Here is a 61,104-nt window from a genome sequence, read left to right on the forward strand (position 1 = left end):
ATAATGGACTTTCCAAGGAAGAAGTCAAAATAATTCTATAATTATCACCGTACATGTATTCGTCAAATTGAACATAAAATTTTCAGGTGACCATATGATCTATGAGCCTCATATATGTATTTTGAATACTTAATTCATTACCAGTCTGAAATAACAGAATTAAATTAATGATCGAAGTAAATTACTTAATTAGATTCAGATAAATATTTTGCCCATAATTTGGTACTTTTTAAATTTACTTTCTCAACGACATAAAAAAATTTTTTTAGTACAAAGCGTTTTTGATGTATTTATCACAATGTGCAAACTGATTTTAGTACTTGTTCAGGAAAAAAAACCCATTGAAAATACAACCCGATTAATTTGTCAATGCCTCTCTCTCTCTCTCTCTCTCTCTCTCTCTCTCTCTCTCTCTCTCTCCCCCACCCATACACACTCTCACATTTTTTAAAAATAGACCTAGATGGCAAAGTTATGTTAAAACATAGTTTATTATGATAGTTTGAAATTTGTTCTTGTACTAAACAGTTTTACGTGTGAACATCTTATTTTCTACATTCACATTGGGTTTGCGTCACCCATATTTAAAGATAATCTACTCTCGGCACACCTCGGCCGATTCATACTGGCAACGGAATCAGCAAAGGTTTGTCGAATGAGATTATATAGCACATGTATGCTGACGATGCAGTGTGGTCAGTTAAAATCATTTGTGTTTTAATTGGATTATATGGATTATATTTCATGAATTCGTTGTCACGACCTATGACATTCGGTAAGTACAAGATTTAGTATAGATTGCATAAAAATAAATAAATGCAAATGGTTAGGTTGAAGTTCAAAAAGGGTCAAACAAAGATCATCGCATGCCACAGTCGACAAATTTCACATTGTCAAGTTATCTCCCGTTGCGGACATTCAATATTATACAGGCGCAGATCCAGAATTTTTTTTTTTTCAGAAAGGGGGGGGGGTGTCACACTTCAGTCAAAAAAATCAGCCCAAGATTTCCTGAGAAGCAAATAAAATATTATAATAAAACAATGATGGTGGAGTCCCTGTGTTCTTAGGGGGAGGATGTCCAAAGTCATTTTTATTCTTTACAGTACATAGTCTTATTTAAATAACTGCTAATTCTAGGGGGGGGGGATGTCTGATCTCCCTAGCCACTGACTCCTTGTACCTGAAATGACAACTGATCTTATGACTCCATAATAGAAGAATTTTTTTTTTTCATTTGACTATATATACATATTTTGTTTCCTATGTTTATGTATGTTTGTCTGTCCACAGAAACTTTAACCTTGCCCATAAGTTTTAAGTGGATTGGGATATACACATGGCTTCAATATTTCATAGGTAAATTTCTTTTGGCTAAACCTTTTCTTGGATACCACCAATTTTGACCTCTTGATCTGTTGACCTTGGAGTTTGACCCACTTTTACAAGAAAAATACCTAAAACTTGGCCTAAGTTTTGAACAGGTGGTGCTTGGACTTTCATGCTCTAACATGTGTAATCATTGTGAACTTTCAACAGGTATAATTATTTTTGACCTAGACCTTAGAGTTGAACCCAATTTAACTTTAACCTTGGCAATAACTTTTGAACAGGTGAGGAAGTTCTAGGGATTTCTCTCTTTTTTCACATGTGTATTCCTTGTGACAAGACTTTCCCTTTGATACCAACAAACTTGACCCTTTGACCTTGACCTTGGAGTTTGACTTACATTTGAAAAACTTCAACCTTTGCCAAAAGCTGGCATAAAAGTTGCTGTCACAACAAACAAACAAATTAATCAAAAAACACAGTATACATGTACATATTTTATATTCAACAGATATACATCTGGTCATATCTCTAGTTCTCCCTTGAATGAGACATGGTGATATAAATTTTAAAAAATAATTTTGATAAGAGTTGGAAAGGTTGTGCATATTAAAATATACTAAGCTCTGCGGATGAATTAGATATACCAGTTTAGCTTTATTTTGCTACCCAAAGCACCTTGATTAACTATTTATATATAAGCATACTGTTTTCTGAAATGTATTGATTTCTGTTGTCCATCTGTTTGTCTGAACACTGGGCCAATTTCAACCAATTTACATTTAAATATGCAGGGGACTTTTTCCAACATAAATCTTCTTCTCAAGAACAGCAAAGACATTTATTGTCCCCCATTTTTGCTAAAGGTAGGGTTCATTAAATCTCATTTGTTTGTCAATGAATCTGCCCATCTGTCACAATAAATTTAACCTTGGTCATTATGGTCATATATTTTGAATGAGAAAAGACAGGACTTTTATATTAAACATGTGTATTAGTATTAAATGGAACAATACCATTCTAAATACATTATGATTTTTATTATGCGCCCGGATCGATAGATTCCGAGTGTATATTGTTTTTGTCCTGTCTGTTTGTCTGTTTGTCTATTTGTCTGTTTGTCTGTTTATCTGTTTGTCTGTTGTCAACTTTAACCTTGGCCATAACTTTTGAACAATAAGAGATAGAGACTTTATATTTGGTATGCATACTCCACTAATAAAGTCCTTTCAAATGACATCAAGGTCAATGACCTTGTGACCTTGACTGTGACCTATATGCTAAAAATAGCTTTTTCCACTGTTTGTCATAACTTTTTTACCATAGGAGATAGGGACTTCATATTTGGTATGCATACTCCACTAATAAAGCCCTTTCAGTTGACAATGATCTTGTGACCTTGACTGTGACCTATATGCTAAAAATAGCTTTTAACACTTTTTGCCATAACTTTTGAACCATAGAAGATAGGATCTTCCACTAGATGCACTGATTAAATTCTTTCAAATGACACCATGGTCAATGACCTTGTGACCTTGACTGTGACCTATATGCTAAAAATAGCTTTTTACACTTTTTGCCATAACTTTTGAACCATAGGAGATAGGAACTTCATATTTGGGATGCATACTCCACTGATTAAGTTCTTTGAATTGACACCATGGTCAATGACCTTGACTGTGACCTATATGCTAAAAATAGCTTTTTACACTTTTAGCATAACTTTTTAACCATAGGAGATACGGACTTCATATTTGGGATGCATACTCCACTGATTAAGTTCTTTCAAATGACACCACGGTCAATGACCTTGTGACCTTGACTGTGACCAATATGCTAAAACTAGATTTTTTGAACTTTGTTGCCGCCGGGCGCATAGTGTTTCACAAACACATCTTGTTACCCATGACCTTGAAGTTTGACCTAATTTCATAAACAAATTAATTGCTTTGAATTGATCATTTTGAAAGATAAATGAAAGGGCATTCATATTACCTGTGATAAGACCTTTCCAAATGTATCATGACTTTTTGACTCTGTGACCTTACCCTTGAAGTTTAACTTAGTTTTCATTAATGTTGCATTTCCTTTTCATTGAGAAGGGATTCGACTTTCACATTTCATTAACAAAATTTCAAAAGAGTGAACTCTCCCAAAAGAGGATAAGACCACTGTTTAAAACGAAAAAGGAGTTCAGGGAAGACTGGGCTTTTTCCATATAAAACATCATTTTTCGACCCTCATTTGACCCCCCAGGGCAAAATCAAAATTCCAATACCTTACTGCACATCTACATGACACCACCAACTGTGTCCCAAAAGATGATTAGGCTGCTGAATAAAATGTAAGAGAAGTTCAGGGAAGACGGAGCTTATAGCATAAAAAACGTCATTTTTCGACCCCCATTTGACCCCCATGGGCAAAATCAAAATTCCAAAACCTTACTGCACATCTACATGACCCCACCAACCATCTTCCAAAAGATGATTAGGCTTCTGAGTAAAATGTTAGAGGAGTTCGGGGAAGACGGAGCTTTTTGCTTATAAAACGTCATTTTTCGACCCCCATTTGACCCCCCAGGGCAAAATCAAAGTTCTGAAATCTTACTGCACATCTACATCACACCACCAACCATCTCCCAAAAGATGATTAGGCTCCTGAGTAAAATGTACGAGGAGTTCAGGGAAAACGGGGCTTTTTGCACAAAAAACATCATTTTTCGACTCTCATTTGACCCCCTGGGGCAAAATCAAAATTCCAAAACCTTACTGCACATCTACATGACCCCACCAACCATCTTCCAAAAGATGATTAGGCTTCTGAGTAAAATGTAAGAGGAGTTTAGGGAAGACAGAGATTTTTGCTTTAAAACGTCATTTTTCGACCCCCATTTGATCCCCCCGGGCAAAATTAAAATTCCAAAACCTTACTGCACATCTACATGACCCCATCAACCATCTTCCAAAAGATGATTAGACTACTGAGTAAAATGTAAGAGGAGTTCAGGGAAGACAGAGCTTTTTGCTTAAAAAACGTCATTTTTCGACCCCCATTTGACCCACTGGGGCAAAATCAAAATTCCAAAACCTTACTGCACATCTACATGACCCCACAAACCATCTCCCAAAAGATGATTAAGCTACTGAGTAAAATGTAGGAGGAGTTCAGGGAAGACGGGGCTTTTTGCATAAAAAACATCATTTTTTGACCCCCATTTGACCCCCCTGGGCAAAATCAAAATTCCAAAACCTTACTGCACATCTACATGACCCCACAAACCATCTTCCAAAAGATGATTAGGCTACTGAGTAAAATGTTAGAGGAGTTCAGGGAAGACAGAGCTTTTTGCTTAAAAAACGTCATTTTTCGACCCCCATTTGACCCCCTGGGGCAAAATCAAAATTCCAAAAGCTTACTGCACATCTACATAACCCCACCAACCATCTCCCAAAAGCTGGTTAGGCTACTGAGTAAAATGTAAGAGGAGTTCAGGGAAGACAGAGCTTTTTGCTTAAAAAACGTCATTTTTCGACCCCCATTTGACCCCCCGGGGCAAAATCGAAATTCCCAAACCTTACTGCACATCTACATGACACCACCAACCATCTTCCAAAAGATGATTAGACTACTGTGTAAAATGTAAGAGGAGTTCAGGGAAGATGGAGCTTTTTGCTTAAAAAACGTCATTTTTCGACCCCCATTTGACTCCCTGGGGCAAAATCAAAATTCTGAAAGCTTACTGCACATCTACATGACCCCACCAACCATCTCCCAAAAGCTGGTTAGGCTACTGAGTAAAATGTAGAAGGAGTTCAGGGAAGACGGGGCTTTTTGCACAAAAAACGTCATTTTTCGACCCCCATTTGCCCCGGGGGGTCAAATGGGGGTCGAAAAATGACGAGATCCCCATTCCCCCCCCCCCCCCGAATTTGCAGGACTATAATATATATTGAAGCAAATAAAAAAGACTTTGGATGCCCTCCACCCTAGAAAACAGACACCACCATAACTTTTCCTTTTATTTGCTTCTCAGGAAATTCTGGTCTGGAAATCCCCCCTCCCTCCCAGAAAAAAATTCTGTAGATCTATCTTGTAACTGAATGTAACGTCGATAACGGGCGATAACTCTTCAGAATGTGAAATTCGTCTTATTGCAACATCGGATGACCTTTGATCCTTTAAAACTTTAACCTAAGCAGTTGCATTTCAGACTATTTTACCCAAATCTATACCAAAACTTGTACTTTCCGACTGCCATAGGTCCCGTCAACTTGAAATATAATCCAATTAAAACACAAAATAATTCCTACTGACATACATGCAATGATGTGTACACAACACTAGTAGTGCACGTGCAGTGCTATCTAAAAATGATAATGGTAAAACTAGTACTTAAGTTGGGTACGTGACGCAAGTCCAATGTGATGCAGGTGTTCAGATACATGTATAGTACATGAACAAATTTAAAATTATTATTTACAAAAGCTGTTTTATCTTAACTTTGCCATCTAGGCCTATTTCCAAAAACAGGAAAATAGGGTGTGTTTGTGTGTGTGTGTGTTGATGGGAGAGGGGTGGGGGGTTGACTAAATTGATTGGGTATATGGCAGCTTTCAAGGTGTTTCTGCCTAATCAAATATAAACTAATTTGAATAATATTATTTGTTGTTGATCTATATGAGAAAATAGATTTAAAAAGTTCCAATTATGGACCAAAAATTTAAATCCCCCCTTCATCAAACCTAATTTACATCATTAATAAAATTATGTTGTTTAATTTCAGACTGGTAATGAATTACGAATATGAAGTACCTATAAGATCGAGGCCCATGGGTCACATGGTCACTTCAGTCTTGAGAATATTATGCTCAATTTGATGAATACATGGAGGCCCTATTATGTAAATTATTGAATTATATTGACTTTTTCCTTGGTAAAGCCCAATTTAAAGGAGTGTGCATTTAGAAAAAACACGTTAGTGCGGGTATTACTGTCTCATGACAGCATCTAGTCAATTCTGTACTTCCGTACATGATACAAGTTTAAATGTCCAAGTAAACCGTCAACTGTAGAAGTCAGTGCTTCTCGTAAAAGTCCTATAGGCGAGTATATACGGCAAACATTTTCTTGCAGATACTATTTTGTATCTTATTGATTCCAATGCAAAACCTGTGCTTCGGGAAATGGACCTCCTCTTGGGGAAACTTGAAACTTGCTGACCCCGTCAATGATAAACTTTGAATTGTATTATAACAATTTCACTCATATCACACAGAATTATAATGTTTGATATTTACTTCGTTCCAGGATATCTGACATGGTTTTTGCGTCAAATTAACATTACTCAAAAGAGCAATACAGACTCTAGATTCCTCGGAACGTTCGACCACTGAACATTTTGAATAGTTAAAACCCTAATGAACAATAATGGGCGAAAAGTCCGAGGGAGTAGTTGATTTTACCGGGAGAAATTCTTAGTTTGGGAAGTTCTGCACTCTTATGGAAAGACAGTTGTATTGTAATCATTCTATATTAAACACTTAAAGCATATCATTGAAGGAGTCCAGTGATTCTATTCCCCAAAAGCAAGCCTATTTCCGTAGGCGCAGTCGAAGAAAATAGGCTTGGTCGAGGAAAACTGGGACCTTGCTGATTCTTCAATGATATACTTTAAATGTTTTATTGTACCGATACAAATATTAGACTTTTTTTCAAAACCCGTAACTGTACTTATAATTTTACACATTTTATTTAAAAGGAGCGTAATTTAAACATTGATTGCTCAGAATGTAGTTGAAAAGATAGATTCAATAAGATTTATGGTCTTTGCATTTGAATCAGTGGTCTATTTAATACATTGTATTTGCAATGAAGGATATGGAGAATGGAGATAAAGAACAGTATTTAATGCCAAAGCCCATAAAAAATGCAAAATAAGAGCAGAGCAAAAACGGACCTCCAAAACATCAAAGATGAGATTAGGTGCCATGGAGGAGTGAGCACCCACCGTGTGCTCCTTTTCATGATTGGAAAATAACGGAAAAATCCGTCGTCAATTTAGTGTATAAATAATGGACTAACAATTAGTATGAAAAACGTCAGTCAGCATTTGACTCAATGATAAACTGTATTTGCTGACAAGGTCATTGTATGGACAAAAGAACTTGCGAAATGAATACTTTCAACGAGACCGCTGATATTCTTATTTCATCAATTTGTTTGTCAATAACTTACCTCGTTTTAGAAATTGTTAATACGTAGAGCATGCTCTTGCGTATCGAATCAAGCAATTATGTTTAATTAAAATAAATAATTTACACTTTATTTGCTCCAAAATAAATTTGAACTACCTTATATATATTGGATTCCGAATCTTACATAAGAATCCTTACAAACAAAGATACATTGCAGGTTCCAGTAAATGTTCAACAAAGCCTCTTTCGGTACTTCTCACTTAGATATTGACTTTAAGAGTACTGTGAAACTATATATTCAAGAAATGGTGTGAATCAGATGTGGATGCTGAAAAATTCTAGAGAACTTTTGAACAATTTGAAATCACAAGACTTTACAAAAATCAATAGCTAAAAAAACTTACGACTTTTCAACTTTATACCAACAATTCCCAACGACAAATTAAAATCCAGGCCTTTTGATATCATTGACAGCTGCTTCTTCAATAAAAATGGAACTCGTAAATTTACTTACCTCGTCATTGGTCATTTGCAAAATTATTTTGTTTAAACAGATTCTGATTGCACACATAAGTACTCTGAAGTTTACATCAACAAGATGCTTGAGTTTCTGATTGACAATATCTATGTGGTTTTTGGAGACCAGGTATTCCACAATCTGTTGAAATTCCCAAGTGTATAAATTGCGCTCCGTTATAAGCAGACTTATTTTTATATTCATTTGAAGCAGAATTTATGCAAAATCTTATTCGTGAAAAGAAGAAAACACTTGCTGTGGCCTTCATCTCGACATTTAGATATATCGACGACGGTGTCAGGTCATTTCTCTCTAAAAAAATTTCTCTCCCAGGTTATTTCTCTCTCCTACCATTTCACGGTAGGTCGTTTCTCTCTCCTACCTAGGTCATTTCACCCCATTTTTAATCTAGTCTTATATAATTATTTACATTTCCATTCTTGTGTTATTAACTTTTGTCTCGTAAAATAAATTAATTTTATCAATTTATGACCAATAAAATTCGAACGAGAGAATGTGTCGGAATTTTATTTACAGTGGGAAAATTTAATATTTGATATTAATGACAATGAATTGATACCATTGTCCAGCCCTTGCTATATGTACGTGGAGGCCTCCTCTGTTAAGGGTAATAATTTTGAAAGAAAAATTTAAACTCAATTAAAATAAATTAATTTGTTAAAATAATCAATTTTTACCATAGCCGATAAGAAAGTTTTGTCTATAATCTGAATATTATATAGATACTGATCAAACTCGAATCTTAGAAAAATAATACAAAAAATTTTTGCTTTTATTGATGATTTTGTTCGGCGATACAAATACGTTGGAATAAAAAATAAAAAAGTTTTAAATTATAATATGTCAATTTTGATCTTAGGAGAAAAAAGAGAGAAAATAGACATGACATAAAATAATAGCTGCAGAACTGTAGCTCTCCAAAAAGAAATATATTGACAGACCGGTTTAATACATTTTCTTTTTGGAAAACTACAGTTCTGCAGCTAAAAAATAGATAATTTTTAGAAAACAAAGGATACTTCAAAATATATATTATGAAACCAGATACACAAGTATAAGAATGTAAATATTTACCAATATTTATTTTGAATAATTGTATATTATAAAACTATAAATAATAAGAACGCGAAGAAAATAATGACGTAAAAATGCTATCAATATGAAAAAACCTAAAATGCAATATTTTCAAGGTATACAAGATTAACAAAGCAGCCAAACCACATGAATTAATAGGAATTTTACCACGGAAAAAATATCTCTTAAAAATGAATTATAAGACATCGAAAAGAAACTTACTCGGTGTGGCAATAGACACCTCCACAACTTCGCCGGAAATGGCTAGTAAATTTTAATATGTTTAAAGTACTATAGACTCAGTATATTACACCATTAAAACGATTCTTAAATTTTTACAAAATTATTTAAGCCCACCTTCCTTTTTAATATAATGTAATCTGCTGTGTTTACCACAATATTTTATGAAATAGAGATTACATTATTAGGACTGTATAAAATGTTGTTCAGGACTTGTAATCTTGATAGTCTCAGTAGATGTCAAATAATCTACTGTCTGTAAAAGTTATATTCTTGGATTCAATGAAAAAAGAAATCATCTCATTTTTATACGTATTTTATCCATGGCGTTCAGTTTCCATTGTTATACCAGAGATCATAAATTTTAAGTACAAACAAAAATGTTCCAACTATAACACAAATTTGAACTAGCTTTTTGAAAGGACAAAGACATATGACTCGATCTCATGTTAGCTAGAATGATCTTTCGACTGTTCAATACTTCCGTTTTATTATCAAGGAGTCATTCATGAGAAGTCTATTAAATGTATGCACATACATATGTACGCAAGAGAAAGTAATGCAGAAAAATGTTTGTAACAATCGGGACATTTTGAATTAAAAATCCATGCATCGGTACATTTTACCGGTACGTTCTTATAATAAACATGTTAGTGTTGAGGGGGGGGGGGGCTTCCACTGTTGCACAGGGAAAACATATGTAATTTGGGGAAATAAAATGAAATCTAAAAAGTTAAAACTTACTTGATTGTGCAAATGCATACATTTAGGAGTCATCTTGCCTAAAAATTGTGATCGCTCGGAAGTATTAAAGTACATGTAAATGGGTTTGTATTCAATGTAATAAAAAGTGGGAACAAATTCTTATCTATATAATAATTTGACTGAACACATCTTTGTACAAGTTGACATTTTTTTGTCTAAAGACTAAAGGAGATGTTGTGTTGTTAATCTGTGAAATCGACAATTTACGGATAAACATATGCACCCAGCATGATGATAAAAAAAATCACCTTGTAGGGTACCATAAAACCGCAAGACAGCAATTACAAATTCTAACAATTATTTATTTATTCCTGATAAAGACCAAAAACGACAGATGACAGGACAATAAACAAATTCAATTGTTGCAAAAAGTTAAAGATACCAGATTTGTGAATATTTATGAACATGAATTTTAAAATATATAGAATGTACATAGGTAATGTGCAAGAAGATGAGTTGAAAAGATTATTCCTGTCTTTGTTATTTTCAATCTTTAGAGCTGTGTTTTTAACATTAATGTAAGCCCGACTATCAGTCAATTACACGGTCTGTCTAAACCAGTCAACCACTCTAATCAGCTACTGTATGTTACCATATGTATTTTGTCGAGCTTCAGAAGTCTAAAATTGTTTTAGTGGGTTCGTCAAACAACGCTATTGGACATATCCTTTCTCATTTTTAGTTTGTCATTTTGCACAAGAAAAGAACAGACCTCAAATGTGGCTGCGTAACAAACTGAAAAAGTGTAAGAAAAATGCTATCAGAAGGGTCAAATATGCACATCGAAATCGTCGAAAATTCACCAGCTCTAAGGCGGCCCCCAAACCCCCGCCTATTCAGGCGTCCACATCAAAAGTACCCTGGCTACGCCCCTGATCTGAATATAGATCTATGAAAAAATATTGCTTATTTCTAAAGAACAAAGATTTTTTTGTGCTATTTATCTAAGTCATCGGTGTCCCTAGGAAATAATGTGACTGCTCCGTGTAGCCAGATACTGTGTCGGCCGATCACGTTCTTTCAGCCGACAAGACCAGAAAAATTTAGTCGCCCGATCATCGGCTTAAATGTGACCTAGGCATTAGTCTTAGAACTAATGATAAAAAAAAATAATCATGTGCCTCTGCCCTTTTGAAAAGCTAGTTCAAGATTGTATGAATTGATTAATTAATACAAAAAATTAATAAATAAAGGAATGACTTATATTATAAAAGAATTCTAAAAAAAAAATAATTATTCAAATAAATAAGTGAATGCATAAATGTTTAAATTATGAATAAAATAAACAATAAATGTGTGAACGCATAAATAAATAAAAAAATACATGTGTGAATTAATAAATAAATAAATAAGATAAAATAAAATAAATAAAGTTAGCGTTAAATTCACCGTGGTAATTAAGAAAACTTAATAAAATTAAACTTATTACACTATAATTTTGGTGTTGGAGTGAAATGACCTAGGTTGTGGAGAGAAATGACCTGGGTAATGGAGGGAAATGACCCAGGAGAGAGATGACCTGGGCGGAAATGACCTAGGCGGAGCAGGTACTGGGGAGAAATGACCCGGATTCATCGACGACGTATGTATTGTCAATTCATAATGGTAATTTCCATTCCTTCGGCGATACGATATATCCTGGCGAGCTTTAGATAAAAGATACCACAGAGTCTGCTGACACATCTCTTTCGTATATGGATATTTTACTTGAAAAAGACGTTAATGGTAATCTAACAACCAAGCTATATGATAAACGTGATGACTTTAACTTCTCTATCGTCAACTTCCCTTACTTATGCAGCAATATACCTTCATCACCTGCATACGGAGTATATATATCTCATTTGATTCGATACATATGAGCATGCTCTTCGTATGAACAATTTCTAAAACGAGGTAAATTATTGACAAACAAGTTGATGAAACAAGAATATCAGCAGTCTCGTTTAAAGTCATCATTTCGTAAGTTCTATGGCCGATACAATGACCTTGTCAGCAAATACAATTTATCATTGAGTCAAATGCTGACTGACGTTTTTCATACCAATTGTTAAACCATTATTTAGACATTGAATTGAGGACGGATTTTTTTCGTTATTTCCTAATCATGAGAAGGAGCAAATGGTGGGTGTCACCGGTCGGCAGGGGTTGCAAACTCTTCCATGGCGCCTGATTCCACCTCTGATTTTTCGGGGGTCCGTGTTTGCTCTGCTCTTATTTTGTATTGTTTTATGGACTTTGAGATAGAATACTGTTCGTTATCTCCATATCCTTCTTGATAAAGTTACTTGAGTCGTCTAGCTCTTAGTAAAGTTTATTATTTAACTTTATTTATGTCACAATAACAGGTTACTCATTCCCGTATAATTAGGTCCCACCTACCTATATTTAACATAAACAGAGCTTCAATATGAATATTCATAATTTTATTTATCTTGGTACTTTTCATAAGATTAAAAAGAGTCGCTCCGCATTCCGAATATGTGTGTATCATTTCATCAATCTGACGCACCTTTTTGCAGGAAATCAGTCATTCAGCAATGTATATCGATTTACTTTTATATAGTGAAAAACCAGTAGAGGAATAATAAAATGCTATAAAGTAGCAGAGACTTTAACTGTTTAAAATTTAAAAAAATATTAGTGTAAACTTTAGTTTTTTTTTTTGTTAGAAGTTAATTAAATTGTGAATTTAACGTCTCCTTGGATAAGACTTGTGTCCGGAGTGCTTTTTTTTTTTAAATCCTCAATTCATCGAAGTCTAGTCTTTAGTAATATGACATTACATTTATTTGAAGGATATACAATTTTAAAATGTCTTAAGGGTACTTAACACAAACAAAAAATGGATGCATGGATTGATATATATATTTTTGACTGATTTTGATTTGAAATTATATAAATAATAAATCCCTGAAATATAAACAAATCGTAGGTTTTCCTTGGTGCTTAGGTATGAGACTTTGTTTTGCATTTTATGTAAGTCCGTAAAAAATTTTGCTTTTTTTTTTTTTTTAACCTTTTGACAAAATCTTGTACAATTCTCCCATTATTCTTGGTAACCGTTATTCAAGTTATCAATTTAAATGTATATCTATGAAAAATATTGCTGAATTCTGACACAAGTTTGTTTGTGTTATCTATCCTTAAAATATATAATTTGCATACTTGGTCAGTGCATAATATGTATGCAAAGGGGTTGGGTTTATTGATTTAAATCGGAAATATCTGCTTTTTTTTTTAACAAAATCTTCTTTTTGGAAAACTTTCAGATACTGTAGAAGTCCTTTTTTCCGCGTGGTATTAATTTACGCTATGTACGCGGTCACAAACTTTCCGCGGAAATTTGTCCAAGCGTACTTAATATAAATGTAAGGCATATAGTGACAGTCTGGGAAATTCGCGTAATTTTCTACCGGCGGATTAAACAGAAATTGAGATTCCGCGAAATTATGACCCCGTGGAAAAAAGTACGTCTACAGTATTTTTTTTTTGCAGTGCCGGCATATGTATTTTGATGGCAAGACCTTTCATTGGATACTAAAACTTTCACCTTTTGACCTTCAACTTAGAGATTTACATTCTTGTGAAAAACTTTAATCTTGACCATAACTTTTAAACGGTGAGGGCTAGGGATTTCGTACATCACATATGTAATCCTTGTGAGAAGACCTTTCATAGGATATCAATAACTTTGACCCTTTGATCTTGACCTTGGAGTTGACCTACTTTCAAAAAACTTTGGCCATAACTTTTTAACGGTTATGATTAGAATTTTCATCCGTCACGTATGTATTACCTTTCTTAAGAAACTAGAAATTCAGACCCTTTCATTTTGCAGTTTGACCTACCTTTCAAAAATTTATCCTCAACTTTAACTTGTGAACAGGTGGTGATGGGGATTTTGTATTTCACAATCATATTTCTTGTGAGAAAAACCCTACTTTAGGTAATATATATAATTTGCATTAAAAAAAATTTAATCTTCGTTATGTTGCCATGCAGGGTCATCAGTGTTTCACAAACACATCTTGCTCCTTATATTGAGAAGAGACAGAGCTTTCATATATGACATGTGCATTACCTGACAAGGTTATTCTGAGCATGCTATGATTTCTTACCCCTTGACCTTCACGATTGACCTTATTTTTAAAAAAAAATCAACTTCAGTGATAATTTCTTAATAAATGCCATATGATTGGCTGTTCATATTAGACAGAATATGTCATAAAAATAACATCTCACCCACAAAGACACGGAAAGCGGGGGACCACAATTCTTTGAATCTGCTTGTTTTTTTCGATTTGACATTGTGTTTATCAGAATAATTTATAATCGTCATCATCGAAAAATTACCTGTTCCCAAGTGTCACAGTGGGAATAAAACCCTCTAGGTAAGGATCAACTCCTTAATCCGTAACAATATAGCAGACGCTCTATCTTTGCGCCATGCGGGCGTCTTTGGTGAAGCTCTGCTCTTTCAATAAATTAATTAGTATTTACATAACATCCTTCTTTAGACTTTTTCAATTGTACTGCAGATCCGGGGGACTCTATAAAGGAACTGCTTTCTGCAGATAGGAGTCTTTCCAGAAATGCAATTCACATGGACTTATTACTATGGGCTATTTTTGCCCAGCGAGAAGAAATTGCGGGCTATTTCTGGTTGCATGGAGAAAATCACTTAGGTAAATGCATTTTTTGTGATACATTTATACATGTATGTTTTTGGAATTTTTTGTTGCAAAGAAAATGGTATGGAGAGAAAATGATATTTGCTAATCACAGCAGTTGCTTTCCAATAAAAGAGTACACATTTATGATACTATTTCTACAGATATGATTTTAGATGTATATATCTGTCATGAAATTATATTTTTTATATCATGTGTATATCTATATGCTATTTTTAGCTTATACCTTTAAGACAAAATACATGTAATTACAAAAGCTGTTATTGCTTTATTACTACATCCGCTGATCTTTGCTTAAGTTTCTTTCTTCATGTATATGTATACATGTGTTTCATTTGTAGATAAAAAGCTTTGTCAAATTTATGTTTCATCTCATGTAATTAAAGTATGTCGCTCGTCAGCTTTTTAGAAAAAAATCACACATAACCTCTTTTTTAAAACTATTCATTGTAATTCCATTTTAATAACATATTCAAATTCAACAATGTAAATGATTCAACATTCAATGAAAACAACTGCTCAAAAATCCACAAAGAAGCAAGATTATTGTGGAACTATTTCATTTGATGGAAGGATATTTAGAAGAAAATCTGAAAATCTGCACATTTATTAAATTATTAAATTTAATACACTTTCACTCGGGGAATATTTTCCGTTATGATATGCTACGAATAGAGGTCCAAATATACATATATGTATATTTTTAGAACAAATTTTACACGTTCCCTCAACAAACTTTGTCAGGAAATGGAGATATGTTAAAGAAGTCAAGATCACATTTACACCGTTTTTTGCCTGAAAATCACATGTAACCAATCTTTCAAATTTAACATCACTGTCCCAAGTTTTTCATTCGTTAATTAAACAACTCGATACTTTGGACTGATCAGCACTTAAGTCGTAAAAAGTTTGATACAAAGCATGTTTAATTGCCTATTTAGATTTTTTATTGCTCGCATAATTACCAGTGTTAGATTGACTTGTCCGGTGTGAGACAGCAGTGTGAGATTTTTCTGCCTTACACTGTGTATTTTTACGCCGCGAACGATAAAGTAAACATTCCGTCTTAATATAAAGAAATTTTAATAATGTTAAAAAATATCACATCTAATTAAAATGTTGTCATTTAACTTATTAAAATGAACTTATTTTCATTCAAAAAATTGTCGTATTTTCACTTTTAAACGGCACTATATTTAGATCACGGAAGAATTCTTCTAGAATGAATGTTTAAGCTATCGGATAGATAAGTTTTTTATTTCCAGATTTTAATCCATCTAATTAATTTACATGGACTGAAATTCATTTTATTAGTTTACACTACGTGTAAACCATTTTCCGGTAAGCTTTCTCCGATGGTGTATTTAGATTTTTAATTAGACGGAAAATTAAAAGAATATATTTTTAGCCCTATGGCGACGTCATTGACAGGCCGTTATTTTGGAAAAAAAAATAATGTGAGAAAAATAATCATTCATTACATACTCGTGTGGGAATAGTGAAATTCCACCGAGGGGTCAAGATTCGCGGGCTAGGACTCGGCAAAGCCTCGTCCTAGACTGTGAATCTTGTCCCCTCGGTGGAATTTCACTATCCCACATTCGTAGTAATGAATGATTCAATAAATCCCAAATATGTGACTTTCTAGTGCAAAAAGGTCACAATAGTAACGCACATTAATTTGCAAGATTTGTTCAATGATAAATATCATTTAAACTGTTTTACTTAAAATAAGATTATTTTTTTGGCCATGGTTACATCTGATACATATAAAATATGAATAAGGTTAGAGAGTTAAAATTTCAGTGCAAAAAGGTCAAGTTACATGTAATTGTACCGTAGCTCAGTAGAATGCACACTGACCCCCTATTTTCTCTGCAAGTTTGAGAACTTATCTAAAATATACTACTCAGAAAATCCTTGAATTAAACAAAGAACTACAAACGATAGTATTGTTCTCCCGCCTACCTCTTAGTCAATTTTCAAAAGTTAATATATTTGAATGATTTTCCATATTTTTATTCATATTTACATGAATTTTAATAAAATTTTACTTATCTGGAAGAACAAAGAGAGATAACCCTAAAAATTTGGTAAAACTTGCGTTTTTTACTATAGAAATCAACGGAAAACGGAAAATAATTTTAAAACATCCCTCCCGTGAAACAAAAATTCCTTTATACAGTAATATAGACTGTCATTTCACAAATTGATACCAAAGCTTTTTGTGTTTCACGGGGGGAACATATGTTTACTGACAAAAATTGACAAAAGTTTTCATTTTTCACCAATTTCAAAAGGGTTAACAACTAAAACATAGTATTTTATAAATGATTTATGTTTAATTTCATATGCTTAAAACATAAGGAAAGAGGTAAGGAAAAATTATTCACATTCAAAATATTTCAAAATACAGTAATGGTGTAAAGCCCGGTTTCAACAGAAATTATCGTTTATCCCTTTTTTTAAAGAGCTAGAGTAAGGGATAATTAACTATTTTATACTGGTATTAAAATTATTTATCAGTTATAATTGAAGTGATCTTTCCATTCAACAAAGATTTTAGGGCCAAATTGTCATTAATTCGATTTAATGCGGTCAAATTCTATCTCTGAACTGGCCTCAATGTGCGTTCTTTTAAAGAGGAACATTTCTAAATATTAAAATTGACATTTTTAGAAAGTGAAAAGATATTTATATGCTTTATGTCATTTCAGTTTACTTTTTGATTTAAGAATTGCAGCCTAAACTAAACGTAAATGTAATATTCTTCCTTGAAAATTAATGTTTTATATTTCACCATTTGTTGATAACTATTCGCGCACTATATTAACATAAAAACAATTCTGCGAGTGACTCAACTTTCTTGCATTTTAACATTTTTATTCAATTTCCTAAAAATCATTATTATTTACCTTGTTCGTTTTGCAATTTCAAATTAGATTGTAACTAATGTTGAAGATATTTCGGAATCTATATAAGTATGATCGATCATGGCTTTGCTGTGCTTTGGACGATTATTTATACAAAAAATTATATTTTCACCCTCGTAAACGTGATGTTAAGATTTTTCTTGCATATTTACCATTTACAACAGAAAATATATTGTAGATGTAAATTGTAGATTTTACTGACAGACTACAGGCATATAGAAGAAAGAAATACTTTGTTCAAAATTCCGCATGAAGTAGATGTACGTCACAACCCCCAACCACTTTTCTGAAAACTTGAAAATAAAAATTTATTTTAATTGATGTTTATGTGAAATCTCATACGATGTTACGGATAATGTACTTCAGATTTTTAAGCTCATCTGATCAAAATGTGTACGTTGTCTGCCGTCGTTGTTGTTGTAAACTTTTCACATTTTCATTTTCTCCTCAAGAACCACTAGACCAATTTCAACCAAACTTGCTACAAAGTATCCTTAAGTGAAGGGAATTCAAGTTTGTTCAAATGAAGGGCCAAACCCTCTTCCATAGAGATAATTATGAGTTAGTGAAAAACATTAATGGCATTCTTTAAAAAATTCTTCTCCAGAACCACTAGGCCAGGAAAGATGAAATTCATGTTGAATCATCCTCATGTAGTGTACATTCAAGTTTGTTCAAATCATGACCCCTGGTGGTAGGATGGTGCCACAATGGCCGATCAAATTTTTACAAAGTAATATAGAGGAAAAATCTTCTTTTCAAGAACCATTGGAACAGGAAAGCTGAAACTCATGTTGAATCGTCCTCAGGTAGTGAACATCAAGTTTGGTCAAATCATGACCCCCGCGGATAGGGTGGGGACACAATGGGCGATCAAAGTTTTACAGTAATATATAGGAAAAATCTTTAAAAAATTCTTTTCAAGTACTGCAAAGCCATGATTAGTGATATTAATATGGAAGCATCCTCAGATAGTGTAGAGTTTAGTTTGTTCAAATCATAACCGCAGGGATATGATTGGGCCACAATGGGGGATCCAAGTTTTACTTTAAAATATATTTTAAAAAAATCATCTTCTAAAGAATAGAAAAGCCATGATTAGTGATATTTATATGGAAGCATTCTCAGGTACAACCTTCCGCCAGAGTTCGTTTTTACAAACCCGAATCTTTTTGTGCGGAGACGCAGAGGACTATGGGTAGTATGTCCTCAGGTAGTGTAGAATTAAATTTGTTCAAATCATAACCCCTAAAGGAAGGGAAGGGTCTCAAAGGTGGATCAAAGTTTTACATAGGAAAATAAAGGGAACAATCCCAAGAACAGAAAAGCAATGTTAAGTCATGTAATGCCCAAGTTTTATGTGGACAATTATGAATGCAAAATATACAGATAAAAAGCAAAGTATACAAATATAGGGTACACATGCCTAGTGTGAAGTTAGAGCAGCATATAATCTAAAATAGTTCATAAAGAAAGAATTTTTGCCACTTGGCTATAACAATGTCAGTTGGCTATAGGAATGCCACCTGACTACACAAAGACCACTTGGCAATCCTTCGATACAATTCAGCTGGTACAATAGCCACTTGGTTTCTAGCCACTTGTCTATACCCGTCAACTGGGTAACCAAAGGTTTTGCCAATCGACAAATTCAAGAATTTACACTTCTCAGTAACACATCACCTACTTACATTCCTCGCTGCCAGAATATACCATATCTTATATATTGGATATTAATATTACGCAATCACCTATTAGCCATTTGTCTTCTTATGTGATCGTTGTATTTTAGAATATTAGTGTCTTTCCAGGCAACAATATTTTATCTGATAATTACCAAGCATACTTTGATCGTCTTAACCAAACTGTTGTTTTTATTGTAATTTTTTATTTACATAACATCATTTGTTTTAAAACTATTCAATCAAATAACCAGTTTATTGCATTATTTACAATTAATTATTGATTTAAATAATATGCAAAGGCCAGTTAACTCTAAACCGTTTCCTGATATTGTAGAAGCTTCCATCAATATTGAAATCGATGATTGACGAAATTAATTTTCATTTTTCGCTTTTTAATCGATTATCACAACTTATTTCTTTTATATCATTTTAATAAAGTTTTGATTGAATAATTCAGTGATGACATTTTATGAAATAAACAATCGATTGTTCGTTGTCATTTTCATTAAAACTTGCCAGTAGCTTAGATCCGCTAACCGGAAACGTCACCATACTCAGGTTGATGCTATTTCATGGCTCTTTTTTGGAAAATTAAAGTAGACTTTTAATTTTACGTACGATACTTACTATCCGAATGAAATCTAGATATAGTTTACGGACATCATCTTGTATGTAGTGTATAATTAGAGGAGTAAGTAAAAGCGGAGTTTATTTGCAAATTTTATTATTCTATACGTATAGATATTCACATTTTAATTACGCAATCAAATACATGTATTTATATGTTTATATTTCGTTTATAACTCTTTATTTTTAGAAAATCGAAATAAGCTATGTATGTAAATCAAGATATGGAAAGCGAAATTTGCAGCCATAATGATTCTGTTTTTAGTATCCAGTCTTATTTGCACGGTGCTGCTGAAAAAACTCTCAAAAATGTCAGCCGATGAAAAGGAATACCATCTTTCAAAGAAGTTTGAGAACCATGCAAGGTATGATACACAAGTTGTTATTGGATTTTGATCCTTTCTTTTTTTTTGAGATATGGCTCTTTCACCTTAGCGCAATGATGATGTGAAGTACTTTTCCGAACTTCATCCACTGTCAAAAAGAATGGAATTAAATATGTTGGTATATGTACCTGTATTTTATACCAAATGTTTGACAATCATATGAATTAACTCAAATGAGAATTTTGCAACGATAACTAACAGATAGCTACATTTTTTGAATTATTTTCCCCCAGAAAAAATATAATTGTCTTTGTAGATGATCACGTCTGAATGAATCAATACTTATATTGGAAACATTAACTTTTGGAACGTCAAGTGCAAAATTTTGATAGCAGGCCAAAATTCGCATATGTTAAATATTTAAAAATAAACCATATTTATTTCCTTCATAGTAGATGTATATAAAAAATATAAATAAAATCAATCTATTTTGGCGCCTCCATGTATTATGTTTTACGCATCTATAAAATTAAATTGATTTTACCCGAATTTAAGATTTGTTGAGATTTATATGTGTGAGTGTTTGGTAATAGAACACCAAATATACTAGTAAGAGTGCGCAATGACCTCACAGAATGAATGGTAAGGTTCATGGTTTGCTCTGGGAAGCCAGAAATTAGGGAAAGATCAAAAAGTAAAATAAGAGTTCACAATGACACCAAATTATAACGAATTTGAGTGAGTATTATTAAATTTTATTCAGTTGTATATAATGAGTTTCGTATAAGATAAGGGTACCTTTTAATATTACAGAAAGAATCGCTTAGACAAGTTTTACTATAAAGAAAACCCTAAATATATATAAAAAAAAATAAATGTGACGCGCCAAGCAAAAACCTCCTTTAAGTGAAAATTTTGACAATTTCAGATTTTTATTGATTCTTATAGAACTTTTCCTTCTGATTCTAATGATATACAGCATTACATATATTTCACATTATTACGTGTTGAAATAACGCATTAAAATAAAAGAAATACATGCTTTGACGTCAACTGCGCAAATAAAGGCTACAGAATTGTTCCTACATGTATACTAGTATTAATGGGAGACATATTTCACTAACAATATATGTTCACTTCCTCATATTGGGCGGCTTTCCAAGGAAAAAGTCAAAATAATTCTATATAATTTACATGTACAGTGTATTCATCAAATTGAGTATGAAATTCTCCCTATGACCTATAACTCTGAACCTCTTATATTTATTTTACATGCTTAATTCATTATATACCAATTTGAATTCTACTAATGATGTAAATTAGATTTTGATAAATGTTTTGCTCATAATTGCTGAGGACCTTTTCAAATTTACTAACCCCCCCCCCCCTCTCGACATCACAATCACACAGCACATACTCTTTGGAATAGGCTAGATGGAACAGTTTTGTTAAAACATCGTTTGTTATGAATTAATTTAAAATTTGCTCTTGTACTATACATGTTAACATGTAAATTTCTACATCACATCACGTTGCGTCACCCATTATCATATTTTTAGATTAAACTCCATTCGGCACACCTCGGCCGATTCCCACTTCATCTGATAAGGTGACGGAATCGACGGCACGAAGGTTTGCCGAATGGAATAGCATTAGCAGTGTCATGCTGCAGTCTGGTGTGCATTGGGTTAATATTCATTTTGTGTTATAATTGGATTATATATTTCATGAAGTTGACAAGACCTATGGAGGTCGGTAAGTACAAGTTTAAGTATAGTGGGGGGTAAAATAAACCCAAACGATTAGGTTAAAGTTCAAAAAGGGTCAAAGATCATCGCATGCCACACTACACGAATTTCATATTGTGAAGTTATCTCCCGTTGTCGATGTGACATTCAGTTACTGCCAATACTGGTGCGGATCCAGAATTTTTTTTCGGGAGTAGGGAGGTGGGCTCACATCTCAGTCAAAAAATTCCAGCCCAGAATTTCCTGACAAGCAGGAGAAAAAAAAACTGAAAACAAATAAACAAAATAAAAACAATGATAGTGGGGTCAATGTTTTCTAAGTTAGGGGGAGGATGTCCAAAGTCATTTTTTATTTGCTTCAGTATATAGTCTTTTTTAACTAACAAAGCAAATTCCCGGGGGGGGGGTCCAATTTCCCTACCCACTCCCTGTCCCTGAAATAGTATATTTCTTTCCATTTGACTAATTATACATATTTTGTTTCTAGTGTTTATATTATGTCTGTCTATTTGTCTGCAGAAATTATAACCTTGCCCATAAGTTTTAAGTGGGATGGGCTATACAAATGGCTTCCACATTTTATAGGTTTATTTCTTGTGACAATTAAGACCTTTTATTTGGGTACCATTAATTTTTACCTCTGATCGCTTGACCTAGGATACACATTTTTACAAGAAAAATACCAAACCTTAAACTTGGCTTAAATTTTGATCAGTAGGTGCTAGGGCTTTCATGCTTAACATGTACTGTATTCATTGTGAACTTTCAACAGGTTTAAATATGTTTGACCTTGACCCTAGAGTTTGAACCACTTAAAAAAAAATAACCTTGGCAATTAACTTTTCAACAGGAAGTACTAGGGATTACTTATTTCACATGTGCATTCCTTGTGACAAGACTTTCTTCTGATATCAACAATTTGAACCCTTTGACCTTGACCTTTGAGTTTGACATATATTTGAGAAACTTCAACCTTCGCCATAGGCTTCCATACAGGGACATCAGTGTTTCACGAACACATCTTGTCTTCATTATTATTTGGTGCTGTCTCCATATGAGGGAAAAATTCCTGAGAGAGATATATTCACAACAAACAAACAAATTACAAAAGAAAATATAAAACATGAATATGTTGGTCATGAAAAAAAACAGCTTTTCAAATACTGCAACCATATTGTAACCCTTTCAAAACACTCATTTGAGCTTTTCTGGTTTCCTTATCATATAACGTCTGTCGTGACGTGTCGTCCATCTGTTTGTCTGAAAACATTTTATATTTTTAACTTCTCTAGAACCACTGGGCCAATTTTACCCAATTCATATAGAAATATGTACATTTGTATGTCAGGCTGTCCATCTGTCTCAATAAATTTAACCTTGGTCATCACGGTCATATCTACTGGATGTGAAGAGACAAGGCATTCATATTAAACTTATGTACTAGCATTTACCTGTGAGAATGGCATGGTTTTTTTTTTTTACATATGACCTAGAAGTTTGACCTACTTGCAAAAAAATTAAATTGTTATAAATTCATCATTTTGAAAGAGAATAGTTAGGGCATTCATATTATAATGCATGTATATTATTACCTGTGATAAGATCTTTCCAAATGAATCATGACTTTTACTCTGTGACCTTGACCTTGAAGTCTAACCTACTTTTCAAAACTGTTTCATTTGCTTATAACTTTTGATTGAGATGAGATATGACTCTCACGTTTGACATGTACATTAATTACTCATAAGAATTCAAGGTGTTTCCCAGCATGCAATGCTTTTTTACCCCTTGACGTTGATGTTTTACATAATTTTCAAAATATTTAACTCTCCTAAAAGATGATTAGGCTTCTGAGTAACATTAAGGAGGACATCAGGAAAGACAGGACTTTTTGCACAAAAAACGTCATTTTTCCACCCCCATTTGACCCCCGAGGAAAAAATCAAAATTACGAAACCTTACTGCACATCTACATAACACCACCAACCATCTCCCAAAAGATGACTAGGCTACTGTGTAAAATGTAGGAGAAGTTCAGGGAAGACGGGGCTTTTTGCATAAAAAACGTCATTTTTTGACCCCCATTTGACCCCCTGGGGCAAATTCAAAATTCCGAAACCTTACTGCACATCTACATGACACCACCACCCATCTCCCAAAAGGTGATTAGGCTGCTGTGTAAAATGTAGGAGGAGTTCAGGGAAGAAGGGGCTTTTTGCATAAAAAACATCATTTTTCAACCTCCATTTGACCCCCCGGGGCAAAATCAAAAATCCAAAACCTTACTCCACATCTACATGACCCCACCAACCATCTCCCAAAAGATGATTAGGCTGCTGAGTAAAATGTAAGAGAAGTTCAGGGAAGACGGGGCTTTTTGCATAAAAACGTCATTTTTCGACCCCCATTTGACCCCCCTGGGCAAAATCAAAATTCCGAAACTTTACTGCACATCTACATGACACCACCAACCATCTCCCAAAAGATGATTAAGCTACTGTGTAAAATGTAGGAGGAGTTCAGGGAAGAAAAGTGTGACAGACGGACGGACGGACGGACATGAGTAACAACAATATACCCGAACTTTCTTTAGAAAGTGCGGGTATAAATACCTTGCATGTCCTGGAATCTGCATCATGTATGTTATTTGTTTATGCAGACCAAGCAGAATTCTCCAGCAGAAGTATGCCATTAAATATCGATTTTTATTTTGACCTAATGGTACAATTAAAATCAATATTATTATTTAAGAAAAAATATGATCGGATACCGGTATGAACTGAAAGCTTAACACCAGAATTACCTGCACAATTGTCTGCATGAACAATGCACTCGTTTTCACCTAATCCAAAGTTGTGTAAGCAGTGATGTAGCATTGATATTACAGCATTTGGTCCATGTGTCTTCGATCCATTTTTCCCTGAAAGTGAAATTCAGATTCATTAATTTACATAAAAAAGTTGTTTAATTAAAAATAGTCTAATTTTTTTTATTGTGAGGTAAACGTCCATGTACATATTTTGGTATGCAAAAATAGTTGCATACCTATAGTTTCGTTTTCATCGACCAGGTAGTTATACTGCCTTGGAATTCCATCTACTCTCACTCCAAAAAGTTGAACTTTCCGAGGAACCAGGAAATAAAGTGGGCCCATTTGTCTGGAGTGATGAGGCAAAAACATTTGCTGAGAAAAATCAAAAGTAAAGTGAACTTTAGTATAAGGCTTAGAGCATGGATCTACAGGTCCATATCCTCTTGTGATGCCTTGAAGCTCTGTTACAGAATCTGTCACGGCTTGTTGGTAGGCTTGTTTTTCTCTTGTTGCCATTTGAAGATGATTTTGGAAATTAATCGTAACCTCTAGTTTTTCTGCATCACCAACAGCTTCTCTAAAAGCATTTCTATGCTTTTCACACAAATGACACACATCGGTCCGTGGATTACTTATTTTGATGTGAGGTGTGCATTTCAACCACACGTCCTTAAAAGAGGATAAAGCCAGAGGACGTATCCCGGTCATTCCACAATCTTCTGTATAACGCCTGTAAATTTCATCTTTGGTGTTAGAACATGGTAAGTAAACTTGGGGTTCTGGACCACCGCCCCCGGGCCCAGCCGGTTGTGGAATACCATTTTGAGTGGCATAGTTCTGCAAGTATTGAACAACATTAAAAACCTCATCGAACTTGAATGCGTTTGAGGCTTTTCTACCCTTGTTTCCATGAACTCGTGGGGTTACTCCGTGTGTTTGGACATGCTTTTGAAGACTTTCTAAAGTGTGTTCTTTCACATCGTATACAATCTCAAAAGCAGCTCTACAGATTTGTTGACTACGAAAAGTGTACATATATCTCACTCTTTTTCGAGAACTTTTAGGTTTTGGGCGAAATTCGAAATCATTTAATGTTGTCATTATCATGACTTCTTTTTCAGATTTTTCTAATTCTCGTATTGAGTATATGTGATCAACAATTTCCTGTGTAGAGAAATTGTTGAGACACATCTTCACACATTTGCATCCTCTTTGGATCACATCAAAAATGACATCTTCCTCAGTATCACTTAATCGTTCATCATTTTCATAAGAATTGAAAAAATGTTCTGCTCGATTTTTAATTGATAAAGGTTCATCAACTTCGGAATCGTCATCAAAGGACGTATCCTCTACAAAATTTGATTTACGCTTTCTGCCACTTACTCCAAAATGTTCGTTTATTAGTTTATCTAGCTCCTACAAAAAAAAATTCAATCACATATAAAATATTTAGAAGTGACTCTAACAAGGTTTCGTGCATTCCAAAATATGTTTGATAGAACATCCATTTATTACATTAATCATTTAATTTATTTATTATGATCAAAATATTTGTTCAAAGTACAATCCTTGCATGTTTGATATTGGGGGTGGGTATTAGAGGAAAATGGTTACTGAAGTCAAAGAGAAATATATATTTTTGTTTTCCGTTGCCCGATCCACCCTTGATTTAAAATGTATCTGCTTTTCCCTTTACCTTTACTACTGCATAAAAAGTATAGACGACTTTTTTTGTGTGGTTTGAACCGGTAAATCAATTGCAACTTTCTTTTGTTTAGAACTTACAATTTTTTATTATTATATTTTTTTTTGGTAATACCACAGGTTAAACTTTAGTTGATGTTCAAATTTTTGCGATATTAAAAGAATAAAGGCCTCAGGGTAAATTATAACAATTTTGTGAAGAATTTTATGCCTTGTTTTAATTGATTATTCATCAGATCTAATATAAACCATGTTTGTACCAGGTCCTCTATCTCTTTAGTTATTTAAATCTTAGTAGGCCTGAAACAAATGCATGTGATTTTTTTTTAAAGCCTGACATTGGGTCTTGCTTTGTTTTTGTAGTAAACTGATTATTGTATCATATTGTTTTAAACAAAATGATGAGTGTGATTTTCTTACAATTGAACGGTCATTCATTCTTGAGTTTTAAATTTACTCGGCCAAGTCATACAGGCATCTTCGATAGCCAAGGGTTTCTGATAATAGTAAAATTTTGCCTATTAATAATTGTAAATTTATCTATATTCACACAAACAATTGATAAGCATTTTGTTAACATATTATAACCGCACTAAATAAATTCTCGAATTCTCGAAAGAATTTCATTTCTGAAGAAATTTAGAGTGATGCCCCTTTGTTTACATTAGCAGCAACTTGGCAACAAAATTTATACTGATCGTTTTCATACTGTCGTAATCAAATTATTTGAATTTCATACATCCCTTTATATTCCACATTATTCAATAAGCATAGCCACAATTTTATCAATAAAGTCAATAGAAATCACTCGATTGACCAAGCCATGAACTCTGCGTAAATATATGCTTACGCAGAGCTTGTGATGAAGGTATGCAGTTAATCCTGTGCACCACTGCGGTATAATGTAATGAAAATGCAAAGTTTATATAATATTTCTACAAACTTTTAAAATATGAATACTGAATTTCTCATTTGAAGTTTTAAAAAAAAATTAATACAACACCTGCACGCATGCATGCGATCAAAAAGGTCGCATTTGCATGTACCGATAGAAAATCAACATGATAGTATAGGTCCAACAAGTTTCTCAAGTATTTTTTTTTTCTCATTCAAGATATATCTATCTTTAAATAAAAAAAATTAATCAACTTAAATAAATTTTTGCGAATATATTATGCAGATGTAAAGCTCAGTAAAAAAACTCACCTGAAATTCCTCCATAACGTGGTTATTATTGCTTGAACAAGAAAGTTAAACACATGGCAGACGAGAATACAGCGTTTACGTCCTTATGATATTTAGACGCGTTTTCTGACGTTACGTCATAATAGATATAAGGGAGGTTTTTGCTTGGCGCGTCACAAATAAAATGTAGAAGATGTACAATGGTTATATGAAATTAATCTGTGAAAATCCCATTAAATTTTATTCAGTGGTATGAGATGAGGATAAGAGATGTGTTCCTCAAAGGGTAACGAATGGACACCCTACACCCCGGCTTTTCAAGCGGGGGGTATGAAAAGAAATCCACTACATTACTTTTTTGTTTATTAAAATTGTAATAATATCAAAGAAAAAAAAATTGTTTGCAAACTCCCGACACAGGATTAAAGAAACTGAGTCTGAGTGTAGGTGGAAAATATATTTAATCAGGAATTTTTATGATCAATACATTTAAAAAAAAAATTCTAATGCAATTGGTCTGTAAAACTCGTTTTGATTGGCTTATGCATTTTGTTTGAAGCAGTAAATTAAGCAATAACGGAGAGTGAAAGCTTTTCATTGTGACGTTATTATAGAGTGATACATAACACTTGTATTCTCGTAACGTATTTCATATAACGAAACTCAAGAAAATAAAACGTAAACAACAAACAAAATGCAATGATTGCATAAGAATGGAAATAATTATCTTCTAATTTGGTATTTGTGACCGTTAATGCTGATTTAACGGTCATAAACATCCGTTTTACCGGCTCCGCATACGCGTCGCCGGTAAAACTCAGTTTGTGACCCTTAAATCAGCATTAACGGTCGCAAATACCAAATTAGAAGTCAGTTATTCCCTAAATTGAAGGTTTTCAGAGGCAGTCCACCGAAAAACCAGGCAATAGGTGGCACATTGCATATCTTGGATAATTATTTTTTGCATGTAGACTTCTTTAAGCAAATGTTTACACATAACAACATCAAAAACAAGAGGCCCATGGGCCTTATAGGTCACCTGAGCATTATGCAACAACTTTCCAGTGATTGAATTTGATTCATGTTTTAAGCCAGATGCTATGGCATTCACAATTTTGAAAGAGGCACCATTGATCATCATAACAATACACTTAGCAGTTGCTTAGTTTGTTTACTTAATACCCATACGCAGGGTAGGGGAACAAAAAAGTATGTCAACTAATCAGTAATATTCAGCAATAATCAGTAGTGCCCCTACCATACATGAACCCCTGATCCTTAGGCCTTGATATTTGATTAATACCAAGGAGCAGATTTCAAACCATTCATTCATTTTCAGTATATAAGTACAACCCCCCCCCCCCCCTGTATGGTACCCCTGACCCTGGGGCCTTGAAATTCACAATTGTGGAAGATATGGGCCCTTGTCCATCATAACTATATTGGTAGTTCATCTGCTTAATACCCTGGAGCAGAGAAGAAAATTTTCAAAGATTTAATGTATTTTCACTATATATTCAATAGAGCCCCTCCCTAACAGCAGAACCCCTGACCCTGGGGCTATAAAATTCACAATTATGGAAGAGGCACTCTTGCTCATCATAACTATGCACTTAGTTAGTTTATTTATTTCCTAGGAGCAGAGGAGAAGATTTTCAAAGAATTCATGTATTTTCACTATATAATCAATAGAGCCCCGCCCTAACACCAGAACCCCTGACCCTGGGGCCATTAAATTCATAATTTTGGTAGAGACACTCTTGCTCATCATAACTATGCACTTAGTTAGTTTATTTAATACCCAGGAGCAGAAAAGATGATTTTTAAAGAATTCATGTATTTTCACTATATAATCAATAGAGCCCAGCCCTAACAGCAGAACCCCTGACCCTGGGGCTATAAAATTCACAATTTTGGTAGAGGCGCTCTTGCTCATCATGACTATGCACTTAGTAAGTTTATTTAATACCTAGGAGCAGAGAAGAAGATTTTCAAAGAATTCATGTATTTTCACTATATAATCAATAGAGCCCCGCCCTAACACCAGAACCCCTGACCCTGGGGCCATAAAATTCACAATTTTGGTAGAGGCACTCTTGCTCATCATAACTATGTACTTAGTTAGTTTATTTAATACCCAGGAGCAGAGAAGAAGATTTTCAAAGAATTCATGTATTTTCACTATATAATCAATAGAGCCCCGCCCTAACACCAGAACCCCTGACCCTGGGGCCATAAAATTCACAATTTTGGTAGAGGCACTCTTGCTCATCATAACTATGTACTTAGTTAGTTTATTTAATACCCAGGAGCAGAGAAGAAGATTTTCAAAGAATTCATGTATTTTCACTATATAATCAATAGAGCCCCGCCCTTACACCAGAACCCCTGACCCTGGGGCCATAAAATTCACAATTTTGGTAGAGGCACTCTTGCTCATCTTAACTATGTACTTAGTTGGTTTATTTAACACCCAGGAGCAGAGAAGAAGATTTTCAAAGAAATAATGCATTTTCACTACCTACTTATTTAGCCCCGCCCTAGCACTAGAACCCCTGACCCCAGGGCCATGAATTTCACAATTTTGGTAGAGGACTCATTGCTGATTACAATCATGCAAACAGTTTGACTGCTTGATGTCCAGGAGTAAAGAAGAAGATTTTTAAAGATTGCACTAATTTTAGTGGTTTTAGCCCCACCCCACAGGCCCCAGGGGGGCAGGGATCATGAAATTCACAATTTTTGTTCCCCTTCACCCATAGATGCTTTATGCCAAATTTGGTTGAAATTGGTTCAGTGGTTGCAGAGAAGAAGCTGAAAATGTTCAAATGTTAACGCACAACGCACAACGCACGACGCACGACGACGGACGAAAACAGATAGCAATAGGTCACCTGAGTTTACTCAGGTGACCTAAAAATTTAATGGTCCTCTAGTCCTATTGTTGGTAAATGCCTAATTTTAAGTCCAAAAGGTCAACATGAGGGTAAAAAAATACTTCGTTTTTAGATTGCTTTATATGTAACATATACTCAAAAGCTGGAAGTGTATTTCAATATCATTTATAGCATAGACTCTTCTCTTTTATTTTACGATGAATAAGACTCCAAATTATATTTCTTTAGAAAAATATTATGTGGTCCAAATTTGAGTTTAGCAATTGTCTTTTTTGAATTCAGTATCCAATTTGCGATACGTTATAAAATCCAATACCTTACTATGGCAGAATTATTTCCTCATGTTATTATAAATAAAAAGTACAAACTCTTGAGTCACTTAATAAAATTGGTGGGAACTGGTATATTGGAGTATAATAAAATATTTTGTATGCTTCCTTATTACAACTGCGCTGGGTCCCCACGGGGTCTTTTTCTGTTGAAAATAGAGAAATGCTTCACATTAATGACGTCATATTTGCAGAATGGTAAACCTTCATGCCATATTCTTTCCTGATTTATCAGAGTGATTTATTTAAGGACAGACGAGACGTTCCTTGATAAAAGATAAATTTTTCTAAGAGTTTGTCATTGTAGTATTGCAACTTAAACATGTTTATTCACAAAAAATTGAGGTACCTTACCAGGCATTTCTGCAAGATACCAGGGGTAGATTTTCTTATATATTCCTTTGGGGAAGAAAAATAATTTTCCAATTTCAAATGTTTGAGTGTTTGGATTTTTTCAAAACGTTTAGAAACTGGTTTAGAAATCAGAATGTTATTAAAATTTTGAATATTTTTCATTCATAACGAAGATATACAAAACAGATTTTGAGGAACGTCTCGTCTGACCTTATCTAATATTTAAGACAGATTCAAAACTTTTTGATGTCATTACATTTTTAGGGCGCAATAAAGCTAAAACAATACCTTCTTCTTAACATCTCAACTTCGTTATATTAAATGTTGCGTAAATCTTAAATATTCACGATTCCTGGATAATAAAAAGAAAAAAAATCTCTTTACATTCCAATTACATAAGAAATGTTCATTATAAACACTTAATTATTATTTTTAGGAATATCCAAATCAGTAAATCAGTTAAAAAAGTTAGTTCTCAGACATGTATAAAAGATATAAAAAATATTATTTAACATTTAGGGTAATGCACTCTGTAGAGTAATTAAACAGAAAAAGAGAAATTATTTATTTTTAATTGTTTTTCTTTTTGCACTTTTACGCAAAAAATTCACAAAATTCTCCGGAAAACATGTAACTATTTAATTGTGACACAAAATTAGTCAGGTATATGACGTCACTGATACAGCAATGGCAACGTGGATTCAACCTAATAAAACAGCCCATTATTATCTAAGTATTATCTTTGAAGGCGTTCTATTTTGAAAATAAAGGAGTTATTTTTGTTTAATAATTTTCTGTCGTGTATCGATTCTAAATACTTCACTAGGATACCGTCTGTAGCAGATTTACTGATTCCATGGGAGATAACTCTTTTATTGGAAGATTTCATAAAAACGTATATATATTTTGCCAGAAAACTAAGTCAAAAGTGTCTTTCCGACCGATTTTATTGTTTTGATTGTAACAGATAGAAATAACGTAAGCTGTTTATTTCCAATTTTGCCAGTTAATGTTCCGCGGTCTTAAATAATTATTCCACACATTCGCACGAAACCTTACCCGATGTTTTAAATTTTATTCATACAACCCTAGATTGTTTGTGAAACCATGCTTACCTCAGGATTCTAGCAGCAGTTTCCAAGTATTTTAGAAGTCAATCTTTAGATCTGTACTAATCTTGTTTTTTGAAATATCATGCTTACTTTTGCTCTTTTGCATTATTTTTGTCACGAATGACAGAGGAAAATTTGACCGGGATACGTAAATCGCTGACTCCAGAAGAAAAATAGTATAGATAAAAATAAATTACCAAACCTGCTTAATAAACCTTAACCCCGTAAGAATTTCACATAATTTTCACGATATTTGCTTCTAAGCCCCCTTTTACGTGTCTTTGTACATGCCTTCGTGGCAAAATTTTCTTGACACAACATGATCAATTTCAAATTTATTTAAGGTACACTTATGACGTCATCAGTCCTAAATATCACGAAAGCATGTGTTCTAAAATTGACGTCATCTTACCTACTATGACGTCATAATGTATCACTGTTTTTGTCCGGTTAGAATATTCTGAATACTTCCTTATTACATCTGCGGTTCAGCTTCTTGATTCTATGTTTATCTTTATTCAAAACACTTATACAGATTGTTTGAAAAAAGAGCAAATATGCTCTTGGATGCTATGTACGAACAGGATCAGAAAAGTGCAATGGCTACTTTGGATGAAACAGTTACTGTTTTTGGGGTTAAAACGACCCCATTAACATTTGCCTATGAAAATATGATGTATGATGTGCTTGGCCATCCCTGCTCACAACATAGAATGGACCTCATTTGGCACAAGAAGGTACTTAGTTTATAACTGATAATATTTTATACATTTTCGAAAATATTTATTTCCCCCTCATATTAAACATCGTATAATAATTATATTTATAAATGTTCAATATATGCCTTTTCTTCATTTTTGTCATTTACAGGAACAAATAACATGTTTATTCAGAAGCAAACACCTAAATACACATTCAGACAACTAGGAATGACACAATATTAGTGTAACATAATATGTTTACATTACAGAAGCATCAGACTTCTATAGCATATATGCTACATCATTTTTAACAAGATATTTCCAATTTTACCTTGTCTTTCAAATAAATCATCGTAGCCCGCGTGGCACAGTGGTTAGAGCGTCTGCTATAGAGATGCGAAGTAAGGAGTCAATCCTTACGGCGCGGGTTCGAATCCCACTGCGGGACGTGGAGACCGGTCCTTCGGATGAGACCGTATAAACCGAGGCCCCGTGTCGCAGTAGGTGCTGGCACGAAAAAGATCCCTCACTGCTCAAAGGCCCTGAGTGCCGAGCATAGGACAAAATTTGTAGCCCTCCACCGGCAAGTGGTGGCGTCTCCATATGAGTGAAAAATTCTCGAGAGGGACGTTAAACAATATACAATCAATCAATCAATCAAATAAATCATCACTATATTTTTCCTCTATTTATTTCTTAGATAATTACTGAGGAACAATAATAATAACAATAATAAGTAATTATTAAAATGATGAATTTTTTCATGATGTTTGAAAGATTCTTCTTTACTTATACAAAAACACACTATTCAAACAAACGTCAATCTGTTTGGGTATGAAGTTGTTTTCTTGGAAACATTTTTATCACTTAACTTTCATTTGAGAACTGCGACTATCGCCAAAATCTGTCATACAAAGGCATCTGTCTCAAAAACACATTTCTTTCAATACTGTAGAAGCACAAATTTTCGTGGGGATAAAATTTCGTTGATTTGTCATCAAAAAATAGTTTCGTGGGCATTTAATTTCGTTGTTTTGAGAGTGACCCTATTCTATATATGGTCATATAAAATTTCGTTTGGGATTTAATTTCGTTGAAAACTGTTAACAACGAAATAAACGAAATTTCATCCCCAGCGAATATTTCTGCTTTTACAGTATTCATTCCCAAGTGCATTAAAAACTGTTTTATTTTATAACTATATTTTTACCTAGGTTGAGGGAGACGTAGTTAAAGGTCGATGTTGCCCTGCTTTGTGTTCCATTTTTGACTTATCGCCAAAAAATTTCTACTTTATTAACTATGTAAGCATTTCAACTTTGCACAATGCCCTATTTTGACAAATAAAATTGCTTCATTGTGGGGTTACAACAATGTCATTTCACAAAAATTATATATTATATGAGTGCTATCAGAGAACATTATCAAAAAACCAACAGTAAATGATCTGGGAATAAGAGAGTGATATAAGATTTTGTTATACCGTATAAGCAGAATTTTAGCGAGGGTTTAATTTTGGCATTATTAGCAAGATGCCAAGAGCGCTAAGATTGAATATCGCTAAAAATAAATTCTGCACTATTTGTAATAGGTTCTTAAGTGATCTTTTTAAGATCGCTTTCTAAAAATCTTTCTAAAATGCTAATATTAACTAAATTTTTGTTTATTGATCAAAACACATACCCCTAATTTTTTAGGCTTTTTCATCATTTGATCTGGCTTGATCTTTCTCTTCAGGTTCCTTCCTAGAAGAAAAACGGAAACAGTTAATTTGACGGAGCACTCCGATTTTCTTCGGATTGCGAGAAAAGTGATAGAACAATAATTTCATGGGCATTTTTAAACAAGTCAATCTCGACACAAATTGCACCAAAATGGTTGAAAGGAGATTTAATAGTTAAAGTCTTCAGACTCTTATACTCTACATGAACGCCGAATTCCGTCTGAAACAAAATGATTAATTATTTAAAACACATGAAGTGTAATGAAAAATAATACTTTCCACAAATTTGTACTATAGATGTCGTTGTAATAACAAAACAATTAAACAATATCTAGGAATTAAGAATTTAGTCTTTTCATGATTATTGATGAAGGAAGTGCGTAAACAGTAGGCCTATAACTAGAAACACGTCTCGCTAAAATTTTCACTTATACGGTATTAACTACTTCATCTTAAATGTAATTTGATTTTTATGAATATTTTATAGTAGCTATAATTATTTTACCTTTGAAATCCATTTTTTTTCTTGATTGAAAAATTGTTAAATTGAATGATTCATTTATGGCAAGTCGGCACTATGTAAAGAAAATTGAAATAATTATCATTAAAAAATGCATTGCACCTCATAATTAAATATTAAATAAATAAAAGGAAAAAAGTTCCAAACAGATCAGTTCATGTGACATTCGAATACTAAGTATATTCTTTCTTTAAACGAAGGTCATGTTCCTTGGTGTACTGCTATTATACACCTATTTTGTATTGGTGAGCGCCGATTATTCATACCTGATGACATACAAGGGGCTTGAACCAGTGGAGTATACTGTCTACCTTTGGGGATTGGGAGATTTCATAGAAGAGTACCGTCCACTCGTGGTTAGTAAAATCATTATTTAAAACGTTATTCTGGCTTTAATTCTTGTTCATATGTTCTTATTATGCCCCACGTGTCAAATTCCGTGGGGGACTATTGGGTATTTATTTTCTTTTTAAATTGAGTTATCTCGAAATATGCTACAGCATCAATGTACTCCGCTTAATAAAAAGAAAATGTTTTTTTTTTTCGTAGATAAAAGTATTTGTAGAAACAGTTTTGTTATATTGCATAATGTAATAACAACACAAAATGTAATAAACGTTTTTGTTACATGTATTACATTTTGAGTCGCAATCAACACATATTGTAGCAACGCAATATGTTTTTAAATACTTTTTAGAACTGTTACATATTGCGTCTATACATTTAAAAAAATCGTTTAACGTAAAATTGTACCTTTTGTTCATTACATTTTGCTTTATTTTTTTCAATGTGGGTAACGCAAAATGACATCAAATAAAAATGCTACAATAATCATATATTTTTGTGTAATGCAAAACATATATAATTTTCCTTTGTGCATAGATATAGCTTTGTTTCATAGAATTTTGATTTTTGTTTTCAAGAATTTTTTTTCGTTGCACTCTTAAACCCCAGTCACATTTCCAAAAACGACCAACGGCCGACGGGTTTTGAAGCAAAAATGGGATTCTTCGGGTGACAGTCGGCAGTTCATCGGCCGGTGTCTTGCCCGATTTTGACCTCTTTTTTTGTCGGCCGACCAATTTTGTGTCCATCGGTCCAAGTTATAATTTTTTCTGCGTCGGTGGCCGATTTCTTCAATTGAAGTTATCCGTGGACCAACCTTCGATCATCGTCCGACCATCGGCGGTCAGTTTATTAAGTCGGTCGTCCGTCGTTCGACAATAAGGGTGTCCAAATTTTCGGCCGACGGTAAAAATCAAACTGTAGCTCAGAGATCGACGATCGGGCGACGATTGGCCGACTTGTAAATATTTAACCTATTAAGGATACATAACCCAAACAAAATTTTGATGCATGGATTGATCTATATTTTTTGAACGGAAATAACACAAATAATTAATTCATAAGATATAAAGAAATGTTAAGTATTCTTTGCTGCTTTAATTGATATGCGCCATTTGTCGTTTTTATGCAATTCTATATAAAATTTTGCACACATTTTCAACATCAAGTCACGATCTTATAAAATTCTGCCACTTTTCCTTGCAAACATTATTCACGTCACCTATATGAATATAGATCTATGAAAAAAATATTGCTGATTTCTAAAGAAAACAAAAATTTGTGTTAATTATCCAAGTCATCGGTGTTCCTAGGAATTAATGTGACTGCTCCGTGTCGCCCGATACTTGTGTCGACCGATCATGTTCTTTCAGCCGACAAGACTACAAAAATTTAGTCGCCCGACCGTCGGCTTAAATGTGACCTAGGCATTACCGTTCACGGTTGCTCAGTCGGTAGAGCGCTCGCTGCGTGATCGGGAGGTTGTGAGTTCGTATCTCGCCCGCGACTGACCGTCGTTAAAATCGGTAGCAACTGTTCCTTCGCCATGCGCTCGGCACTTTAAAGTGAAAGTTGCGGGTCCTTCGGATGATACCTTAAAAACCGAGGCCCCGTGTCAGCGGCAGGCGTTGGCACGATAAAGATCCCTCACTGCTCAATGACCCTGAGTGCCAAGTAAAGGTCAAAATTTGAAGCCTTTCACCGGCATACGGTGACGTCTCCATATGAGTGAAAAATTCTCGAAAGGGACGTTAAACAATATACAATCAATCAATCAATCGTTGCACTCTTCATTCACAAAATGTGTACATCCGCTGAACATTAGACATAAGTGTTACTTAACGCAAAGATGATTTTAAGGTAGTCCGATCCTCAGGTTTATAAACTTAGCAGTGAAGTAATCAAAAATACTCATAAAAGTATCTCTGAATCCACAAAGGTATGTAATTTTATCCACAGTATTTCTTTAAAGTTAAAGATTAAAGTTAATCATATCATATAGGGAAAATTGTCAAATCTCCAATATTTTTGCAGAAAAAGCGAATTGGAATATCAACAATGCATTTTCTATTTGCAAATCGATCAACAAATGTATTTTAGGTTAAAAACGATGGGTATCCAGGCATTCAAAGAAAAAAACATGGTTTCTTATACTTATTTGGTATTTTTTGTCTTCAATTTCCGACCCGTATTCTATAATACATAGTGTAAAAGGCTTTTGCTATCATTTCAAGACACCACAAATCACTTCTCATTTTATATCATGCTAATAAACATTGGTATCTAAGGCTAAATTCAAGAAAAACGTATTTACCTAAAACTGTATTATTTTTTCTCCTTTTATAGGGTAAAAATGTCAACTTTTATAAGACCTTTTCCAAGACTTCAAAAGACCTTGAATCTTATAAGAATGAATAGCATGAAAATTGTTGCATAAAAAAATTTCCATTTTCAACCTTCATTTTGATGCATTTCAAATTAAATATTAATTCCTGGCTGAGGATCGGATATCCTTTAAAATCGATAGAATTGTAACAATGTTATGATCGGCGAAACATTCCTGTTTCCCGAATATACCAAAACACACATAAAAATCGGGCATGTCCTTTTGATTTAAAGAAAACAAGCTAATTTAGAGAATATGTGTCCCCTGCTTCAGGAAAAAGACCCGGGAGGAAGGGAATCGAAAGGATACTTTAAAAGGGCGGGAGAGGCATCGGGAGTTATGGTAAAAGACTCAATGGGGAAAAACTCAAACCATCTTGCTATATCGCCACAACGCAGCTAGGATAAGGTCGCCCATAGAAAAAATGCCTTAAATATTCCGAGAAAATCAATATAATTTTAATATTTTTTTAGCAACATGAATTTAAATTTAAATTTAATGCGAATTGAAGTAATGCATCGTTTGGTCAAAGCGACTTTACATACATCAGCTGTATGTCACGTGACATGGTTAAAATAAAAAATATGTACGGATACAAAGATCGTAAAAGTTCAACGATATACGGATAACTTTTCACCAAGAAATTGATTTGGGTTTCCTGAAGACAAATTCTTTACCCCCGAAAAGTGCTGGGAGCAACTTCCCCATGCACGAGAATTGTATAAAAACTATTATGAATTTATTCAAGCATGGCATAAGCCCACACAGGCAATAAAGTCACTAGCCCAAGTAAATGTTGGGGGAAAGAAACAACTATTGTTTAAAAAGTTAATTCTTGAAAAAAAACCCAAAACTTCTCAAGGTTTCTAGAATTCTTTTTAAAATTAAAAGTTTAATTCTCACTTGTAAAACTGAATCATATATAAATAGCAGTTATGATAGAAATTAAAAATAAATTTTAAATTATCTTTACGTTTTCTCAGTGGGTATTGCACTTAATGACCTATATATACTGCATGTGTTTACCAACAGAGGAATGGAGAAAATTCGGATTAGGAAAAAACGATCGTTTTTGGAAGTAAATAAGTCAAGTAGAACTGCAAAATGGATAAGATTATGGATATTTACGAAGTTTTTGAAAAAAGACATCAATCAACCAAGCCTGTCGTAAATTTAGCAGGGCTCGACACTCTAGACCACTTATGATTTTTTTTCAATAAAGTGTTATTATGGAGGCATAGAGTGTTTCGGCGGTTTTTAAAGAGAAATATGATTTTTTGCTCTTAAGGCCCGCCATCATCAGGAGCCCGACCTTGAGTGTTAGTCTTAAGCTATTGTAAGCGTGACTTAATTATCATTTCGCCCATGTTTTTGTGTTTATTGTAGGCGATTATTGGTTCATCGATAAATAACTCTTTGCAAATTGTGTCTGTTTGCAAAATGTTCCAGTGTTTGAGTAGACGTTTTTTTAAACCCTTGATATATGGATTGTATTTGGTAATCATAACATTTGGTTGACGCTGTTTTTCTTTCTTTTTCTTTTTTCGTGCAAGTACTTTTTAGCTCTACTGGTCAGAGACCAGGAGAGCTTATGCGATAGTAATGCGTCCGGCGTCCGTCCGTCTGTCTGTCTGTCTGTCCGTCTGTCTGTCCGTCTGTCTGTAAACAATTTTTCAAAACGCTACTCCTCCTACAATTTTAGTCTGATTTCAATATAACTTGGCACACAAGTAGACTACACTAAGATACATAGAATAGTGCATGGGTTTTTAATTTCGATGAACGGTGTTGCCATGGTTACTAAAAATAGAATTTTCTGTGAAATTCCTTTAAAACGCTACTCCTTCCACAGTTTTGGTCTGATTTCAATATACTTTGGCACACAAGTAGACTACACTAAGATACATAGAATAGTGCATCGGTTTTTGATTTCGATGAACGGTGTTGCCATGGTTACTAAAAATAGAATTTTCTGTGAAATTCCTTTAAAACGCTACTCCTTCCACAGTTTTGGTCTGATTTCAATATAACTTGGCACACTAGTAGACTACACTAAGATACATAGAATAGTGCATCAGTTTTTGATTTCGATGAACGGTGTTGCCATGGTTACTAAAAATAGAATTTTCTGTGAAATTCCTTTAAAACGCTACTCCTTCCACAGTTTTGGTCTGATTTCAATATAACTTGGCACACAAGTAGACTACACTAAGATACATAGAATAGTGCATCGGTTTTCGATTTCAATGAACGGTGTTGCCATGGTTACTAAAAATAGAATTTTCTGTCAAATTCCTTTAAATGCTACTCCTTCTACAGTTTTGGTCTGATTTCAATATAACTTGGCACACAAGTAGGCTACACTAAGATACAGAGAATAGTGCATCGGTTTTTAATTTCGATGAACGGTGTTGCCATGGTTACTATAAATAGAATTTTCTGTGAAATTCCTTAAAAACGCTACTCCTTCTACAGTTCTAGTTTGATTTCAATATAACTTGGCACACAAGTAGACTACACTAAGATACATAGAATAGTGCATCAGTTTTTAATTTCGATGAACGATGTTGCCATGGTTACTAAAAATAGAATTTTCTGTGAAATTCCTTAAAAACGCTACTTCTTCTACAGTTTTGGTCTGATTTCAATATAACGTGGCACACAAGTAGACTACACTAAGATACATAGAATAGTGCATCGGTTTTTCATTTCGATGAACGATGTTGCCATGGTTACTAAAAATAGAATTTTCTGTGAAATTCTTTAAAAACGCTACTCCTTCTACAGTTTTGGTCTGATTTCAGTATAACTTGGCACACAAGTAGACTACCCTAAGATACATAGAATAGTGCATCGGTTTCTGATTTCGATGAATGGTGTTACCATGGTTACTAAAAATAGAATTTTCTGTGAAATTCCTTAAAAACGCTACTCCTTCTACAGTTCTAGTTTAATTTCAAAATAAGTTGGCACACAAGTAGACTTCACAAAAATACATAAAATAGTGCAATGGTTTTTGAATACCAGTAGAGCTACAGTCTCGACAGAGACTTCTGGTTTCTGTTTGTTTTGCCCATTTCAGTGATAATGGGATCGATTTCCTTATCAGAGTAACCTCTCTTGATTAAGTGTGTCTTAAAGTTTGATAAAACTGTCGTCAGGATAGATGAATCACTTGTATTTCTTGCATGTCTAATGCATTCACCTTTTATAAGTCCTTTAAATACACTGTACTGAAGGACTGTGGGCGCTTTCTCTGTGTAAATACTGAAAATTATTTGTTGGTTTTACATATGATTGTATATCGGGGACATTACTCTTCTGGAATCTCAGGCCTTTTTATACTGTGGTGTCAAGAAAGTTAACACTTTCATCTGAGATGTCAAAGGTGAATTTTAAGTGATCGTGACAGGTATTGCCGATATCGAAGAATTCTAGGGTTTCCTCTTTTGTGCCGTTGAAGGCTATAAACCCGTCATCTCTATATCTACCATGATAGAGGACTTGGTTGGCGAATTTGAATTTTGACATAATATGATTTGTGATTTGATACATTCTTGTATCTGAGATTTCAGGGGATGGTATCGCACCCATACTACAGCCTATAAATTGTTTGTAGTATTTTCCATTGAATTCAAAGTAATTGTTTTCTAAGACACACTTTAATAGGAAGATAAGATCTTCAGCATCTGGATAAGGGATGTCTCTTTGTGGCTTGTTAGCGCTTTGATATGCTTCATTGACGGCAGAGAGGAGCTCGTCAAATTCCATGTTAGAGTACATACTTGTTACGTCATATGTAATCATCAGCACGTCTGCTGGAAGTTTGAGGGTTTCTATTCTGTTGATAAAATCTGTAGTGTCCTTAATATATGTTGATTGTTTTTGTACGATAGGAATGAGAAAATAATCACAGTAAGCGCCTATGTTACGTGTTGGCGTATCGCACTGTGAAATAATTGGGCGACCAGGTGGTAGCTGTCTGATGCTGCATTGGCCTTTCATGAGGGCATCTCGTACATTGTCTTTGATTTTGTGTATTTTAGGGAGAAAGTAAAGATGACCGCATTTTAATGAGGGTCTGTTATCGCTAAGAAAGCGATATGTTTCTTTATCTATTGTTCCCTTGGAGTACATTTCAGTGATTTTATTTTGTATCATTTTATGCAAGTTGTGTAAGTTGGGTTTTTCAACTGGCATGTAATGTTTGGATTGCAATTGACGCAATGCTTCTGAGATATATAAGTCTTTGTCCATAATAACAATTGTGTTGCTTTTGTCCGCTTTTTTGATAACAATATTGTTATTGTTTCTCAGAGAGTTAAGTGCTTCTCTTTCTAGTTTAGAGGTATTGTTGTGTATTTTCCTGATTGGAATAGATGATAATTCTAATTTCGTTTTGTCAATGTATTGTTCTAGAGTATTACAAGCGAGTGGGGGTTTGTGACCCGTTGGTTTTCTGAAAGGATGTATAGGGGAGTTTTCTCCCTTATCATAGTGATACTTGCATCTGAGTTTTCTGGCAAACTCGTCAAAGTCATTTAAGATAACTTTTTTGATACTTCTTTTTTGTGGAGTTGGTATGAATTTCAAGCCTTTGGAAAGTGCAGAGTATTCGTGACGATTGATTTTGTACTTGGATAAATTAAGTACATATTTCTGCGAGCGACTCTCATATGTTTTGTAAACATTTTTCATCTGCAGTAAAGAGATTTGAGATTTTCTAATTTTTTTTCCGTCTATTAAAACGTCTAGCCACTTTAATAGGGAAGAATTCAATGTTAAGAACTTTGTGGAGAGTGCAAGTCTAAAAATCCCGTCTATTAAACGACTGATCGTTGTAATAGAGGAAACAATATATGCTGCGACAGGTTGTCCTTGGACGATTTAACTCAAGCTAGGAATATCACGTGGTTCTAGATACGCCTCATTCTTATGATGAGGCTAATGAATATTGATGCCTTATTTTTGAAAGGCATACAGATAAAGAATAAAAACAATGGTATGCAAGTATAATATTATATTCTAGTCTTAAATTGACAATACAAGTAATATTGATTATTACTTTAACTTAAGTGTCAATAGTGAAAAAACAGAGTTTTTAGCACTTAGTACCTTTAAAGTGCATTAAAGTTCCAATCACTTTAAATTGTAAGCGTTATTGTCACAAATGAATCAGTATAGGGTAGACTGATTCAGAGGATTAAGATATTGTCACATTGTCTTAACACTATTAGTGTTCATACGGTTTCCTCCTGAATTGTCTGCGTCCTGTAGGTCGGCTGCGAAACGGTCTCCCGCGTCCCAGCCGGGACTGGTCCCGCGCATTTTGGCTAGTTTGAGTGACAGTAGCCAGTCTATTTCTGAAATCTTGGATTTCAGTAATCTGTTTCTGATGAATTCTGGTTATTTGTTCATCAAACTTTTGTTTTTCACTTTCAAAGTCATAAGAATTGCGTCTTATTTCCTGCAAGGCTTCATTCCTCGCGGAATTGCTGTCCAATTCCTTTGATTTTATTTCCGATTCGATGTAGTCCAAAACGGTCTGGGCCATTTGTTTGGTCTGGGTTCTTATTGTCTCCTGCCAGAATGTGTCAAATTTGTCATTGTCGTCTTTGGCGAGGAGGTTCAGGGTACAAACGAACCTGGTGTGGAACCAAGTCGGGAATTTCCCTGTCTGGATGCCATATCTGAGACTTTCTCTTCTTTTGGCCAGGACCAATCTCTGCTCCAAAATGGCTTTAATTTGTGCAACTCCTTCTGAGGATCTGGTGATGCCGCTATCATTGCTCTCTGGTAGGGCGATTGTTAGATCCAGGTCTTGGAAACTTGTCAATGCTTCCTGGTTTGATGGAATTGCGTCTGCAAACTCAATGTCAGAGTTTTGATGCATTTTCTTTGTGTCTTTTCGTAGTGAGAGTTTGTTGAATCGTTGAAACATATTAAAGTAATGAAGGCGGGAAGTTGATGCAATGCCTTATACTTTGTTTGAGGAGAAATAGATTTATTGTTGGCGATGGCAGTAAATCTGAAGCAGTCTTTGAAGTGAAATTGTTTCAGAAACAAGAGCGGATGTGACAATTTTTAGGTAGATGCTATTTTAATTGAAGTTCTGTGAGAAAGCGGATCTGAGAAACTTCCGGTGGTCTGAGGGAAGAGACCCCAATAAATCGTAACAGGCCGATCGCTGTCCAAGGGAGGCGATACACGGGATGATGTCAGTGGGACATTGTCCTTAGTAACACGATTTTGAAAAAAGACATCAATCAACCAAGCCTGTCGTAAATTTAGCAGGGCTCGACACTCTAGACCACTTATGATTTTTTTCAATAAAGTGTTATTATGGAGGCATAGAGTGTTTCGGCGGTTTTTAAAGAGAAATATGATTTTTTGCTCTTAAGGCCCGCCATCATCAGGAGCCCGACCTTGAGTGTTAGTCTTAAGCTATTGTTAGCGTGACTTAATTATCATTTCGCCCATGTTTTTGTGTTTACTGTAGGCGATTATTGGTTCATCGATAAATAACTCTTTGCAAATTGTGTCTGTTTGCAAAATGTTCCAGTGTTTGAGTAGACGTTTTTTTTAAACCCTTGATATATGGATTGTATTTGGTAATCATAACATTTGGTTGACGCTGTTTTTCTTTCATGATTTTTTCGTGCAAGTACTTTTTTCTGTTTGTTTTGCCCATTTCAGTGATAATGGGATCGATTTCCTTATCAGAGTAACCTCTCTTGATTAAGTGTGTCTTAAAGTTTGCTAAAACTGTTGTCAGGATAGATGAATCACTTGTATTTCTTGCATGTCTGATGCATTCACTTTTTATAAGTCCTTTAAATACTGAAGGACTGTGGGCGCTTTCTCTGTGTAAATACTGAAAATTATTTGTTGGTTTTACATATGATTGTATATCGGGGACATTACTCTTTTGGAATCTCAGGCCTTTGTATACTGTGGTGTCAAGAAAGTTAACACTTTCATCTGAGATTTCAAAGGTGAATTTTAAGTGATCGTGACAGGTATTGCCGATATCGAAGAATGCTAGGGTTTCCTCTTTTGTGCCATTGAAGGCTATAAACCCGTCATCTCTATATCTACCATGATAGAGGACTTGGTTGGCAAATTTGAATTTTGACATAATATGATTTGTGATTTGATACATTCTTGTATCTGAGATTTCAGGGGATGGTATCGCACCCATACTACAGCCTATAATTTGTTTGTAGTATTTTCCATTGAATTCAAAGTAATTGTTTTCTAAGACACACTTTAATAGGAAGATAAGATCTTCAGCATCTGGATAAGGGATGTCTCTTTGTGGCTTGTTAGCGCTTTGATATGCTTCATTGACGGCAGAGAGGAGCTCGTCAAATTCCATGTTAGTGTACATACTTGTTACGTCATATAATGACAAAAGACAATGACAAAGACAATGTACAAGATGCCCTCATGAAAGGCCAATGCAGCATCAGACAGCTACCACCTGGTCGCCCAATTATTTCACAGTGTGATACGCCAACACGTAACATAGGCGCTTACTGTGATTATTTTCTCATTCCTATCGTACAAAAACAATCAACATATATTAAGGACACTACAGATTTTATCAACAGAATAGAAACCCTCAAACTTCCAGCAGACGTGCTGATGATTACATATGAAGTAACAAGTATGTACACTAACATGGAATTTGATAAGCTCCTCTCTGCCGTCAATGAAGCATATCAAAGCGCTAACAAGCCACAAAGAGACATCCCTTATCCAGATGCTGAAGATCTTATCTTCCTATTAAAGTGTGTCTTAGAAAACAATTACTTTGAATTCAATGGAAAATACTACAAACAATTTATAGGCTGTAGTATGGGTGCGATACCATCCCCTGAAATCTCAGATACAAGAATGTATCAAATCACAAATCATATTATGTCAAAATTCAAATTCGCCAACCAAGTCCTCTATCATGGTAGATATAGAGATGACGGGTTTATAGCCTTCAACGGCACAAAAGAGGAAACCCTAGAATTCTTCGATATCGGCAATACCTGTCACGATCACTTAAAATTCACCTTTGAAATCTCAGATGAAAGTGTTAACTTTCTTGACACCACAGTATACAAAGGCCTGAGATTCCAAAAGAGTAATGTCCCCGATATACAATCATATGTAAAACCAACAAATAATTTTCAGTATTTACACAGAGAAAGCGCCCACAGTCCTTCAGTATTTAAAGGACTTATAAAAGGTGAATGCATCAGACATGCAAGAAATACAAGTGATTCATCTATCCTGACAACAGTTTTAGCAAACTTTAAGACACACTTAATCAAGAGAGGTTACTCTGATAAGGAAATCGATCCCATTATCACTGAAATGGGCAAAACAAACAGAAAAAAGTACTTGCACGAAAAAATCATGAAAGAAAAACAGCGTCAACCAAATGTTATGATTACCAAATACAATCCATATATCAAGGGTTTAGAAAAACGTCTACTCAAACACTGGAACATTTTGCAAACAGACACAATTTGCAAAGAGTTATTTATCGATGAACCAATAATCGCCTACAGTAAACACAAAAACATAGGCGAAATGATAATTAAGTCACGCTTACAATAGCTTAAGACTAATACTTAAGGTCGGGCTCCTGATGATGGCGGGCCTTAAGAGCAAAAAATCATATTTCTCTTTACAAACCGCCGAAACACTCTATGACTCCATAATAACACTTTATTGAAAAAAGTCATAAGTGGTCTAGAGTGTCGAGCCCTGCTAAATTTACGACAGGCTTGGTTGATTGATGTCTTTTTTCAAAATCAAAAAAATAGGAGCTTGCTGCATTGAAAATTTTCATTTATGAAGATATTGCGATAGATTAGGGTACAATAAATTGATCAGGACAAGCCCTCACCACAATCGGTCACACGGACCAGTACTGTAGCGAATTTCATCGGACATTTCGATTTTCTATCGGTTTTACCGGTAGAACCGATAGTTTTCGGAAACTCTGGAAATGATTTTTTCCCACACGCACGTACAGAATAAAAGAATTCAAAACTTTGACCTCAAAATCAATAAGGATCTCCCTTAGGCCAAGTGGTGTGTGGTATAAAATGATATTTGCAAAAGCTCAAACGATTCTACATCGCGAGGAATCGAAAGAAGTGTTAAAACGGGCAGAAATTTTGAATTTATGACCTTGACCTTTTGACCTCAAAATATATAGGGATCCTTTTTAGGCCATAGAGAGTTATGGTGTATTTCATTACCAAAGCTCGAGGGCATCTAGAGATATCGCGTTGAAACAGAAGCATTGCAGACAGACATAAATATGAGCGGACAGACAGACCAAAATTAATATTTCCTTCTTTCATGCGGAACAAAAAGCCAGAGAATCTGCGTATTATCATGAAATAGAACTTTCATTATAGCGAAGATCAGGAAACAACCAATAATAAAATCAGAATTTTATTCTCACCTTATCTGACCAAAAATTTGCATTAATGCGGAACAGTTTTCTAGCTAAAAACCCTATAAACAATAAAAAATAGGAGCAGGAGCTAAAACATCAGAGGTGGGATAAGGTGCCATGGATGAGTGAGCATCCTGCCGACCGGTCATACCCGGCGTGTTCTACTTTTCAAGATCGGGTAGATAACAGAGAGTATTCAAGATCAAAAGTCCATAAAACAATACAAAATAAAAGCAAAGCAAACGTGGACCTCCAAAGCAACAGAGGTGGTATCAGGTGCCATTACGGAGTGAGCATCCTTGCCGACCGGTAATATCCGCCGTATGCTTCTTGTCATGATCTGGAAATAACAGAAAAATCCATCGTCAATTAATGGACTAACATTTATTATGATAAACATCAGTAACATTTGATTCAATGATTTGCATCATGTATTTGCTGACAATGTCACAGTATTGACCATAGAACTTACGAAATGATGACTTAAAACGAGACTGCTGATATTCCAATTTCATCTACTTGCAATTGTTTGTCAAAGATTAACCTCGTTTTAAAAATTGTTCATACATAGAGCATAGATATCCCCGAGTACCAAAACTCCGTCACCATAAGCAGAAACAACCTGCGTTTCTCTTTAAATCATATTTTGATTTGTCTCTTGTTTGCCACATAGTAATAAATTTGAACATTGTTTTAATTACTTCCCCCCCCCCAAAAAAAAGCCAGTTACTGGGCTTATACACCACCAAATAGAACGTGTATCACGAAAGTGTCATTTCGTCCAACGTACCCTAACCCGAAGTAACTCTCTCACCTGGGTCCACTACAAAAATTTCGAATTGTATTAAATTATATTTAAAGAAAGGCATCAGCAAAATACACAAATAACGTAATTATGACGCATTTCATATATAAAAATGTCGCACTGACGTTATCTCCACGCGTAGTGCATTCGGCCTCTATACTAAAAATAACATATTTTTATCCGTAAAAAACATGGTATGTCAAATCCTTCGTATTAGACCTTCATCAAAATTATTGACAAGTGAAAATGAACATATTGACGCACGCCACTTGTCGTAGATATCGATGGAATAGTGTATAAAGGACAATGTGCTTACTGATTTCACTTTAAAATGATATTTATGCAAACAAATTCTAAGAATTGTGGTCCCCTGCTTTCGGTGTCTTTGTGGGTGAGATGTCATAATTTATGGCATATGTTGTCAAATATGAACACCCTAGCATATGTCATTTAGATTTTACCAGCGAACTTGAATCCTTTGAAAAATAAGGTCATTCGTGAAGGTCAAGGGGCAGAATTCATAGCATGCTCGTAAAAATACAGGTAATGCACATGTCAAGAAAAATGAAAATTTTTCTCAATCAAAAGTTATATAGGGACATAATGTGTTTGTGATACATTGATGCCCTCGTATGGCAACATAGTGAAGATTAAATTTTTCTCAGATGCAAATGAAATATATTGATGCCCAAAGTAGGGTCTTTTAACAAGAAATATAATTTCGCAGTAGGAAAGCCCTAGCACCATCTGTTCAAAAATTATGGCCAGGTATAAGTTTTTAAAAGGTAGGTCAAATTCCAAGATCAAAGGTCAATGTTGTTTCTTTCTTTAAAAACATCTTGTTACATGTATTACATTTGCTAAGTATGGAAGTCCTAGCCCTAACTCTTTAAAAGTTATTGCCAATGTTAAGGTTTTCGAAAAGTAGGTCAAATCATAAGGTCAAAGTCATAGGGTCAAAGTTGTTGGTATCATATGAAAGGTCTTGCTACAAGGATTACATATATGAAGTATGAAAGCCCTAGCCCTTACTGTTATTGTCATGGTTTGATTTTTTCCATTAGTATGGAAATCTCCAAGGTTAAGTTCATAAGGTCAAACTTGTTGGTATCCTATGAAAGGTCTTGTCGCAAGAATTACATATGTGAAGTATGAAAGCCTTAGCTGTTACCAATCAAAAGAAATTGTTAAGTTTAAAGTTTTTCTTTAATACGGAAATCTCCAAGGTCAAAGTTGTTGGTATCAAATAGGTCTTTTCACAAAGATTACAAATGTAAAGTTAGAAAATCTAGCCCCTATCATTCAAAAGTTATGGTCAAGTTTAAAGTTTTTCCATAAGTACAGATATCTCCAAGGTCAAGTTCATAAGGATGTTGGTTGCCAATAAAAGGTGTTGTCACAAGGATTACCTAGTACCTACCATTCAAAAGTTATGGCCAAGGTTAAAGTTTCTTCATAAGTATGGAACTCCCCAACGTCAAAGCGTCAAAGCTGTTGGTATCCTATCCAATGAGAGACCCTGCCACAAAGAATACATATGATATGAAAGTCCTATCCCTCAAAAGTTACGGTCAAAGTTAATGTTTGAGACTTCTGTGTTATTGTGGGTCAAACTCAAAGGTCAAGATTATAAGGTCAAATTTGGTAGTATAAAAGATAGGTCTTGTCCTAAGGAATATAATAAAAGATAGGTCTTGTCCTAAGGAATATACATGTAAAATAAGAGAGTTATAGCTCTATTAAACCAAAAGTTATGGCAAAGATAAAAGTTTCTGTGACGGGCGGACAGACTGACTTACAGACGAGTGAGAATTAATGTCCCATTGCTTTTGCGAAAGCGGAGTACAAAAAGTAAATTAGTTGTAAAAAATTAGGTTCACTTTTGTCTTATTTGGTCCTGTGAACTTTTAAAAAAAACTGTAACTACATATTTTTAGTTAACAATGCATTGAATATCACGTAGATATTTGGTGACTGAGTATTTATAAAAAAATGACGTAATTTTCTGGCTAGTCAATCCATTTTGACGTCACGAAATGCGTCAATTTCCTCATATTCTGAAAAAGTCTACAAAAACGGCCATTTTAAAAAGCTATTTTTCGATATTTAATACAGAGCGCAACTTCTGATCTAAAATATGCAACTATTAAACGATAGAACTGATTCTGAGGATTAAAAGACATGTTTAATTTTTTAGATCAGAGAGTGCGCTCACATTATTAGGGTGTTGCTAAAACGCGGAACGGAAAACGGAACAGAGAGCGGAATGGAACGGAAAACGGAATATATTATCTTTAGATTAAATTACTTAAAATACACAATTTTGTCAGACACAATATATTTTTAAACACATTCAATCTCGTATTATCAAAAATAAGTCGATTTAGTCATGTTCAGTCTTTTTTTTTATTGACAAACAAGTTGATGAAACAAGAATATCAGCAGTCTCGGTAAAAATCTTCATTTCGTAAGTTTGATGGTCGATACAATGACCTTGTCAGCAAATACAATTTATCATGGAGTCAAATTCTGACTAACGTTTCTCATACTAATTGTTAGTTCATAACTGAATTGACTAGGAATTTTTTCCAATATTTCCTGAGTATCACAGGGGGCGCACGGCAGGTGTGACCGGTTGGCAGGGGATGCTCACTCTTCCATCGTACCTGATCCCACCTCTAATGTTTGAATGTCCGTGTTTGCTTTGCTCCTATTTTGTATTGTTTTATGGACTTTTGATATTGAAAACCGTTCGTTATCTCAATATCATTCATTCACGAAAATTATTGACGTAGCAGTGACATAGAATTTAAGTTGAAAATTTGTGTGTGAAAAACACAAATATATTATTCGGGATGGGGAATCAGTTCTTATTCCAATATCCTTCAATACTTTTTTGTACACTTATTTACTACTTTAATTAGCAAAGTGTGGAGGTTGCTATAAACATTTCTATAGTGAAAGGTTATGTCTTGAAAAAGGGAGGGGGGCAAATATTTGATATCTAGACACACCATGCTTAAAGAGAATGAAAATGTTAAAAAAAATCCTAAGATTACGATGAGAGCAGACCTTTCTGGCACTGAGCTCGAATAAAAACCTCTTACATGTAAAGTTCATTTGTTGTTTAAATTTTATACAAAATAGAGAAGCTTCCTATATATTAAAATTCTGGATAAATATAGTTGGAAAACTTTTCTGTTTTGAAAATGTAGCATCTTTACATTTAATAAGTTACAGTTTGTATGAGGTACATATGTGCGATTGTAAGGGGGGGGGGGGGGGGGCATGCACAGGGTGGATATGAATGGTGAAACATCTGAGTTTTATTTTTCCACTCTTTGGAAAGGTCTGAAAAGTTGCAAAAGGTTCGCCCTTCCCCTTTTGACATTAGCTCCAGACCTTTTTTACTATTGAAATGTTCATTGAAACCCAACAGTTTTTGTTAATGCAATTCATGTGGTAAGATTGTGTCAAAAAAAGTACTGAAAGATGTTAGACTTTGAATATACCCCCCTCCCCCGAACAAAAATTGTCTTTTTCGCTTGTCAAACTCTTTTCAAGTAAGTTTAATTCCCCCCCCCCCACTTTTCACACACTTTCAAATTCGATTCTACGTCATTGCTATTAATAATAGGGGGTTTTATATGAATAAAATATATCCTTTATGATAAAAATTGTGTATTTTAAGTGATTTATATAAAATGATATATTCCGTTTTCCGTACCGTTCCGCTTTCCGTTCCGCATTTTAGCAACACCCCATTATTAGTCCCCTAGCGGTGAAACCGGAGGGACTATAGGTTTCCTCTGCGTCTCTCCGTCCGTCTGTCAGTCTGCCCTTCTTCGTTTTCCGCAATTTTTTTTCGAAACGCTTGCAGATATTGAGCTGATTTTTAGTACGTGGGTGTATCTTGAAGAATTACGGATCAAGTTAGAATACTGTTTCTCTTTAATTATTTGTACGGAATTACGGCCTTTTCAATTTTTCAGGGTTGTCCGCACTTTTTTCCTAAACGCTTGCAGATATTGAGCTGATTTTTAGTATGAGACTTCACCTTCATTACTTATAGATCAAGTTTGCATTTCGTTCTGCTAAATTGATTTTTGAAAGAATTATGGTATTTTTAGATCACCTGAGCTGAAAGCTCAAGTGAGCTTTTCTGATCACATTTTGTCCGGCGTCCGTCTGTCTGTCCGTCTGTCTGTAAACTTTTCACATTTTCGACTTCTTCTCAAGAACCGCTGGACCAATTTCAACCAAACTTGCCACAAAGTATCCTTGGGTGAAGTGAATTCAAGTTTATTAAAATGAAGGGCCACGCCCTCATTCAAGGGGAGATAATTGGGAATTAATGAAAATTTGGTGGCATATTTTAAAAATCTTCTTCTCAAGAACCACTGTGCCAGAAAAGATGAAACTTATGGGGAAACATCCTCAGGTAGTGTAGATTCAAGTTTGTTCAAATCATGACCCCCCCGGGGGTAGGGCGGGCCAAAATGGCCGACCAAAGTTTTACATAGAAATATATAGGAAAATTCTTTAAAAATCTTCTTCTCAAGAATGACAAAGCCATAATTCATCATATTTATATGGAAGCATGCTCAGGTAGTGTAGATTCAAGTTTGTTCAAATCATGATCCCCGGGAGTAGGGCGGGGCCAAAATGGCCGATCAAAGTTTTACATAGAAATATATAGGAAAATTCTTTAAAAATCTTCTCAAGAATGACAAAGCCATAATTCATCATATTTATATGGAAGCATGTTCAGGTAGTGTAGATTCAAGTTTGTTCAAATCATGACCCCCGGGGATAGGGCGGGGCCAAAATGGCCAACCAAAGTTTTTAAAGATATATATAGGAAAATTCTGTAAAAATCATTTTTTAAGAAAGAGCAAATCCATGATTGGTCATGGGACTACTTTTGGATTTAAACTTTACAATAAAAACCCATTTTCTACTTTTTCCTACCCTTAGTGCTCAGGTGAGCGATGTGGCCCATGGGCCTCTTGTTATTTTTTTAGTTCACCTGAGCCGAAGGCTCAAGTGAGCTTTTCTGATCACATTTTGTCCGGCGTCCGTCTGTCTGTCCGTCCGTCTGTCTGTCTGTTAACTTTTGACATTTTCGACTTCTTCTCAAGAACCGCTGGACCAATTTCAACCAAACTTGCCACAAAGCATCTTTGGGTAAAGATGATTCAAGTTTGTTCAAATGAAGGGCCACGCTCTCATTCAAGGGGAGATAATTGGGAATTAATGAAAATTTGGTAGTATGTTTTAAAAATCTTCTCCTCAAGAACCACTGTGCAAGGAAAGATGAAACTTATGGGGAAACATCTTCAAGTAGTGTAGATTCAAATTTGTTCAAATCATGACCCCCAGGGGTAGGGCGGGGTCACAATAGCCGACCGAAGTTTTACATAGAAATATATAGGAAAATTCTTTAAAAATCTTCTTCTAAGGAATAAAAAAGCCACAATTGATCAAATTTATATGGAAGCATTCTCAGACAATGCAAATTCAATTTTGTTCAAATCATGACCCCTAGGGGTAGGGCGGGGCCGCAATGGCTGACCAAAGCTTTACGTAGAAATATAAAGGAAAATTCTTTAAAAATCTTCTTCTCAAGAATAGCATAGCCATAATTGATCATATTTATATTGAAACATTCTCAGGTAATGTAGATTAAAGTTTGTTCAAATCATGACCCTTGGGGGTAGGGCGGGGCCAGTATGGCCGACCAAAGCTTTACATAGAAATATATAGGAAAATTCTTTAAAAAACCTTTTCAAGAATAGCAATGCCATGATCGGTCATAGGACTACTTTTGGATTTAAACCTTTCAATAATAAACCAATTTCTACTTTTGCTTAGCCACAGTGCTCAGGTGAGCGATGTGGTCCATTGGCCTCTTGTTTTATTTAATAATTGGGTGTATTATAGGGTTTGTGATGCACTAAATTTATGTCCTTATGCACTAAATTAATGTTCTAAACGAGATTGTCATGACTTGAAACTTGCGAGATAGGTTTTACCTTAATCAATTATAGATCAGGTTTGCATTTCGTTCTACTTCGTTGATTTTTGAAGGAATTATGGTATTTTTATAATTTTTTTTTATTTTTGGGTTCACAATAGGGTTCGTGATGCACTAAATTTATGTCGTGATGCACTACTTGAATTATGTTATAAACGAGATCATTATGATTTAAAACTTGCTGGATAGCTTTAAAGTGACAAATATAGATCAAGTTTGATTTTTGGGGGAATAAAATTGTTGTTCAACCATTTAAAATACGCTGTTTTGATCAAAGCATTTATGTGTGTCAAATGGCATTCAAAGACGTCATGAGTCTTTCATTGTAAAGCAGATCGACTTATATTCCAAGACATTTCATTCATATTCAGGTTATAACTGAAATGTCCATATTTAAGTAATATTTTTTCATACACAGGGTCTAATAAAATGACACCCTAAAGAGAAAACGGGAACCCGGTAGGGGACATGTATTGCTTATGCAATACTCTCAGAATGCTTGTTTTTCTTTTATTTTTCTACTCAGTTATACTTGTTCACCTAGAATTTCAAGAACAATGCAATTTCATAAAGCCAGCTCTCCTGTAACTTGACTGTTACAGTAGCTTATAATTTGATTGTAGATTTTCAGTATGCAATAAAATGACGTCATAATTGTATTCATTTACAAACAACGCGGAGTTTCCAGGAAAAGGGGTTTGGCGATAATAAATCGGAATTATTGCATTTTACGTTATTGAATTTTGCGTCGAAATCAACGCAGAATGTAATAACGCAAAATGTAACTGCACACCTTTCAGGATTATTACATTTTGCGTCAAGATCAACGCAAATTGTAATAAGCAGAATACATTTTGCGTTGAAATTAAGCAAAATGCCAGAAAGCATAATGTAACAGGCGTTAAATTAAAATTCTTTGTTACGCAGAAAATTTCATCTTTGAATTCTATAGGCCTATGTTTCCAACGATGACGTAATTATTAATTTAAAGTATACTTTAGATAGAAAAAAAAATCGCCGTGTCCATGATTCCAACGGCCATGCCACGTGAAAAAAAAAGAATTTTAATATGTGCAAGTTCTGGTCGTATGATTTATGAGAAACAACACATTAAATCAATTTTCATTAAAAAAATCTGAAATATTATTGAGTGCATTGTGGAAACGCACTTTGAAAAAGTTACGCATTATGAAAAATTTGTTCCAATTGCGATAAAACAGGGACAAAATCAACCCACTTTGAAATTTCATTTTTTTTCAAAGTGCGTTAAATTTAAGACCACACAACGCACCTTAAATGCCTTAAGAGTTCACAATAATATATTTTACCCTGGAGACACTAAACGCACTTTGAAAAAATATGTAAAAAAACCCAACAAAAATCCTGAATTTAGATTTTTGTAATGGAATGCATTGTTTTTTTTTTTTTTTGGTTCATCTACTGAAAAACATATGTATTGATTTACTACCGTCAGGAAGAGTAGAAGACGGGCAAAAGATCTCTCAGCCCAACCCTTTATCTTTCGACACACAGGCGTCGGTAACAAATAAAATGGGGAGGCGAGTAATAAACCTAGAAAAGGGTAAACACATTTTCAATGCCTATTTGATGTATATCTTTCCAGAATAAGGGAGGGGGCCTAACTCTCCTCCCCTTGCTTAGCCTTCGCCTGGTTTCGGTGCCTATGTTATTCCCTTAACATGTATACACTTAAAAATTCTAAGTGTTCACTTTAATAAATGTATTTATTTAAATACTACTTTATAGAAAGGCAAGATATCTTTCAAATTATTACAACAAATTAGTCTTCTCAACAACTGTATAAATAGAATAAGATATCACCGATGAAAACCAATGTTCCGTGACGAAGCGTAAAATCAATAAATCTATACTTTGCGGCTCATGTGTTGTGTAATTAGTTTCTTTTTATGATCATTATCAAATTTTAAAAACTGGTGTCTCTAAAATAACAAAAAAACATTTGCAAATGACCATTGATATAGAAGGGAGAACCGTTGGAATGTTGATATCTGGACCATCCTTGAACAACGTTTTACCCACCTTTATTTTAGTGTTTAATTGTCCATTATATTACTTTTCAAAATTAACAACCAGTATCAAAATCCATTTAAACACATTTTTCTATAGGCTGTGCGTCATTTTTTAACCGTCAATTTATCACAATTTGAAAGTTTTGGACAAAATTAAACGAAACCGGAAGTGACCTTGATCTTTGTCTTAAGCCGAAATTTTGCATCACACCAGGTTAAAATAGTGTTAAATTGTCCTGAAACAATCTTAGAAACATGAAAACAAACAATTTCAATGAAAATGATAAGAAATCGGTGTTCGTGACAGTCTAATATCAGCTCAAGCAGTCTGAATCATCTTAAAAGCGGTGCACTTACGTGCTAAACACCCTAGGATATTGAACAAAGGGCATCTGTGTGATGATACACTGTCAAATTCCCGGATCTCAATCCCTTTGAACACATTTGGGATTTTTATAAGGAATGTCAAAGCTCCCCCTCCCCCCCTCCACACATTTTCAACGGTATGGATAGATCTATGCAGTAGGTGTGACAGCCGCTTGGTCAATCTCCTATTCAAAGGGTACATGGTATCCAACAGTAAAGGATGTCCTTCAGTAATTAGAACGAGTGGTGGTCTTACTCCATAGAGAATATTTTATGTGTATTTTCATTTTGAGGGTACATCATTTCCTTGACACTTTGCTTAAATTTTGACGAGATACTAACAAGAAATTTACGCAGCATCAAACTGAAATATGCATCATTAACCATGAATGAAAGAATTTATTTATTGTGTGCATTTGTTTTTTAAAACTTAAAAAATGTTAAGTTAACACGTCGAATTTGGTTCAGTGTATATGCATTTACTGGTATGGCGTTGAAAATGTCAATGAATGAGCTAACTTTTAACAGATGAAAACTAGAAAATTTTAAGTACAGTAAAATGTATGAGGGAGATAGAATTTTCATTGTTTTGAAAAATCAAATTGCCCCTTTTTTCTTAAGAAAAATGCAATGATTTAAGTTGATCACTTTTAACCCCCTCTGCCTTACATCTCTTTTTTTGTTTTTTAAAGAAACGAATCGAAATAATGATACTTAACAATCATTTCACCCTTTTTTTCTTTAAGACCCATTTCCCAGTTATAACACTTTACCATAAAAAAGTTAGCCAACCAGGATCAACTACAACTGTCCAAACAGAACAAAATACCCCCGCAGGTTTTTACAGAGGTGCCAAATCGTGAAAATTTTATGGATCTAAACGGAGAGAGAAATGCTGAAACATTTTTAGTGCAATGTAATTATATTTTTTATGAATGAAACGAATGTGCAGCAAAATAAAAAAAATAAAGACTAAAGATACAGACATGACGCGAATTATGATTTTTTTTTTCTGTCAGTGACCTTAAACTTGCATAAATGACCTTGGTTCAAAGTCATGACACAACTTCAGGTCATAGGCAGTTTATGTGTAAAATGGGAACTCACCAAGTTTATCCATAAGACAGATATGGACTCGACATGAATTATGAATTTTTCCTGTCAGTGTCCTTGAACTTGTACAAATGACCTTGGCTCAAAGTCACGACACACCCTCAGTTCATAAGCAATCTTTTTGTAAATGAGGAACCCTCCAAGTTTATCTATAAGAAAAACATGGACCAGGCACAAATTATGCTTTTTTTCTTTCAGTTTCTTTAAACTTGCACAAATGACCTTAGGTCAAGGTCATGACACACGCTCAAAACATAAGCAATTTTTTTTGCTTAAGAAGGAACTTAACAAGTTTTTCCATAAGAAAAATATGCACCAAACATGATTTATGAACTTTTTATTTCAAATGACCTTGAACTCACACAGATGACCTTGCATCAAGGTCATGACACACTGTTAGGTCATGAGCAATCTTTGAAATAAGACTGACAAATTTTATCCATTAGTAAGATATGGACAGTACATGAATTATGATTTTTTTCTTTCAGTGACCTTGAACTTAAATGACCTTGGCTCAAGGTCATAACACACCCTGAGGTCATAACCAATCTTTGTGTGAAGTAGTAGATTAAGTTTTTCCATAATAAAGATATGTACCAAACATGAATTATAATATTTTTCTTTCAGTAACCTTGGACTTCCAAAGATGACCTTGGGTCAAAGTCATGACACACCTTTAAGTCATGAGCAGTCTTTGTGTGAAATAAAAACTTACCAAGTTTATCTATAAGAAAGATATGGACCGGACACGAATTATAAAAATTTTCTTCCATTGACCTTGAACTTGCCCAAATGACCTTGAATCAGTCATTAAATTTTCTTAGGTCATGAACAGTCTTTGTGTGAAATGGGAACTTAAGAAGTTTATCCATAAGAAAGATATTGACCAGATACGAATTATGAAATTTTTCTTTCAGTGACCTTGAACTTGCCCAAATGACCTTGGGTCAAGGTCATGACACACCCTTAGGTCATGAGCAAATTATGTGTGAAGTACTAGATTCTAATGTTCCTCTGTAAGAAAAATATGGACCGGACACGTTTGCAAAGACAGACGAAAGCTGATTCCTATATATACCCAAAACTTCTTTTTGGGGGGTATAATTATATATCATACCGATTATTGTAAGAATATTGATAAAGCTTTACATTTTTTCAAAGTGCGTCAATATGTTCAATATCAATGCACTTTGAAAAAAAAAATTTAAAGTGCGTTAGCTTGGTCCCAAATTAAACGCACTTTGAATTTTTTTTCCAAAGTGCGTTATTTTTTAAAGTGCGTTGTTACAGTAAAGGGGATCAGTTTACCACAACCGCTAGGTCCTGCAATGATCCCGGGTCATATCAGTTGTGTTATTATCATTTCCACTTTCATCATCATCGGTTATGAAGGAAACACAGGGCGGTTACACGCTATATTTGATTTTACATAATCACTATTTTTCGTACAAGTAAAATCAGATATAATACCATACAGGCCCCGTGTGGGACGAAACATAATCTGTTAAAGAAGAATAATCATTTATCAATTTGGGTACTTTCCTTGATTGCCTTATACGAAGCTTTTCTTAATTGAGAGATCAACATCTGGTTTATCAAGATCTCTGCTCCCTGACATTTTCCATTTTTTTTAATCATAGAAAACAGTTTGTCAGTTACCGATGTTGATTGTCTCTCATGACGTCAAAAAAAGGGAAGTAGCTATCTTGATAAACAACACGCGTTATTTTTTGCAATATTTAAGCAGGTAAATCAGAAAAACAAGGATGTTTAAAATTACACGAATATCGTGGCTCCCTCTTTTTAACTATTATTCATTTCCAATTGTATCTATCTCCTATGAACTTGACCTTTAACGTACCATGTATGGAGTAGTGGTATTTTATTCAACGACGGGATTCCTTGCAATACGGGAAAAATGAGACAAAAATGATGGGCGCGCTTAAGGGACTCCGACCCTCAGCCAGGAAGGACAACTCTTTAACTTTTCAACTCTTGAACTTCTCAGAAAGGTCTAATTAAAAGTTGAAATTTTTATCCCGTAAAAGCATTTTTTGATACCAATGTTTATTAAGAGCGTGTCTACGAGAAAACCATGCAGATATATAGAAAAATGCTCAGGTAGGCAGTCTCAAGAACAAAGTAATTTTTATTATTAACTTAAAGGACACCCACTGAGAGTCAGAAATATGTTGTTTATTTTTACATCGGTTGTTTCTATTTTTAGTAACAGCCAATAATCCATTTTGGTCAATATTCAAGGGAAAATGCAAAAAAGTTAGTGAAAAAACGATCATTTCTATATTTAAAAGTAAAAAAGAAAAATCAATATATAAAGTAAACGGCAATGTTTTCTCACACAATTGAGTCGTAAAATTAAGTTGGAATCAAAATTTTTGTAATACCCCTGTATAAAAGGCTGCCCCAAGAGCACAAATATTGGCATGGTGCCAAGAAATGATAATGATTCATTTTTTTGTCAATATTCAGGGATATATTTCTTAGAAAGTGACGCTTCTTTTTTCAAAATTTTGTTCATTTAAAAATCTCTAAGATATTATCTCAGAAATATATAAAATCCACCTTTGGACTCTCAAGGACATAAAAGTTACATCGTAATAAAATCATCTCAAATTCAAATATCATTAAAAAATGGTGATTTTATAAGTTTAACTTTTACAGTAATTTAAATGAATTTTGTGTAATAAACTTACAAATATAAACAATGAAAATTATTTTGAATTTTATACAAGCTATAAATTAATTTTCCCCTGCTTTTCATGTGAAAAAAACGTATTTTACAGTTATTGTAGATTTTATAAGAATTATCTCCCCTGTTGCACTCTTCTGTAGAGAAGGTAGATAATGATTATCATTATGAAGAGATGTCTGTCATTCAATCGTTTTAGGCATACATTATGTTTAGTTTTAAGAAAATGTGTTCTTCCTGTGAATTTAATTTGTTACATATACAGTGAAGTCGCCAATTCCGGGTCACGTCAGGGTCTTTCGTTGATATTTTGCAAATCTGTTCAATTT

General features: G+C 34.2%; 4 protein-coding genes across 4 annotated transcripts; 2 read left to right on the forward strand and 2 right to left on the reverse strand.

Annotated features, from left to right (window-relative positions):
- Positions 1-20,546: 20,546 nt before the first annotated feature.
- On the reverse strand, positions 20,547-27,986 carry LOC134254144 (uncharacterized). Its single transcript, XM_062736687.1, has 5 exons — positions 27,676-27,986; positions 25,199-26,384; positions 24,957-25,073; positions 24,754-24,868; positions 20,547-20,553 (listed from the first exon to the last, which is right to left on the reverse strand). The coding sequence occupies exons 2-5, from the start codon at positions 26,154-26,156 to the stop codon at positions 20,547-20,549; spliced, it is 1,197 nt and encodes a 398-aa protein (XP_062592671.1). The 5' UTR covers positions 26,157-26,384; positions 27,676-27,986.
- A 5,081-nt stretch (positions 27,987-33,067) lies between these two features.
- Positions 33,068-38,626, forward strand: LOC134254145 (uncharacterized). Its single transcript, XM_062736688.1, has 4 exons — positions 33,068-33,286; positions 34,465-34,554; positions 35,694-35,849; positions 38,498-38,626. The coding sequence occupies exons 1-4, from the start codon at positions 33,107-33,109 to the stop codon at positions 38,624-38,626; spliced, it is 555 nt and encodes a 184-aa protein (XP_062592672.1). The 5' UTR covers positions 33,068-33,106.
- A 2,937-nt stretch (positions 38,627-41,563) lies between these two features.
- Positions 41,564-42,922, reverse strand: LOC134254146 (uncharacterized). The gene has a single exon (XM_062736689.1). The coding sequence runs from the start codon at positions 42,920-42,922 to the stop codon at positions 41,564-41,566; it is 1,359 nt and encodes a 452-aa protein (XP_062592673.1).
- A 2,709-nt stretch (positions 42,923-45,631) lies between these two features.
- On the forward strand, positions 45,632-46,617 carry LOC134254147 (uncharacterized; the record flags this gene model as incomplete). The annotated part of the gene is made up of 1 exon (XM_062736691.1): positions 45,632-46,617. A coding segment is annotated over exon 1 (986 nt), but the record flags the coding sequence as incomplete, so codon positions are not given.
- Positions 46,618-61,104: the final 14,487 nt, after the last annotated feature.

This window comes from Saccostrea cucullata, unplaced genomic scaffold, assembly GCF_032062105.1.
Source record: "Saccostrea cucullata isolate Sc308-1 unplaced genomic scaffold, CSIRO_AGI_Scuc_v1 ctg1477, whole genome shotgun sequence".
NCBI classification, from domain to species: domain Eukaryota; kingdom Metazoa; phylum Mollusca; class Bivalvia; order Ostreida; family Ostreidae; genus Saccostrea; species Saccostrea cuccullata.

Coding starts and splice junctions, on each gene's coding strand:
- LOC134254144 (XM_062736687.1), bottom strand. CDS start 26,156: ATGTGTCTCAACAATTTCTCTACACAGGAAATTGTTGATCACATATAC. Junction 25,074..25,198: donor CGATGAAAACGAAACTATAG/GTATGCAACTAT, acceptor TTTCACTTTCAG/GGAAAAATGGATCGAAGACA. Junction 24,869..24,956: donor TCATGCAGACAATTGTGCAG/GTAATTCTGGTG, acceptor TTGTACCATTAG/GTCAAAATAAAAATCGATAT.
- LOC134254145 (XM_062736688.1), top strand. CDS start 33,107: ATGCTCTTGGATGCTATGTACGAACAGGATCAGAAAAGTGCAATGGCT. Junction 33,287..34,464: donor ACCTCATTTGGCACAAGAAG/GTACTTAGTTTA, acceptor ATTTTTACCTAG/GTTGAGGGAGACGTAGTTAA. Junction 35,850..38,497: donor AAGAGTACCGTCCACTCGTG/GTTAGTAAAATC, acceptor CCCCTGCTTCAG/GAAAAAGACCCGGGAGGAAG.
- LOC134254146 (XM_062736689.1), bottom strand. CDS start 42,922: ATGAAAAATGTTTACAAAACATATGAGAGTCGCTCGCAGAAATATGTA.